Source organism: Arachis stenosperma, chromosome 4, assembly GCF_014773155.1.
Source record: "Arachis stenosperma cultivar V10309 chromosome 4, arast.V10309.gnm1.PFL2, whole genome shotgun sequence".
NCBI lineage: Eukaryota > Viridiplantae > Streptophyta > Magnoliopsida > Fabales > Fabaceae > Arachis > Arachis stenosperma.
Genome location: NC_080380.1, coordinates 147,078,277 through 147,150,365, shown reverse-complemented (window position 1 = coordinate 147,150,365; position 72,089 = coordinate 147,078,277). Strand labels below are relative to the sequence as shown.

The following is a 72,089-nucleotide window of genomic DNA, read 5'->3' as shown; positions in this document are numbered from 1 at the left end:
TCATGGATGCCTACTCGGGATATAATCAAATCCCGATGTATGAGCCCGACCAGGAGAAAACATCATTCATCACACCCAGAGCTAATTTCTGCTACGTGGTCATGCCGTTCGGATTAAAGAATGCAGGGGCCACATATCAAAGGTTGATGAATAAAGTGTTTTCCCCTCATCTGGGGAGTCTAATGGAAGTATACGTCGACGACATGCTGGTAAAGACCAAGAAGGAAGTCGACCTCTTGTCAGACCTCTCTCAAGTCTTTGATACCATAAGGCTGCACGGGATGAGACTAAATCCCGCAAAGTGCACCTTCGCGGTGGAAGCAGGAAAATTTCTAGGGTTTATGCTAACACAAAGAGGGATCGAAGCTAATCCCGAGGAGTGTAGAGCCATCCTAGAAATGAAAAGTCCGACCTGTTTGAGAGAAGTCCAGCAGCTAAACGGCCGACTTGCAGCCCTCTCCAGATTTTTGGCAGGCTCGGCATTGAAATCCCTGCCACTATTCTCCTTATTAAGAAAGGGATGCCAATTCGAATAGACTCCTGAATGCGAGGAGGCATTCCAGGAGTTCAAAAAGTTTCTAAGCCAACCTCCTATTCTGACCCGACCAGTAGCTGGAAAAGACCTCGTCCTGTACTTATCCGTAGCAGACAAGGCTGTCTCATCAGCCCTGATAAGAGAAGATGAGGTCAGACAACATCCAGTCTATTTCATCAGTAAGATTCTACAAGGCCCTGAGCTAAGGTACCACAAACTAGAAAAGTTTGCCTACTCCTTAGTAATAGCCTCACGAAGGCTACGACCTTACTTTCAGGCTCACACAATAAGAGTCCGTACGAACCAACCCATGAAGCAAATCCTCCAAAAGACGGATGTTGCAGGGAGAATGGTTCAATGGGCAATAGAGCTCTCCGAGTTCGACTTAAGATATGAAACTCGGACGGCTATTAAAGCCCAATGCCTCGCCGACTTCGTTGCAGAATACGCAGGGGAACAGGAGGAAAAACCAACTACATGGGAACTCTATGTAGACGGATCCTCCAACAAAACAGGAAGCGGCGCAGGCATAATATTGGTAGATGAAAGAGGAACCCAGATAGAGGTTTCTCTAAAATTTGAATTCCCAGCCTCAAATAATCAGGCAGAATATGAAGCCTTGATTGCTGGGCTAAAACTAGCAGAAGAAGTTGGTGCTGCAAAGGTGATGATATACAACGACTCGCAAGTGGTGACCTCCCAGATAAGTGGAGAGTATCAGGCAAAGGACCCAAATATGAAAAGGTACTTGGAGAAAACTTTGGAGCACCTCAGGCGCTTTGCAGAAACCGAGGTCAAACATATAACTCGGGATCTAAACAGCAGAGCGGACGCCCTATCCAAGTTAGCAAGTACCAAACCAGGAGGGAACAACAGAAGCCTGAGCCAAGAAACACTCCAGGAACCCTCAGTAATAAAAATAGAAGACAAACAAGAAGTACTTGAGGTAGTCGGTTTAAACCTCGGATGGATGAACCCCTTAGTCGAATACATGAAATTCGACATCCTCCCTAAAGAGGAGAAAGAAGCTAAAAAGATTCGAAGGGAAGTACAACACTACACCTTGGTGAAAAATATCCTCTACAGAAGGGGGGATATCAACACCATTGTTAAAGTGTGTACCGACCTCAAGAACCGCCGAGGTACTGGAGGAGGTACATAGTGGGATCTGCAGAAATCATCTCGGGGCAAGGTCGCTAGCCAGGAAAGTAATCCGAGCTGGATTCTATTGGCCGACCTTGCAGAAAGATGCCACAGAATTTGTGAGAAAGTGCCAACCATGTCAGATGCAAGCAAATTTCCACGTGGCTCCCCCAGAAGAGCTTATCAGTATCACTTCTCCATGGCCTTTTGCAAAATGGGGAATGGATTTGTTAGGTCCTTTTCCCCAAGCGCCAGGACAAGTCAAATACCTGATCGTGGGGATAGATTACTTCACAAAGTGGATAGAAGCAGAACCATTGGCCACCATCACCGCTCAAAGAAGTCGGAAATTCCTCTACAAAAATATCATCACAAGATATGTGATACCTTATTCCATTACTACAGATAATGGGACCCAATTCACCGACGCTACCTTCAGAAGCCTAGTAGCCAGTATGAAAATCAAACATCAGTTCACCTCGGTGGAGCACCCACAAGCCAATGGGCAAGCCGAGGCAGCCAACAAAGTCATACTGGCAGGGCTAAAGAAGAGATTGCAGGAAGCAAAAGGAGCTTAGGCTGAAGAGCTCCCTCAAGTGCTATGGGCTTACAGGACAACCCCCCAATCCGTCACTGGAGAAACGCCCTTCCGACTAGTCTATGGTGTGGAAGCAATGATACCAATAGAAATCAATGAGCAAAGTCCAAGGGTAATTCTCCACGATGAGATTGGAAACATACGGGGGCACAAAGAGGAGCTCGACCTGCTCCCCGAAGTTCGAGAAGATGCCCAGATAAGAGAAGCAGCATTGAAGCAGAGGATAACTACAAGGTACAACAAAAAAGTCATTCGAAGAACATTTTCCCCGGATGACTTGGTACTAATCAGAAACGACATCGGAGTCAACAAATCAGGAGAAGGAAAGCTCGCCGCAAATTGGAAGGGACCATACAAAGTCAATGAAGTTTTAGGAAAAGGTTATTATAAAGTAACCGACCTGAACGACACTGAGTTTCCAAGGTCGTGGCATGCTTGTAACATGAAAAGGTACTACAGTTAAAAGCGAACTCTACTCCCTGATGTACTCTTTTCCCAACTTCATGATTTTTTCCCAAAATCAAAGGGTTTTTTCTGGAGAAGGGTTTTTAACGAGGCATCATAGTAGAGGCTAAGGGAAAATAGGCCATTAAAACCCTTAGTAGCAAGAAGGTACCTCCCCAATTAATAAAGATCTTTTCTCATCTACAATATCTCTTATAAATTCCTTTCTATTTTTCTAAGTCTTTCTACGAAACGCGCCGACTTAAGCTCGACAAAACGTGAAAATCCCATGAACCGACCTAGATGGTCGTCAGGATAAAACGACGAGGTACAAGTCGGTGTAAAGAGGTTATATGAGTCGATCGTAAAAAATTCGGGAACAATCCGACTCATAAGTCGAAACGAGAACCCGAGTAGAAAAGCTCGGAAATACTTCGACCCGTAAATCGGAATGAATGACCGAGTAGAAGAAAAACGCATCGCAAAAGTAACCTAGGTCATAAAAACTCACTAAAGCAAAGTTGAGTACAAGGGATGATAAAAAGAGATTGAAAAACCTAGGAAAAAGTTTAAAGGCTGCCCCAAAAGTCCTTAAACAAAAGGCTCAAAAAAACAAACAAGCCAAAGGTTTTCAGAAAAGATCAAGGGGACTTCGAAAAATCAAAATCAGAAAAGCATACACGCATAAAGGTAACTTAAACCCTTATCCAAAAAAGGGCATTTATTTTGTTAAGTTAACCCTTTTTGAAAAAGGGTACTTATAAAATATTTTGTTTACGGCCTTAAAAGGCCAAAAGAAATCGTTCGACCAACCAACAACATATAAAGAGTTTAAAAAAGGGGGGACTCACAGGCCAAGCCCCCATATAGCCATAAAAAAGTTATTTTTGCAGAGGAGTAGACGGATCACCACCACCAGAGTCAGGAAGAGCGCCATCAGGACCAAGAAGAGAGGCAGCCACAGGAGATGAAGAGGAAATCGGAGGAACAACTGAAGAACTCGGAGCGTCCTTAGAACGAGGAGGGGACTCAATGATCCTCTGCCCCCGAGTCTTCAATTCTGACTCAGAAACGATTATGGGGGCAGGAGGATCCACGATAGCACCATCAATAACAACTTCGTCAGGATGTAAAGGAGAAAGATCCAAGTCGGGAGCAATAACTCTGACTTGCTCCAGGAAGATCCTCCAAGACTCCTCGGCATCATCAGCGATAGAGTCCTCCAACTCGGCGTATGCATTCCGAGAATTCAGCAAATCCTTCTTCACAGACACAAGATCTTGAAACAAACTCTGATAACTTTCCTGTGCTGTCTTCCTCAAGTTCGCCTCCATGTTGCATTGGGCCCGCAGCTTGCTCTCCTTCTCCCGAAGGCTATCTCTCTCCGCCCTCAGCTTAGCTACCTCCTCCTTCAACTCCCTCTCATGGTCCTGGTAAGAGAGAAGCCTCCCCTCCAGCTCTTCAACCTTCGAGGTTACCCCCAAAGAGCTGAGAGAAGTCTTCTCAAAAATGTCCAAAAGCTTCCCACAAACACCCGCCGCCCTAAAACTCTCCTCAGCCAGAGTGGTGAGGTGGTTTCGAACAGAAATATCATCCATACTTATATGAGGATAGATGTTCTTTCGGACGAATGCGAGAGCATCCGCCTTAACCCCACCATCAAAAGAAGAGCCAGACTCTAAAGTCTTGCGCTTCTTCTTCTCTGGCTCAGGAAGAAGTCGGGCAGAAGGGAGTGGCCGAGACAAAGTTGAAGAAGAAATCACAATGGGCCGAGAGGGAGTCCCCACGTGTTGAGGAGGAGGAGGAGGAGAAGGAGGAGAGATGATTGCCATGGCACCACCAGCCCTGGCCCGGGACTTTGCCTTAGCCTCCTGAACTCTCTGGTAAGATTTCTGGGCATTCTTCCTCGCCATGTCTACAAAAGAAATAATTAGCAAAAATAACAAGTCGGCGAAACTCAAGTCGACAGATACAAATTGAAAATAAGAAATGCATATACTACGTAGTTGCGACCGGACAAAGGTCTGCGACCCCTGGAGGAATTTCCTAGTGTCCAAGTATGGGGCCCTCCCCCACACTTCTCGGAAAAACCCCACAATGGCCGCCTCCACCTCGTCCAGGTCATCCAGACCGTACTTCTCACAAGGGGAGGCCTCCAACCAATAGAGGGGAAAGCGAGGGAAAGAATTCTCATCCAGGAAAAAGGGGTGGTGACCCTCTACAGTTTGCACTTTGAAAAAATAATTTTTGAAGTCGTGGAAGGACTCGTCAAAAAGGGTGAAAATTCTCCGACCTTGTATGGCTTGGAAAGACACCCATTGCTGCTTGTTGTTTAGCCCACTAAAGGGCTTAGTCATGTGGAAAAGAAAAAAGAAAATCCTCAAAGAGGTCGGAAAGTCCAAAGCATGGCTAATAAACTGATAAATTTTCAAGAAACCCCAAGAATTTGGGTGAAGTTGGGTAGGGGCAACTCGACAGTGGTGCAAAACAGATATTTCAAAATCTAAAAAAGGAAGAAAAACACCCAAACGGGTGATCATACATTCATACATAAAGAAAAAATGAGGGGCCGCCTCATTGGCCCTCCCAAAACAAACCCGGTCTTCCGGACCCGGGATTACCAACTCATATTTTGGCTCGTCCTCCTCCGAAGTACAAACCCTGTGGTGAGTACGAAGATGAGTAATAAACTCAGCATCGACCAAGGGTTCCTCCCCCAAGACCGTAACATCAACCCACTGAGAAAGAACATCTACGGAAGCCATTTTCTTTTTTCTTATAAAAGGTGACAGAAACCTACAAAAAGAAAAAAGAAAAGAAAAATCAAAAAACACGGTCCCTAAAGGGAGGAGATACGAAGCCAAAATCTACAAACCAACCTATCTACCCGCAAAATAAAAGCATGCAAACACAAAGCATCTCATGAAAGAAGAAAAGCTAACCTTTATCCAGAAGTGAAGGTTGAAAGAAGCAGAAGTCTCCAAACGCAAGAATGCAGCACGAACGAAGAAAGAAGAAATTTGAAAGATTGCAGAAACGGAAAAATACAAGAGAGGGAAAGTATTTATAAACATGCTAAGGGGCATAATGGTAAAAACGGAGCAGTCATTAATGAGAGTGCACCGTTACCAAAGCCATCAATCCCTAAGTGCATCCCTAACAAACACGACGCTTGAATAGACGTAACTGTCAGAAACAAAAGGTCGCGAAAATCACGTCGGTTTAAAAACCCGTGTTTCCTCTGAGAAAGTCGGCTACGAACCCGAGTTAAATACTTGAACCCAAGCCCTAAAGAAATCTTGGGCTCAAGTAGGGGCACTGTTCATACCCTGGCCCAATAATAAAGGCCCAGGGCCAAAAGAAAGGCTTAGTCCAGAAGATTGAGCCTTACTACGCACCGACCTGGTGTCAAGAAGTCGGTGCTGACTACGATTTGTCTTAAAGAAGTCGGGCACGAGATTAGCTGGCAGATAAACACTCATTCAAATGAGTAACCGCCCCTAAAATCTCTCTAACCGCTTCATCAAGCCATATCTTAACCTCCCTAAGATAGTGGGACGGTTAACACCCAAAAGATATGGCACTACTCCAACGGTGGTTATTGGCTCACCACTATAAATACACTGACACCCCTCAGGTATTTCTAAGCCCAATACTCTCTAGACCTGCTCACACCCTTGCTAACTTAGGCATCGGAGTGTCTTTGCAGGTACCACCTCCCATTCACTCACGAACACAAGTCGGAAGGAGGCTCCAATGTGCAAACCAGCTCGGAAGCCACCATCCGCGGACGATTGGGCCAACCAAAGCCATCCATCTTATTAATCTCCGGTTACCCACCGTAACAATATATTTACTGTTGGATATTGTTGTTATGTTTTTAAATTATTTAAAGGTATTTTTGTCGATAGTAAAATTCACGTACATTTCTGTCAACGTATGAATAATTCGGGAACGTTTTTGGTGGTTAACCCCTAATTTTTATTATTAATTTTTTTTGTCTTTTGTACAAGTGAATATTAAAAGTTCAATATAAGAATAGTTTATTTTTACCAAATAAAAATTTTTTTGACAAATCTATCTAATAAATTTTGTAGGTTTTTTTTAAAGTCTATAACTTAATATTTTTAACTAATAAATTTACAATCTGAAGTAATAAAACGAATCGAATCGAACCGACCTAAAACATATTTTAATTTATTGAACCAGTCACCCCCACAAACTCTTGTTGGGTAGTCCAATTCGCTTCCTTCCCCTAATAGTGTGTTACGAAATATTTGCCTGCTTCAAATCATATTTTAATTTATCAAAGTTCAGCTCTAATTTAAAAAATAAATAAAAATAAAATAGAAGAGAGAGTATTTTTAATAATTTATCTTGTTGTAGAAAACTCACAACATATTTTTAACAACCAATAATGGTTAAAAATTTCACTATCAGACATATGATGTCAAATTTTATTTTCTTATATAATTATCAAAAACAAAAGTTAAGTTACTTTAATTAATTTTGTGGTGATATATGAAAACTACAAAATTGATTTCATATATATAATCTTTCGGAAACCACCTTTCTGGCATCCTCATCTCGACAAAAAAAAAAAAAAAACATATAGAAAATTAAACCTTCAAAAAATGTCCAAGAAACTTCCATGAAAATATGCCAGGAAATATGATGGTCTATAACCACAAGAAAGAAACAACAATTTTATATTCAATCATATTTCAGGTTTAAGGCACCTTTACATATATACGTTAAAAATATAATTATCATATATTTTTTTATTATTTTAAAATTATAGAATAAATAATTTTATGATATAATATTAACTTCTATAATTAAAAGATATATGTCCTCTATGAAAGAAGATTGTGTATTCCTGCAATAATTTGACCCCGAATCATTTATTGTCAACTCAGACGCTACCAAAAAGAGGAGGACCATAGAGAGATATATGTCAAGTATAAATAAAAGAGCAACATGTCAAGTAGAATATGATTGATAACTTTGCTATGAAAGTAGGAAATGATAGGTCCAACAAATTTTGAGAGGATACATGGCTCCAAATGAAAAAGCTGAAAGACTCATTTCTGATACTCTTTTTTATTTCAACCCAAAAAGGATAAGTAATTAGGGACTGTAGGTTCTGAGATGGAAAAGAGTAGGTCTGACACTTCCAATGGAGGAGGAAACTACGCCAATGGGAGACTGATACATTAGACCAGCTGCTTCAGGTTTTGCAATCTGTTAGACTAATATCATATGCGCAAGATAGAGTGGTGTGAAAATTTAACAAGGAAAGAGTTTATTCTACTAACTCATTTGTGCAGGTATTGCAGGGACAGACCTTGGATGAGGAGTTTCACAACTATAGATTCACAAAGGACATTTGGAAAGAAATAGTTCCACTTAGGGTCGAGTTGTTCACTTGGTTTGTGTTAATAGGGAAGGTCAACACAAAGGATTGGCTAAGCAGACTGGAAATCCTACAACAGAATGATAATTTATGTGTATTGTGTAAGAAAGATATTGAGAATGTACAACATTTATTTGTTACTTGTGAGTTCTCTTAGCAGGTGTGGTGTGCATGGATCTCAGCTTTTGGACAGAAGTGGACTGCACCAGGTAACTTGAAAGAGCACTTTGAGAGTTGGAGATCCATGCCAATTAAAAAGGAGCAACGGAAGTGTTAACTAGTTGGGTTCTTTTTAGTGGTATGGATTATTTGGCTACGACGGAATGATGTCATTTTTCAGAGCAAGACAACAGGGGTTGTAGACTGTGTGGATCAATCTCTTTCATGTGCTACAGAGTGGTGTGGTTAATAACTCATGTTGTTGATGGCTATGGCGGAGATGACATAAGAGTTAATTGTTTCATGTATCTAGACTGGTTACTTTGCTCTACTCACTATAAGAAAAAGTAATATTTGTAACAAAAAAAATTGTTATAAAAAATCGAAATTTTGAAACAAAAAAATTGTGTAACAAAAAAAGGGGCCGTTACAGTATGTCCTGTTACAAAAAATTTTTGTAACAAAAAATGGAACTGTTACAATTCAAGGCAATATTTTGTAACAAATTTTTCTGATATAAAAAATCAAAAGTCGTTACAAAAGTGATAACAAATTTTGATCTTCAAAATATTTTTTGTGACAATATATTTTTTCCTATTATAAAATTTTGTTACAAAATGTAACTTGATTTTGTAACATTTTTTTTCTTTAGTTACAAAATACTATTTATTTTGTAATAATTTTTTTAATAAAAATTGCACGCATAATTTTTTAAATTATATTATTTTTTAATTAATTAATATATTAACTAATTTACTCAACAAGTTAACATTCATATAATATATAATAACATAGATAGTTCAAATATCTTTTATTTAACAAAGATTGTTTTATAAATCTTCAACATATAAAGATTAAAGTACAAACTAACAAGACACATTGAAAAACCCTAATGAACTAAATAGATACATAGGACAAAAAAAAAATAAAAAATTATAAATCTCCAAAATATAAACTGCAAATTACAAACTCCATCATGTTCATACATCTTCTTTCTCGTGGAGAAGCTTCTAATAAGTGCCACATACCCGAAAAGACGACTAACAATAAAATATGATGTCAATTAATGCAATTCTAAAAAATTGTCTAAAAAATTTGAGCTTTACTGTCTCTAATACCTATAGTTTCAAATTATTCAATTAGCACATACATGTGAGGAAATCACACAGCCAACATAACCAAACGGTTCAACTTAAATTAAATGAGATCTGCAACATTGAAAACAAGTCACTTTACAGCGCATGGTTCTTCACGTCCTGTCACCTAAAGTATGAAGCTCCATGAACAATGGCAGAGTTTTGCCAATATCAATAATCTGCTGAAATTAAAAACCCTATTGCATTACCAACCAAAGGCATAAGCACATGCTTATCAAAGCATCAATATCCTCATCACAGAAACTATACACCCATCCTAAATTTTCCATTCAACAAAAAAAATTAATATACTTAGCAAAGGAACAAAAAACTAAACACACCAGGTTTCACTATATATTAAAACCCCAGAAATTTTAAAGAACTCCAGTAGTTGGTTGCAGGTATAATTATATTCAACCAATTCAAACTTCAAAATTAATACAAGACAGGTAAACAATAGATTCTATCATAATTTACATCACCAACACCAACAAGAATATATGATCCTACAGTTACATCATGCACAGAAACACTCTTGTACACCAAGTTGAATATATTAGGAAGCTTATCACCACTAGTGTCAAGAACAAGCGTCTGGTTCACGAACGGCAGTAACGACGGAGCACGAACGGCAACGGCAACGGCTTCTTCCTCCCGCTCACGCTTCTTCTCTCCGCCTCAGACTCGATGATGGCGACGCGTGGAAGGCAGCTCCCTCTCTCGCACGGTTTGCTCAACGGCGTCCCCTTCTCTCCTCTTCGTCAGTGGAAGCGGCGGCAGCTTCGCAGTCCACAGCAGCGTCAACGGTGGTGGCGAGACCCACGGCACCGGTGCTGTCTTGCTCTGCTTCTGTCTTCTCCCACAGCTCTGATTCTCCCTCTCTTCCCTCAAGCCCTCACCGTTTCTTTCTTTTCCTTTCTTTTTTTTTTTCTGTGTTGGTGAGGGATAACAAGGTGAGGGTGGGTAGCGGTGGTAGAGGACTAGAATTTGTGTATGTTAGTGTTAAATTAGGGTTTTGGGTAGTTTAGAAAATCTAAATAAAAATAGGATAATAATGTAATTTTATAAAATAAATAAAAGTATAGAATAATAATAAAAAATCAAATTAAATATAAAATATTCATCTTTAAAATACCTTTTAATTATAAATTTATAAATTAGTTTCAATTAAATGCTAATTAAATAAAAATTGGGGATAAATAATTTAATTTTTCTTTATTTATAAATAAAGTTAAAAATATAAATATTTAAAATTAAGGCATATAAAATATTCACTATTTTTTAATTATAAAAACTCTAAATCAAAATAAGAGTTTACTCAACTTTTATATAAAAATCTCCATAATACAATATTAAATAAATCTAATGCATAATAAATAATTAATTAATAACTTTTAAAAATTTAGAAATCTTACCGTAAGGGATAGAATTATAATTTTTATTTTTTATATTTATTTTTATTTTTAAATTTTAATTATTTTTATTTATGTTTAATAATTAATTTTTTAATTTAAAAAAAATTAATTTTTAATCAACATTTAAAACTTAATTATTAGTAAAATTATATATTAATTTTATAAAAAATATAAAATAATATATATCATTTTTAAAAATAAATCATTTAATCTTTAATTTTTTTATAAAAAATAATTAATTAACATAAATAATATTTTAAAAAATAAATTTTTTTAAATAAAATAAAATTATCTTAAAAATTTTAACATTTTAAAATAATTTTTTTAGTTACAAAAATTCTTGTATTTTGTGACAAACAAATAACTTGTTACAAACAATATTGAATTTTGTGACAAATTAATTTTTTGTTACAAAATAATTGGTATTTTTGAAACAAATAAATTTTTTGTTACAAAATATTTTAAACTTTTGCAATAACTTCATCTTTTGTTATAAAATATTTTAAAATTACAAAACGCTGATTAGTTACAAAAGCCAATATAATTTGTAACAAAAAAAATCAAGTCGTTACAAAATATCAAAACATTTTGTAACAAATTGTATTGTTACAAAACATTATTATTATGTAACAATTACTAATTTTTGTTACAAAAAAATAATTTTTTGTAACAATTTTAAATTTGTTACAAAATTTTTATTATAAATGTTCTATTTTCTTATAGTGACTTGAGGGTTGAGCTTTTTCTTTTCAAAAGAAAGTGCTATTATTTTCACTCCTATAAATTTCACCTATAAACTTCAAAAATATATTAAAGACAGATTTAACCTTTTAAATAAAAATTAGAAACCAAAACTAATAACTTTTATTCTAAAATTTTTCTAGCTCAATTTATTTTTACATTCAAAAAATAAATTCATTATTACATGAATGAGGGGTATCTAAGTAAATTAAGAATATATGGTCACAATCTCATCGTTTACATATCTAATGTAGTATTACTGTTGTACTTTAATTTGTACTCTATAAATCCCACACTATCTCCATCTTCCATCCCATCCAAAAAACGCAAACTAAACTCCATTCTCAACAAACAAAGGTTACAAAAAATATAACCATAGAGAGATATCAAAATAATATTGTGAGAAAATTCAATTATCAAGAACATGAGAACTACTCCATCATCATCATCATCAAACAACTCAACAACTTTGACAGATTCAGCAAATGATTTGAGAAACTTCCATTCTCCAACTCCTTACTTGTTCGGTGGGTTAGCACTCATGCTGCTACTCATAGCGGTATCGCTACTCATCCTAGCTTGTTCTTTCAAAAAGAAATATTCTTCTTCTTCTAATAATTCTTCACCTTCTGGTAGCGTTGAAGAAAATAATAATAATAAATCAACAAAAATAGTGATGGATTTAGAGCCTAAAATTGTTGTGATTATGGCCGGTGAGACTAACCCTACTTATTTGGCTCAACCGGTTATTTCATCAGTAGTTACAACCACAGTCACAGCTGCAACTACTGCAAGTTACTCGGAAAACCAAACTCCTTTAAACTAAGTACTAATTACATAGATTAGATAATACCATGTGTATTACCCAGTATAAAAAATTATTCATCTTGCTTCAGTTCTTAGAACTTTTTATGGTGTACTCTAATTTTCTAGTCCATTATCATATATATGTACAGTATTTTTGTAGGCTTCTTGTTGTTCTCATCAACTATATTAAAGAGTAACAATGTTTAGATGTTATTAATTAATTTTTTATATATTTTATTTGTATTTTTTTTCTACTATATTTTTTTCTTCTTGAATTTTGGCTATTTTTTCCAATTTTTTTTATCAGATGGGGTAAGTTAAATTTTATAATTCGTAATGAAAGATTGGTTGGAACAGACAAATTACATGAGTTGTTAATTAATTATTCTCGCTGAAATATATAATAAACACGTAGAAAGAAGAAAGAATAATATAGTTAAATATTATTAAAGAAAATACTAATAGTATTAGCTAGTTAGTCATAGTGGAACTAATTAATTATCCGTTTCTTGTATATAAGTCTCTGTTTTTTAACAAACTTTAATTTTAATTTGAAGTTAAACAAACTCACAAATACACAATTGATTAAAGCTTGATATATAAAACTACTTTGCTCACAATGCAACTAGAACTAAGTCTTATTTAAATTTTGTTTATTAAAAAAATATTAATTTAATTTATACAGGACTTTAATTTCTACGTATATATAAAATTAAATGTGAAGTAACGTAAGCAAAAAACTCACCTACATTGCCACGCATAGAAGCAAAATGAAATTGAAAAGGGCCTCAAATGCGGTGGAAGATACGAGGGAGTTGTAGCAAAAGGAAAATGGGAGCGTCCTACCATTCAATTTAACAAAATATTATTGAAGATTGGTACCCTAATTAATAAGAAAAGTTCAATAAAAATGGGTCAATTCAGATGTCTCATCACTGAAGCTGTATTTGGAAAGGAAAGTGAAATTAAGAAAGAGAGAGACGAAATTTAAATTATACATTTACATTATATTTGATTCAAAATATATAAAATTAAATTATATTTTAGTATTTTATTTAATTTAAAATAAATATAAAAATAAAATAAGAATATATATTAAAATATTTTTTAATTATTAAAAAATATTATTAGAATTTTTATTTTTATTTTAAAAAATTTTAATTCTTATATTTAATTTTTTAAAAATATTAAAAAGATTGAAATTTTATATCATAAAATTAAAATTTTAGTTTTAATTTTTTATTATTTAAAAATTTGAAACATAATATCAAATTTTAATCTTTTGACCTGAATTCTAATAACCGAAAACAAACACTACCTGATAGATATTAAGAATAAAACAGAAAAAAAAAATTAAAAGACTCTTCATGCAAGTCTTTCCATCTAATATAGTATTTAACCATTTATAGAAAAAAAATGAAATTAAGTTATTATAGACACTTGTTATTAATACTACATGATAGAATAATGGAATAATAAATATAATTTTTCTTTTCACTAATGATATCAGGTTTTAATTTTTTGCACAAATTAAATAACTGTGAGGAAAGAATACTCAATATACAAATTAATTTTTAATTAATTAATATCAGTTATTTTTTATTATAAAAAATATTTTTTTAAAGAGAATTTAAAATTTAAAATATAAAATTTATGATTTAAAATTTAGAATTTAAGATTAAAAAAAAAGACTAATATTGTACCAAAACTAAGCACTAATTTATGATGATGGCATGCAGAAGCTATGCTTGTTTGCATAAGCACTTCTGATGACGTGTGAATGGGATTTGATAGTGATCAATGCTTATTTTCTTCAAAGTAATAAGAATATGGAACCTAATTGTCATCATCTATATATCATATTTTGTTGGTTAAGAAGCTTGAGTGCATGACCAATATTATTTCCTAAATTAAAAGTTGGATAGAAAAAGATGTAACTAGTTACATAATAAGCATATTTTTCAAATTAAGACACCATACTTCAACATATATTTTCTTCCTTTGGTTGAAAATTTATTTCATTAAGTCATTAGTAGATAGATTAGTATAACAAGACGTGGCGTCTCGGAACTCGAAAGTGTGTATTCAATATATATATTCATTTGGAATTATTTATTAATTAATTGATGCAAATTAGTCAAAGGGAAATTCAAATAGTAGTAACAAAACTAGCAATCAACTCCACAACAATCTACATCATCTTCTTTTCGTAGTGGGAGACAGATGAGAAACATTATTATATTATTTAAATTTAAATTCGTGATGATTTCACTTCCAATGGTGACCACTATTCCAACTAGGTTTCACATTTTTCTCGCTGAGTTTGACATTGGTATTAATTATTTGATAATTAATTTGATGCGTGGACACTAAATCAAAACCAAAGTTGGTTGGTTTCTTTCTTGTTTTTGATTCATTTGTGGCCGCATATATATAGATAGCCCTCAATAATCAAATCCAATGGGCTAGCTTAGACAATCAATTGATAAAATGATGATAATATCAAATTATTGTTTTAGTTTGTTAAACTCAAACTTAATTTATTCAATAGAATCAAATTTGTTAATTAGGGTAAAGTTCATTTTATTAGGATAATTTTGTTATTATCTGTTTATTTTTATATTTTTTCATCTAAAATATGCAATTATTTATATATACGGAGCACTTACACTGCTATTACATGTTATTTATTAGAAAAGAAATTTGTCTTACATCTCTAAAAAAATATAATTCTTAAATAGTTTATAACGGTGAAATATCTATTACTCTTTCAGCAAACGAATTAATTTTTGAGTTAAACCGGATTCAATTTTAATTTTAATATAATATCAAAACTTATCTAATTTAATATTGTTAGGTCATTTATTTACTAATGTGAAAAAAAGTTTAATAAATATATAATGATGTACCAAAAAAAGTTTTAAATGTGAGATTTTTATTCATTTTGTGAGAAGAGAGAAACATGTGGGGCTTTTCAATAAATTACAAAAAAGATATCAATACAAAAGATGTTATCCTTGAAGTTCAACATTTTTTTATTAATTAATTTGAAATAATTGAGATAGTATATATTTAAATTAACATATATTATCACTTATTACAAAGAACATAACATGCACAAAGAATATATTTCTTGCAAGACAGAAAGCTGTTCCATAATAATCTCCACATTGTCCTTCTTCAAATGTTTCCTTCTCATGACAATACTTCTTGCCAGATTGCCCTATGCATGTGTTAATTACAACAACACAAACAATAAATTAAATAAAAATGTGATCAAATTAAATCATATATGCATAATTGTTATTGGAATCAACAAGAAGTATAACGCATGTAATATAGCACAATTTGTAATATTGTAATAATAATGTATGCTATATTATATATTGTATATGATAATAAGTAGGGGTGTGCATGGCCCGGCCCGGCCCAGCCCGGTCCCGAAGATATTAGAGACTAATTTAGTGTGATTTCACCGGGTTTAGAGTCGGGTAAGGGTATCAAAAATAGACCTGGTCATTATTTCAGGTTGGGTTCGGGCCATGGCTTGGGTCACCCAAAATCGGTCCGATGACCCGGTCATCATATACAATTAATATTTTGTGTTATTAGTGATGGATGATGGCTATTCTTATGTGGAATTTAAGTATTGTAAACCTTAATATTTTGTGTTATTAGTTATTATAAGACTATAAGTTAATGTTTTATGTTTAAAATGCATAAGATTTTAGACTAATTAATGCATAATATTGTGTTATTTGTATTGATTTAAATATTTGGTGTTATTAGACAACATTAGTATTGATTATGGTTATGCTTTAATTTTAGAGAAGAGTTGGTTCTTGTTATATTTTTCTAAGTTGATTTTACCATGTCAAATAATAGTTAGAGTATTGGAAATTTGGATATTTTCACATGCTAGTTTATAAGAAGGTATCAAGGTAATGTAATGTTGATGGCCCAGTTTTTACCCGATATAATCGTAACCCGAAAGTGTATAGGTTTTATCAGGTTTAAGGTCGGAATCGGGTCTCATAAATAGACCCAGTATATATTTCGGATCGGATTTAAGTTACATCAAATCCAATTTCACCCGACTCATGCACACTCCTAGTAATAAGACATTGTTAGCCTAATAATTAATTAAAAATGAGTAAATTTTTATAAGCAATTAATTATTAGGATTCTCTTTCCACAATGAATTCCTTCAATTCTGTAAGATTCTTAACAATTCTCCCCATTTCCGGTCTTCTCACTTTTAATAATGGTTTTTAAATAAATAACTTAGGTTAGTTAAATAGTTAATTTATTAGTCTTCTTAAATAAGTGTTAGAATTTGAATCCTATCATTAATTAGTTGATAATAAATTCTTAAATAAAATTTTAATCTGCAACGACAAATTAATCCTTGATACGTGGAGTTGGAAGATATATTCCGTGAAAAAACAAAAAAAAATTAGTTTTCAATAAAAAATGAATGAGGAATGCTAGGAGCTAGTAATTTTTGTGATTTATAACCATCAAACAACCATCAATGATGATTTTAATAGTGTGAGATTGATGTAAGATTTTATCTAATAACTCACTTTTTTTTGCTAGTTACATACTGACAAGAATTTAATAAAGTTGTTGGTCTCTAAATTTTAAAAAAAGTGAATAATACTGTTTTCTATAATTTCAACTCTCAACATTAACCCCTATATATATACATACACTCTTTTTTTCAGCATGTAACAATATATATATATACAAATTAGATATTCCAAAACATCTTTAGTAGTTGAAGCAAATATCATCTTTAAACAATGATAATGACAAATACTATTTTATATAAGTAGTAATTCATTATTTAACAACATAGGTATATATCTTTTTTGTTTTCCACAATGATAATGACAAATATATAAATTAAGTAATCAATGAAAGATTGTTTGAAAGAGAGCAGCATGAGCATAAATATACGCTCACATGGCAATCAAATACACGTTTGATTTCAATGAATGAATTCCTTTCAATCTCAGGTGACTCATCATTATTCATATTCTTTTTTGCCATTAACACTACTCTTATTAGCTAATAAATCAAGTAAATATAATCCATAGTTAATTGTAGGAGACTAGTAGGGAAAATAAAGCATTCGAAATTCGTTTCCAAATTGGTTTCTCTGTGGGTTGGTGGACGCGACAACCGGGGTTCGCAAATTATAAATGTTGACATTACTACTTTTTTTTTTTAATTATTATTTTCCATACAATAATGATAATTATTTGACAAGAATGAATGACTCAGATCCTATATCAAGTGGTGGCTGTGATGCCCTTTCAGGACATTATTTTTCTTCACCCCTTTATTCAACAACAATAAAATAATTTCCCACTCAAAATGTTGGATAGATTTAATGGTAAAATAAAGTGGCTTTTTGAGATATGAGAAATTATTATTTTTCTCCAGCAATTATTTTTTTTTTACTTTTCATGACATCTTTTAAGGAGTTAAACCCTAAAATAGTTCTTGAAATTGACGTTGTGTACTAAAATCATTTTTGAGATTTTAATTACACCAATTACATCTCTGAAATTAAGAAAAATGTATCATATTAGTCTCTGATCTATTTTCCCTTAACGACGTGATGACATGGCCAAATGATGTGAATGATAAGTGACGCGTATCACTCCATGATTTGGCCACGTGTAATGATATGATGATGTGGTGACCAGTGAGACGTGGCATTCTGATATAGATAGTTATGCCATGTGTCACAATGTTATTTGGCCACGTATTGTAACCGTATTTGTCCATGTGTCATCTATTATGTCATCGTTGTAGATGCACTAAATCAGTCTCTCACTTTACATTAGGTGACTCATTTTAGTCCCTGAAATTGAATGTCGTGCACCAAACTAGTCCCTTCACCAATTTTTTCTCTTTTTTTTTCTATAAATTCAAAATTCTCAATATTTTTGAATGCATTAATTTCAATTCTATTTTTTCACATGTTATTCAAATAAAATTGCTTTTATAAAATATTTTTTCTCTTGCGAATACCCTAACCGCCGACTTGGAATTGACGTGAAGGCATTTCAAGCACGTTCACTACTATCTCCGACATCTTTCAGTGCTTTTATAAAATATTTTTTTCTTTTGAGGATACCCCTAACCAACGTCTTGGAGTTGACGTGAAGACATTTCAAGCTTCCCTCATTATCATCTCCGACCTCTTTCGTTTAGACTGTAGAGATCAGAGATAATAGTGAGAGTGCTTGAAGTACCTTCAATCTAGTTCATTTACATATAACGAAAACGTATATTTCATAAGAACAAAAAAATATATATTTTAATTATTGATTTCTTGTTAAAAGCACATGTTTTCTTATAAAAAAAATGTGTCCAATCAATCATATAATTATTTTTTCATAATAACATACTTATATATTACAAAATTTACTAAGGTTAAATTATTAAAAAAAATTATGTAATTAAAACTAAAGTCTTAAAAATTTTTATGAAAGCACTTGTATTTAAACGATATATGAAAAAATATCATTGAAATTAGTGCATCTAAAATATTGAAAAATTTCAAATTTTAAAAAAATGAGAAAAAATTGGTGAAGTGACTAGTTTGGTGTACGACATTCAATTTCAGGGACTAAAATGAGTCACTTAATGCAAAGAGAAGAACTAATTTGGTGCATCTACAACGATGACACATGGGCGAATACTGTTGCGACACATGGCACAAAGGACACGTGGTCAAATAATATTGTAACACGTGGCACAACTATCCCATCAGCATGCCACGTGTCACTGACCACCACATCATCTTATCATTACACGTGGCCAAATCATGGAGTGACATGTGTCACTTACCGTCCACATCATCAAGCCATGTCATCACATCGGTAATAAAAAATGGGTCAAGGACTAATATGGTGCACTTTTTCAATCTCAGGGACGTAATTAGTGCAATTGGATTCTCAGGGACAATTTTAGTGCACGATTCCAATCTCAGGAACTATTTTAGGGTTTAATTCTCTTTTAACTCGTCAGATTAATGATTAATTTGTCATGAATTTGGACCAATTTAAAAATTTGTCATAGACTAATGAATTATTACATATTTGCATATATAAAATAAAATTTAAAATTTTGACACTTTTTTAAACGGATAAATAAACTAACCATCTGCTCCACCAACTCAAGTTAATTTCTCTAGTAGCTATTATTAGTAATAAATAATAAATGAAGTACAATTATTTTTAAAATATTTATTTTAATTTAATTTCATACACTATAAATAATGATGTTTCTTAAAATAAAAATAAAAAAATTAGGAATTCTATGTTATTACAAGTGATGGTTCTACTGATTTAATTTGCTAACTCTACATAGAAAGGATGATAAATTATATTTAAAAAAAATGAGATGGTAAATAGTCAATCTTTTAAGAAAATATAAAATTAAATAAGTCTTGCAAAGTAAATGAAATATACAATATATAAACATGATGACTAGATGACATGCATCTCATTCATGCACATACCTAGTCATACGTACGATCTTTATTATTGTCCTAATTCAACATAATTTAATAGTAGGTTCTACTAAAATATTATATATTGTATCGTTCATAATATAGTACCAATCCAAAGTTGTTCAAGTACATGTATGTGAATTTGAGAAGAAAAAGCAGTGCAAAAGAATAGAGAAAATATAAGTTAGAAATGTAATGGATATTCCAAGGAATATTATTCCAATAGTTACCATTTTATATAAAATAAAAATAAATAAAAAAAATCTGTACTCACAGAGGGGCCAACCTCTACAGTTACTCAAATCTAATTAAAGGGAGCAGCAAATGCCATGTATGTTGGGATAGAGAATTTTTTTTTCTTTTCTTTTCTATTTAAATATATTTTTATTTAATTTTACTTTTAAAACTGTATTGGTTTGAAATTTGGATTTGGATACTAAGACTGTATTTGGTTTTCGGAATAAAATAAGATATGATATTGAGAATAAAATATAAAAGTTATAAATATAAAATTAGTATTTTTATATTTTATTTGGTAAATAAATTATAAAAATTTATTTAATTTTTTATTTTTATAAAAAATTTAAAAAATATAATTATAAAAATTAATAAAAATAATAAAAAAATAAAAATAAATTATATTTTTTATTAATATTTTTATATTATTTTTATCACACTAATTTAATATCTGTAAATATAATGCCTCTATTTATATTTTATCGATAAATATAATTTAATATCTCTATATCCCTATTTTAATATGTTATGTCTAGCTATAAATAATATGCACCAGACTAAAAGTAACCCTTAGCTTTATTCTAAATTTTAAAGGTTTAAGAATGACTTCAGCTCTATCATTCTTCATCAACAAACACCTAAATTTAAACTAATAATAAGTGCAGCTATGACCTTAAAGAATAATTATTATGAAGCTAGGGAACTGAGATGACAAGTATCTAATTCTTGTGTGTGTTCGTCTCAAGAGAGAGAATGTATGTGTGTGTTCAGTAACCATTCGTGCGTGTAGATAATTTAATTTAAAGATATTTTACTTTATTTCGTACTAAGAATCAAAGGGTTTTTATTTTAAAAATTTTGAAAAAAACTTTATTTATTCTATCATATACTAATCAAGCTCAAGCATTTGCTTCAAAAAAAAAAAAAAAAAAAACTCCGGTCATCAAGAGATAGAGATATAATTATATTTTAAAGTTAAATTAGTCAAATTTTTAGTATATAATAAAACTGTAACATTAATAGTAAAATATTAATAATAATAAAATAAAATAAAAAGCAGGTCAGAAATTGAGTATACTAAACTCCAAATTAAAATAGTATAATGGGTTCATTTGTTTAATTTTTCAGAGAGGAAAAAACTTTTTGTGAATAATAAGTACTTATATTTTTAGTTATATTTTTTCATTTCTAAAAAAATAAAAAAAGTTTCCATTTTATTTTATAACGTGCTTCTCCTAAAGTTGAACCATGAACCTTATATTATTATGGCAGTTAATAATTATGTTTTTTTATTTCTTAAACAAAGAAAAATTTATACTTCAATTCCTATTTATACAATCTCGCTAGCAAGTTCTACTTATGTCAATTTGAGTTCCATGGTTGAGTTGACAATTTGATCATGACTCATATAAATTAAATCCTGTAGATTATGTCTTATTATTAGTGTGAAAGTCACTCTTTTTGTAGCAAAATGATTGAAAAGTCCATTTTAATAATAATTAGATCAAACAAAAAATAGAGCAAGGTTTTTTAATTTCAATCACTTCTCAATCCTGAGATATTGATTCTTGACCAATCTAGAGGCCTCTTTAACAAATAATAAGATTTGTATGCATCGTGTCATATTTTGGTTAGATAAAATAACTGTTTCCAAATAGTGTTTAAAACTTTAAATATATTATGTTTTTTAATTAATGTAGTAATGGGATATGATGAAAAAGAAATAAGAGAATAGTAAATACTATTTCATAGTGCATATCTAATGTTAGGCACTTTTTTCCATTATTATTATTTCAAAACATTACAACGTGCACAAAATATCTTTGACACAAATAGTAAAAAAATAGACTCAAAATATACTTTAATTTTGGTTGAATGATTGATGCTTATCTAAATAATTAAGTGTTTTCTATTAAAACCAAAGGTCAATGGTTAATTAAAATATTTCTTAATCAAGAAAGAAATTATGTGTGAATAAATTCAGTGTATTCGAGAGATCAAAGTCTTAAATTAAATTATATTAAATTAATTATTTTGCAAATTAGATGATGACATGTCATAAAATAGTTTAAGTAATCATGTGTCATTATCTAAATAACAAAAACACTAATCTCACTTAAATTGTGTTTTATAATTAAACCAATAATTATTTGAGACATATGAGTTTTTAAAAAGGTACCACTCAGATAGAATTTTTAGAGATGTTTTTTAATAATTAAAATTTAACACATATAATCGATTAAATCGTGTGTTATTTTTGTTAAAATTAGTCCAGATAAATTAATTTGATCAAAAAAATAGTGAATCAAATTTTGAATGATCTAAATTAATATTATTTTTTATAAAAGATGACTACAATACTCTTATTATAAAAAAATGACTAAAATATTCCTATTATATATATCGAAAACTCTAAATCCTAACCTGACGACGATAGAGAAGTAAAGGGCTAAACTTTAGGATTATTAAAATTAATATATATAATAGGAGTATTTTAGTCATTTTCTATAATAAAGATATTATTGTCATTTTTTATGAAAAATAATATTAATTTAGACCAGTTTAAGATTTGATTCATTATTTTTTTGTTAAATTAATTTGTTTGGCCCAATTATAACAAAAATAGCACTGTCTAATCGATTATATATGTTAAATTTTAATTATTAAAAAACATCTTTAAAAAAATACGTTTTAGATATCTTTATCTGAGTGGCTCTCTTTTAAAAATAAAATCTTTCAAAAATTATTTAAAAGAAAGAAACAAGTACAATGTGTTGCAATTGACATCATTTGCATGAAGCATCTAGGCAAGCACAAAAAAGTATAATATAATCTTGCTTGAAAGCCAAAAGGGTACTTTTGTAAATCAAGGTGTATAAATTGCACTATAAATGCCCCCAACCACCACCTCACCCCATTTCAAAGCCACATAGAAAGAGAGATTAAGAAAGAAATTAAGAGAGAGATTAAGAGAGAAAGAAAGAAAGATATGAGGCCATTAAGGAGTGAATCATCAACAACATCATCACCACTAACCAATGGAATCAAAGTGTGGAAATCTCCAATTCCATATCTCTTTGGAGGCTTAGCTCTAATGCTACTTCTTATTTCTATAGCATTGGTCATCCTTGTTTGTTCTTATAGAAAGAATTCATCAAATTCTCAATCATCATCTGAAGAAGAAGTAGAAGAAAACAACAACATGAAACAACAATCAACAATGATGTCAAAAAACATGTCTGAGCCAGAGTTACTTGTCATCATGGCTGGCCAAAACAAACCAACCTACCTTGCCAAACCAATAATCTCTTCTTCTTCTATTTCTTATTCTTTTTCTTTACCATTATGCACATGTCAATCTCAACCAACTTCAATTACCACTATTACCCCTTCTTCATCAAGTTCATCAAACTAGTGATGAATAACTAATTGCAATTACAGTCGCAATATTGTTATTACGATGTAGAACACATTATGATTATGTCTACATCGTGGTGACGATTGCGACTGTAATTGCAATTTAAAACCGTGTCAAAACACAAAAAAAATCGATAGATTAATAATGTTCTTGCTATAGTAAGAAAAATTTTGGTATATGTAGATAGAGAGTTATTAGTAGTTGATGAATTCCTTTTTTCATATTTCAGTGATTTTGTTGAGCACTGAATATGAATACCGGAATGATGATTATTATTATCATTTGTGATGAGTTGGTTCTTATAAATGATCACGGCTTGTTCGTTCTTCAACTAATTAATTAATTGATGCATTAATTACAGATGTTGCTATGCTAATTATGCTTATTATTATTCATCTAATTAACCTTGATTATGAAATATAGAATTTAATGGATGATAATACGGGAAATTAAACAAGAAATTAAATTAAGCAAAAGAACAAAGAAACACTACCTATATTTTAGTACCTAACTACTAAAGCACTGTTTTTTTTATATTCTTTTTTTTTCTTTGGATTTGCTATCTTTGAGTCATGGCATGGAATTTCATTCTGTTTAACGTAGTCCGTGCATTATTAAAAAAGGGTATATATTGGCATGTCACTCAAGAAAAAAATGAAAGAAAAAGAAAGAGAAAGAAGAAGAAGAAGGGTAATTTTATCTATTTCCTAAACTTGATTTCATTTCCACCTTCTACTTTTTTGTGTTTCGATTTAGCATATGATACCATTTGTTGTTCTTTTAGTTCGAGAGAATGTCATGACAAAAGACGAATCCATGAAAGCTAGAAAAATTATACAAATAATAATCTTAGAAAAATTTAATTTAAAATTGCAATTTAATAATCTATTATTATACTTTTGATTATCCCATTAAAAAATATTATACACTAATTATATTATGTACATACATTAAAAAATAATTATCAAATCAATAATATATTTATATACAAATATATTTAAAAATAAATTAATTATAATGACTAATTTAATTATTAATTTTTAATATATGTATTTAATGTAGGCCTCTACTCAAACATTGAGTGGAATATGACTAATGAGGTAAGGTAAAGAGAATCAAAATTTTACGCAAAATAAAAAAAAAGTAAATTAAATTCGTAAAACGTAAAATTTTAAAAAATTTAAACTTAGTATAAATTTTATAAAATTGATTGATTTATTTAAAATCGTAAATTTATAATATTTTAAGAGTTAAGTCGAGATTTTAGCTACTATATTAACTAACAAATACAAATAATGTTATAGTGTTCGTTCATGGAAAGATGAACATGCTAAATATAAAATCAAGAGATAAAAAAGAGAGAATAAATATTAGGTGGTTGGATGAAGCAAAAAATAATAATAATAAATAATAATAATCACCGGCTACCATTTAAGCCAAAAGTTAAATGAAAGTGAGTAGGCACTAAAGAAAGTGGAATTGGATAGAAGGGCATCTAGGCATGTGAAGGTGGGAACCCTCTCTCCTTTTATGTTTTTAGGCAATGCTTTTTTACTTTCTAAGTGCCATCAAGTTTTTGTCATTAATCTTCAAATAGGGCAGCGGCGAAACGTAGTTGTTTTTCTTCCCTCTCATTCAAAAAAGTGCTTTTTAGTACCCAAAAAAAAAAAAAAGTGCTTTAATTTTTTTTTTCTTTTTTAGGTTAATTACCTGATTTCTGGTTTTTAATTTGTGAAATGTGATGCGGCGGGTTGGAGTGGCATTAAAAGGAGCCACTATATATTAGGTCAATGGATGGTCCACTACACTTGAAGCCTAATATTTATATGTGAGGTTAGTTTTAAACTAATCTCTAAAATTAATTATATGGACTAAAATATTTTTTAAGATTTTAATTATGTTAATGTTGTATTTGAGATTGGAAAAAATATATCACGTTAATTTTTAATAGTATGATGATCAGTTAAGTAAAAAGTACCAAAGAATTAATATAGTGTATTTTTGTCAATTTTAAAAATATAATTAGTACAATTAAAATTTTAAAAGCTATTTTAATGTATGTGATCAATTTTAAAATTACTTTAGAACTTAACTCATTTATATCTGTATTTTTATATTATATAATTTTCTTAATATATTCTTCGTTATATATAATTCATAAAAAATAATTATTTTTATTATTTCTAAAATTTGAACTCAAAACTTCTTAGTTAAATCATAAGTTGCTTGTTATCTTCTCAACAAACTTCGCTTTTATTACTTTTACACATTAATGAATAAATAGACATGTCAATATGATTTGTAAAGGAATGAAATTAGGTTAATTATTCTTGAATTTATAACTTCTATGGTATGTTAAAAATTGTAAAGTCCACAATTTTAATTTAAAAATTAAGGTAATTACACCATTTTTTTTCTCATTTTACTAATATTTTTCATTTTAGAGGAATTTAAAAATGAATATAAATAGTCAAATACAAAAGTTGCTTTGGATTATTAAATTATTCTAAATACATAATTTAAAATGTTTAAATGCTAATGAAATTTATAAAGACTTATTCGTTTTAATTGGATTTTTGCCCCACTAAAATAGATTCATATTTTTTATTTTTACATTTAATTAATTAATATATAGTCACAATTTTATCCCTGTTAACCGTTTAACTTCTTTTGAGTAGACTTTTTTGAATTTAAGAAGGATTTATTAACAAAATAGTTATGAAATGATTAATATTCTAAGCTTATATCTTTCTATGACTAAAATAGGATTTTGCTTAATAATAATATAGGTTTAATTATTCTGTTGGTTTTTATAGTTTCGTGAAATTTTTAATTAGATCCTTATACTTTTTTTAATTGAGTCTCTATACTAAAATTTTTTTTCAATTAAGTCCTTCTTAGTAGTATTGACTTAATTTTATAGGGACCCAACTAAAAAAAAAAGAATTAGTATAGAGACCTAAATAAAAGGAAAAAAAGGTGTAGAGACCCAATTAAAAAAAGAATTTGGTCCAAAGACTCAATTAAAAAAAAGTATAAAAACCCAATTGAAAAATTCGTAAAACTATAGAGATCAATAGAGTAATTAAACCAATAATATAATACAAACAATTAAAAAGCTATATACATTATTGTTTTAACTTTTTAAGTGATTGAAATTTTATTAGGTGCTAGTTTTTCAAGGTGCCTGTAGCTACTAGCTAGCTACGGTAACAATCAATATCAATAATCAATATATATGCTAAAGAATATTCTAAGTATAATAAACAGTTGTATAATTTCTAATTGAATTTTATGCAATTAATTATAATTGATTACTAATTTAGTGTTGTTATTAATTTTTCAGTTGTTACATACATGATGGGGAAAGTTTGTGAAGTAATTACTTTTCTGATGGAAGGAGAAAACTTTAGCAAACTATTTTTTAGTCAGTTCTAATATATAATTTAAAATGGGAAATCAAGAAAAAGGAGGAATTTAAAGTAAGCTAGCTAATTAGATTAGAGAACCGGATCCCAGAATTTATATCTTTGAATTAAATTTAAGCACCTTACAATTGAAATCTTTTAGTTAAAGGTATTTTAAAATAAAAACATAAGAACCAAACTGATAAATAATAATATCATAGATGCACATTGCCATAGTTATGGGTAGATACATCATATGGAGGTGCAAATTGCCGTAGTTATGGTCTTATCGATAGATTCATAGATAGTTAGATACAAAAGCAAAATATGAATTGAAAAGTTAGAATGTCAAGAATGGGATTCGAACCCATGCCCTTTCGGACCAGTACCTGAAACTGGCGCCTTAGACCAACTCGGCCATCTTGACTTAATCATTAATAGGCTTTTACTTTATTTTATTTATAATAATTTTATTAATAACTTTTTTTGTTCAAAATTTTGAGCGAAAGCTATGAGCCGATGACACGTAGTTATACAAAAATATTCCTATGTTGACATGTTGTATTGTGTCATAGGGTCATAAAGCTCTGTTTGTTACAAAAATTTTAAAACTCAAATTATTCTTTATTTTATTTGGTATTGAAACGGGCCAAAAGCCCAACTCAAATGCCTGGATTTTTGCATATCCTGCATTTAATCATATTTGGGCTCATTCTTAAATAGTCTGGGATAATCTTGGGCTTCAAAATCCACAACCCAGAATAAGAAGACTCACATACAATTATTTGACCAATTCAACCAAAAACATATAAGATTTTAATAGTAATTTTGCTTTTGTTACCACTAATTTGCTTCTGCTATGGTCAGTTAATTTTGTTTAAAGACTATAGGGTTGACATTAATTAATTTTGTTCAATTCGAATTCAAAGCAAAAAAGAGAAGCTTAGTATAAGTGAAGAGGTCATTTTCGAGTTTTTTTTTTTTGTAAAGTAGGGACACCTGTGATTATAATAAATATTTGACAAAAAAAAGATGCTTTTATTATTATTATTATTAGACCCCCACCGTGTTCTAATCTGAACCACAAAAATAAATGGAAGTTGAAAAGCAGAGAGAAAGAGTAGATAAGGCCAAGGGTGAAGGAAATAGTGGTGGGTTTCAACCATAATCATGGTCATGGCTTCTTCATCAACCATATTGCCTTCATCACTCATCGCAGGAACAACCTTTTCAATTAACTCACCAGACAAGCAACGGTTGTTCCTTCCAAATGGTTATAATTACAGGTTACAAAAGAAGAGAGTTTCCTTCACTGTCACAGCAGCCAAGCCCCCTGCTGGCGTAAGCACTTCTCTTTTTTTTTTTTTTTTTTTTTTTTTAAATTTTGTTAATTAGGTGATAAGAATACTCCTTAAAAATTCGATAAAAAGTAGTTTATATTCAATGAAGCAGTTGTATGTTTGTGTGTTTATTTGTTCAGGTGGAATTTCCAAAAGTACAGCCACAATTTCAGGCTCCATTTCTTGGGTTCACAAGGACAGCAGAGATATGGAACTCTAGAGCTTGCATGATTGGAATCATTGGTGTTTTCATCGTAGAATTTGTGAGTCTTTTTCACATCTTCATTTCGCATTATAGATATTGCTGTCACTCAAATGGTAACAGGATGACGCTTTATTATTAGGTGATTGTTGGAGTCTCTAGAAGTATTTGTCTAATTTACTAAAAAAAAAAAAGTTAAAAATTAATATTTAATTTTAAAAATATAAAAATAAATTAGTATTAAATATTCAAAATTTATCATATAAAAAATAAGTTAAGTAAAAGTTAGACACCAAGTTATACTATTTTAAAATTTACCTTATTATTATTTGAAAATGACAATGCGATGTGTATTTCAAAATAACTCAACTACCAGAATAAAATATATGTTAAAATATAAATACACAATAAAAATAAATTAAATTACATATGTATTTATACATAAATATATAAATATATTAATGTTTGATTTTTTAGTAATTAATTTTAGCATACGAATAATATTTTTAATTTGTAAATTATAATATTATTCCTATATTTGATAATGTCACTCTATAGAAAACTTTTTCTTAATATTGTATTTTGACTTTTAGAGAAATAAAAAAGTGACATTATCAAAACAGAAAGATAATATAAATTATAGACTAAAGTACTTTTAATCTCTAATTTAAACTAAATTCTAATTTCTTTCTTAACATTTGCAATGTAAAAGTCATATTTTCTTTCTTAATCGTCTTGTTTTTATCTCACATTTTATTTTGTCAGGACTATAATCAAAATTTAAATTTTTTTCTCCTAAAAATATCCTTTTTTTCTATTGTTATCCTTTTTCTCTTATTTTTTTTCTTTTTATTTCAAATCACTATATGACCACTACAATTATAATTTTTAGCGGTATTTAGTAGAAAATTATAATGGAAGAAAGGGTATTTTTAGAAGAAAAAATTTTAAGTTTGACAAAAAAATAAATTAGATCGAAATAAAAGGTTTGGAATAATAATAGGATGTTTTAAACATTATAGACAAAAATAGGATTTAATTCAAATGTTAGAAACTAAAACAATTTTTTACCCAAAATTATAATATATTATTTAGATTTTTTCTTTCAACTTTAATATGTTTCATTCTAACTACACTATTGATTGCATAACTAAAGCATTTTTGCTAAGTTGGATTATTATGAAATGTTGGTATATATATGTTGCAGATAATAAACAAGGGAATACTTCAAGTCATTGGAGTTGATGTTGGCAAAGGCCTTGATATTCCTCTCTGAACATTAATGAAAAACTTTTCACAGTCAATTTTTTCACTTTATTTTTGTGTTCTTTACAATCAACTTTCATAGTGATTTGTTATTTGGTACTACACGTTTCAAAATTATGGGATAAGATATGAATTCAAAAGTAAGAATGTCAAGAATGGGATTCAATCCCATGTTGTGTCATAGGGTTGTCATAGCTTTGTTACAAAAAATTGTTCTTTATTGTTTTTGGTATTGGAACGGGCCAAAAGCCCAACTCAAATGCCTAGATTTTTTCATATCCCGAATTTAATCGTATTTGGGTTCATTCTTAAATAGTATGGGATAATATTGGGCTTCAAAATCCACAACCCAGAAATAGAAATTGTTTGACAAATTCAACCAAAAACATACAAAGATTTTCATAGTAATTTAGGTTTTGTTACTACTAATTTGCTTCTTCTATGGTCAGTTAATTTTGTTTAACTACTCAAGGGTTGACATTAATTAACGTAGAGAACGAGTTAAAGGTAAAAAAATTCATATCAACATCATATCGTCTAATTTCATTATTATTGTTGCTTGCATGAAAATATTTTGTTGTTGTTCAATTCGAATAATTCAAAGCAAAAAAGAGAAGCTATAAATTAATGTTGCCTTTTGAAATTTGAAGGATTATTGTTTAGGATAAATGGCCTTGACCAATTTTATTGTCGTTTATACTTGAAAAAACCACTTCTATCTTGTTCCTTTTTTGTCATGGTTTTGTTTGTATTGTTAATTTGTTATAATGCTATTAGTTGATTGATTCCATTGCAAAGTCGTTATTTATAGTTGTTCTTTACAGCTTTCATCAACTACTCAAATTAAAGTACTTCTGAAATAAACATTTCATGTTTTTGGAAGCATTATTATAGTTGACTATTAGATGAGTTGTTAAACTTATTATACTCCTTTTTTAAGAGAGAATTGTCATTCAAACTTTGAAGAAAATAACTACTCAAAAGTCGTTTTATTTTTATTTAATCTAAAAAAATAAGTATACAAAATTAACTTTGAATTAGTTAGTGATAACTAATTTTTTTATTCTAAATTATCTTTTAGCTCTTATTTTTTGGAAAAATTATAATTTAGGATTTATAATTTAGAGTTTAGGATTTATAATTTAAGATTTAAAAAAAATTATCTCATATTGATTGAAAAAGATTTATTTTCTAATTGAACGCGATTAGCTTGTTTTTAGTTTAATTAAATAAATGAACTCTTATATAAATAGTAGCTAAAATCTTGATCTAACTCTTAAAATATTTCGATATTACGATTTTAAATGAGTTTATCGATTTTACGAAATTTGTACTAAGTGTGACGATTTTACTATTTAAAATCTTGTTAAGATTTTATGTTTATGTTTTAATTTACATTTTCGATTTCACGTAAAATTTCGATTTTTTCTACGTTATATTATATACCATAGTATTTTTTTATTATTTATTTATTTATTTTTGAAATTTTGGCAAAATAAATAGGACAACTAACATGGTTTATGGGGTGAGGCAGCTTAATTGTGTAAGCAAGAATTGTGATTATTATTACATTCAAAGGATATGGAGCTAGGTACCTTATAAAGCCAAAAGATGGTTCAATTCAAGAAGAATAATGATTGATTACTCTTACATTGTGCTTGCTCAAATGTTAAGGAAAATTATTGAGTCAAATCTAGTTGAGGACTACTTAATGCAAAGATCAAATCTTCAATTGCTTCGCCTATACTTTGTTAACCTACATTCACCCTCTCTCTACTCCACTTCCTAATACATTACTTGTAACATAAATTAAATTTAATGCACTGCTCTTCTTATTACCGTTACTTGTCCAATAAAATAAATTAAAAGGCTTCCCTTCATATGTTTGAAATTCTATTAGTAGCAAGTTTAATTAAGTGATGTTAAAAATTTGAAACCAAACTTGTTTTTGCTCATTAATTATTTTTAACTAAAAAATAATAAGTAAATTATCAAATTAATTTTCAAAAGATTATTTATTCTTTAAATTAGTCTTCGAAAGATATTAAATCATCCTGCAAATATTTTAAATTAGTCATTTTATCACTTCCGTTGCTATTAGCGTCAAAATTTGTTGATATAATACATTAAGTGATATTGTAATACACACCTAGTAGTTTTAATTGGTGGCTAACATGATAAGTTTATAAAATTATATCAAATCAACCACAAATTGAGGGATTCTAATGCCTCAAGTTCTCCCTCCAATTATGTTTTTATTTGATTTAATTTTAAATTAGATAAAATTAACTCCAAATTGAGGGATTCCAATGCCTCAAGTTCTCCTCCCAATTAGGTTTTGATTTGATCTAATTAATTTCATAAACTTATCATGCTAATAATAGTGAATTAAAATTCCTATATGTGTGTTGTAGTATCATTTAATGTGTCACATTAATAAATTTTGGTGCCATCAACAAAGAAAATGATAGAAGGACTAACGTGATTAATTTTAAACCTTGAAATGACAAATTTGATTAAAAAAAAATCTTCTGGAGACTAATTTGAAGAACGAATGATCTTTCAGAGACGAATTAGATCATTTATCCAAAAAATAACCTATGTCTCACTTATGAATTAGGGTTAAGTACGATTTTGGTCCCTAAAATATAGGTAAAAAAAAAATTTTGTCCCAAACTTTTTTTTGCATACAAAATCATCTCTAAAGTTAAAAATATTTTTTTTTACTTAAATATTAAAATTTTGGACCAAATTATCCATAACAAAAAATTATAAAATAAAAAAAAAAAGTAAAAGAGAGTGTTTCTACTCCTGCGAAGGAGAAGGAAAGAAGACGAAGGGGGAAGGAAGAAGAAGAAGAAGCTGTAGACGATCTACCCTTATTTCCATTTCTACCGCCACCTCCGTACGATTTTAGTCCTTAGGGTAAGAATGATTTTTAAATTAAGTCTAACCTTAGGGACGATTTTGTATATAAAAAATGTTGAAAACGAAAAAAAATTTCAGTATATATTTTAGGATCAAAATTGTATTTGACCCTATAAATTATGATCAACACTAAACCACAAAAAATATATCCAAATTATTTTGATGCGGACAAAAATGCTTCTAAATTTTATTATCAACAAAAATATTTTTAAATTATTTAAAAATGTGATAAAAATGTCTTTTTTTTTTTCTGTTAATATAAAACATCTTAATTCACAAAGGATGTATTTTTGGCATATTTTTTAATTATTTAAAGATATTTTTGTTAATAATAAAATTTAAAAGTATTTTTATCAATAATAAAATAATTCTAGTGTATTTTGGTAGTTTATCCTAATTATATTAAAGCTAAGACTTATGATTAAATTATATAGTTGTTGAATAAAATAAATGTATTTATCCTTTTATAGGAAAAGGCACCAGAATAATTCACTAACCCGTAATTGATATTAAAAACAAAGAGGTTTTGTAAAACTCATAGAAATAATACGAACAAATTAATATAATACATTAATGGTAGATTAGCAGCTCAAGTTAACATACATGTGATTATAATAAATATTTGACAAAAAAAGATGCTTTATTTTGATGAATTTAGTTCCCTGTCTCATAGGATTAAATGCCAAACTTAGTAGGCTTTCAAGGGTGGTCTAACTTTGTGGTTAGCATGATCACATCCCACCTAAACAAAGTTTAGCCAACAACCCTTTACCAACAATGACCTGCCATCATATAATAATATTCATATTAATTATCATTATGTATACACACAAAGTTTGTAGACCAACCAATCTATATTATATTAAATTAAAAACAAAAAAGAATTATTTAATTTTTAACTAAATTATAAAAAAAACATTTGTGTTGTTTAAATTACTGAATAATTGAATAAGTGCATTCTTGTTTTTGTGATGATCAAGAAAATGAAATTAATTCATTAGGTTGATGAGTTTAATTTTGATTCTTGAAACCTTCTCATCCAAGAAGATACTCCTTTATTTATTTATTTATTTTTATATTTAAGATACAGAGAATAGAACATACATTAATATTAACAAACACATGTACTTGAAAAAGAAATAGATTAGCCTGTTTACTATAGACAAGACAAAGAATTTTTTTTGATGCAATCATAGACACATGCATAACACAAAGTTAAAAATAAAATAAAAAATAAAAAATAAAAGTGGCACTGCTATAATTAATAGCATATTCAAGGACCATGATTTTACCTTCTTTTTCTAGTTGTCAACCTTGTGCAATGTCCAACTGTATTATATGCAAAATTAAATTAAATTAGAGAGTTTAATTTTGATATAAATATATCTTATTTTTCTAATTAACATGACAACGACAGAGGTTAAAAACAATTATTATTTATAGATACGTTTTATGACCAAAGACTGCAAGCCCCAACATTCCTTTTGTTTATTTCATGCTCCCAAATTTTTTTTTTCATTTTTTATAATTTTCTTTTTATAAGGAACCTTCCTGGTTCCTCCCTTGAATTTAAGGCTTTTGGAGCAAAGTGCTATGCATCTACCAATTTTTTTTTTTTTTCATTACCACCCTTTTGGACCCTTTAACTTTTGAAGCTCTATCTATTAATGTAAGTTTATAGTTCTATCTTCATTATTCTTGTTATGCTATAGTTCTATCTATCTATCTTCTCATATTTTTTTTTTCTATTTAGATATAATTATTATGGATTCATATAAACAAATATGGGGTGGTGGAGCTGAAGGATGTAGCAGTAGTGAATCTGGTTGGACTATGTATATTGAATCTCCAATGCAAGAAGATGAGGATTATGATGTTGGGTGCAGCAATGTTGAGAATGTTTATGATCATCATAATCATGATTATGTTAGTAATAGTAATAATAAAAATAATAATAATAGGAGAAAAGGAAAGAAAGTTGATGAAGAAGAGAGTGATGATTCAATGGCTTCAGATGCTTCCTCTGGTCCAATTCATTACAACAACAACAACAACACATTTTCCAAGAAAGATAAACATCAAGATCATCATCATCACCATGGAAGCAAGAAGAAGAATTCAAGCAAACAAGAGAAGAAACGTGTTGACAACAACAGAAGTAAAAAATGAGTATTCTTATTCTATTCTATTCTTTTTATTATTATTATTATTAATTTTTTTTTCTTTGTATATGATGCTGGGATTTTATTGAACCATGCATCCTCAAAATTTGAATTTGTTTGTATGGAAAAGAAGAAGAAAAGAAAAATTGAATTTGTTGATTTGTTACTTACTCACACATCTACCTCAAAAAATATTATCTTCTAACATTTTTAAGTTTTGTCATCATAAAGTTTTAGATTTTCAGTTTCACATAATATATGTTGAATGATTATTATTTGTAGTGAAAATAGGACATTTTCTAATGTTGTTCAAGAACATGATACCACTTTTCCAGCAATAGAATTGATGGTTTCAACTTGAAATCTCTGAGTTCCAAGAATGATAGATGCTATGGATTAGGATAACTAGGCGAATTAGTTGGTTATTAAGATTAGTTAGTGATTACTTAGGATATAAATAAAGTCTAATAATCAATGTAACTTAGTTGAGTTGAATTGAATAGTTAATTCCAAGAACTTTTTGTAGGGTTAATAATCGAATTGGAGATATTGTATGATAAGAATAACCTGAAAGATTTTGTTTAATCTTTTTAGTAACACCTTCTTCAGATTTTTATTGAATCTTATTAGTTTGAAAATAATAGAAATGTTCATGCCAACTGGGAAGAGTATGTCATGTCATCCATCAAGAAAGTGACATGAAAATGACAATTAATTCTTATTCGATTGTGTAGGGTTGGTTACATGAATCAAACGAATGTAAAATTTTCAAAACTATAGGGTCTAGAAGTTTGAAAAATATATATATACAAAGTTAACTGCTGCTAGAATCTTCAACACAAGACTTCAAAATACATTTATTGATTAATATACGCAAAGGTCTTATGGAGTTGGGAGATAGAAGGAACAGGAAAAATGACTCATAAAAATAATTGTTTTCTTTTAAAAACAATTAAAAAAAGAAGTTAGAGATGTGGCCAAAAGATTCTGGATAACAAGAACACAAGGGAAGAAAAAACTTAAAAGAAAAAATTGTATATTTTTCTATGAATAACTTAGGCAATAATAATTGGGGTGTGTCATGTGGTATTTGTGCTTCCAAATTGCAAATGGCATGAAATGGGGCATATGCTTTGCTGGAAAGAGGGTAAGTTTTTTTTTTTTAATTTTTTAATTTAAAAAAAAAGTTTCATGGGAATGACAACTATGTTATGCAATAAAAAGGTATTATGATTTGTTTCAGTGACAGGGCATTGGGGTTTGGTTGGTTATGGTCTTTATGTTAATTTGTGAATGTGTTTGTGTGAGAGAGAAAGTGATAATAAAACTTTGTAATGTAAAGGAATGAGTGAAATGAATGAATGAATGAATGAATGGGACAGAAGATGCAACAGCAAGGCATTGCTAAGTTTCAGGCTGTATGATTGACATAAAAACATGATGCCACCACATAGACTTTCAAAAGAATCATACAAAAAGGTCACACACTCCTCACTTCTCTATATATATAAAGTAAGCATCCAATTTTTTAAGTTCTTGAATGATCCATGTGATATTAACTTTCTTTCTGAAATTAATATCAGAGATGTTTTTGAAGATCTTTTTATTAAAAAAAATGACAAATTCGTCTGTCACCATTTGATTGAAAGCATGTAAATTATTAGATTACTGTCACTATTATTAGATTAATCACAGAAAATTTAATGGAAGTTTTGCTGGAATTAGGATTGAACTGCTTGGTTTCATTAGGTGTTATGGAAAATAGGTAGTCTTATGTAAAATTTTTACAAGTCCTTAACTTTGTTATAACTGATAATGGATTTTTTTTTAATTTTATACAATACCTCCCAATCCGACAAGTTAATGAATAATCAGTCTCCCAATCCGATAAGTTAATGAATAATCAGTCTAATCAGCTGCAAATATGAGTTTCATTTAAAGGTCTGTCGTTGACTAATATGTTGCTACATACACGAGGCGGAATTTGAACCTTGTACAAGTGGACGAGTGAGTTGACCACTCGACCAACGCGAGTTCATTATCTTATAGGGATCTTAACAAAATGTCATGACAAGAAATTAGTTGTTGAAGCAAAATGATATGAGCCAATGCCTTTAAGCCAAAAGAAGCAAACCATCATAGGCTTTTCTCAATTATTGAGCTCAAATAATTTGGCACTAGAAACCATTACAGGGCTTCTCAATCTTAATCATACAGCATATTATTGGCAATAAAAGATCTCAAAGAAAATTTAACAAATATAAAGTAGGTCAATACCAACAAAAAGATAACAGACAAGGTAGTAAAGAAAGGAAATAAAGAAGGTGTGAAGATATTATTACATATGAAAGGAAAAAAACAAATCATAGTTTTGTTTTTCCTGAAAGAAAAGCTAACTCATACAGGGACTGAGTGACTTAAAACCTGTAGTGGTTGGTAGGGCCTGAAAATGATGCAACAGATTCACAAATAGCAAGGCTCAAGCTAAGAATAGAACAGATAAATTAATATTCTCTCTGTTCCAAAGTAACTGTAAATTTGGAATTTTGAGTTGGGACGAATTAGTAGATTAAGAAGTCAATATATTTAGACATGATATGTTGATTTTTCAATGGATTAACAGTTATTTTGATACAAATTTAGTAAAAGAAAAGTATGTACCTTTTTTGCTTTAAAGAGCAAGAGATTCCATAAGTTACTTTTGTTCTAACCAAAACTAACAAAAGGAGTTAAGTGGAGAAATTGGGAAACAAAAGTTGTTCATCTACTTTCTTACCTTGGCAAGGTACCAACGAAAAACAAAAAATGTTTGTCATCCTCCAATGAGAAGTTCCAACTTCCAAATGTATGCAAGATGCAACTCCCATTACCAGTGAAAAATAAGGTGTAATCCTTTCATTCCTTGTTGATAGTTGTTTTGATATCTTTTAACTTTCATAAAACGATGTATCTACATACATCTGAGTTATGAAAGCATAAAAAAATATATCAAAAGGACTATCAATGAGAAAGGAAGGCAGTAAAAATTGTACTGTCGATTCGTAAATTAACAAATGACAAATTTTTACCATTCACTTTCATCTGGGGTTGGGTGCAGATATGCAAAAGAAGTTTGACTAAGAAGTAAGAAATAGGCAGGGATAGAATGAAAACAATAAAAGTTTTTGATCCGCTGCTTTATAATATCTTCAAGATATTTTGACTAAACTCTTTTACATTGTAAGCAAATCATAGACTAAATCCAAATAAGTAAATTGTTAAACGAAAAGTAACTTCCAACAGGGAACATCTTATTGAAATGTGAAAATTACAAAGGCACCATGAAATGGAAAATTTTGAATCAAGCTAACTGCATGATCAGCAAAGATGCAAGAATCTTTGGAAGACCAAAATCCAAGCAATTCATAAATGGATATATATAATTCGGGGGTAAAAAATCACCACATTGTAGCAGATATTTATGCTCAGCTCAGCACAAAGTCTTGAGCACAAAACAGTACATTTATTAGAAATTCAGATAGGTCCAAATACAGTAATCTAAATTTTTGATTGCTTGGCAAGCTTGAACCATTCGGTATGGAACGATCCCTCTATATCGATCCTTTCATACGTATGAGCACCAAAGTAGTCACGTTGAGCTTGCACCAAATTAGCCGGCAATCTTTCCCTTCTGTAAGTGTCAAAGTAAGCAAGACTAGCAGACATACCTGGGGTGCTGATACCGGAATTGATGGCAAGGCAAACAACTCTCCTCCAGGCGGATTGGCGATCAATTATTTCCTTTGCAAACTCAGGATCAACAAGAAGGTTTGCCAGATTGGGGTTCCTGTCGTAAGCCTTCTTGATTCTGTCAAGGAATATTGCTCTAATGATGCAACCTCCTTTCCAAATCCGGGCCAGTTCACCCAACTTCAAATCCCATCCTTTTTCGATACTCTTTGCACGAATCAAATTCATTCCCTGAGCATAGCTACAGATTTTGGCCGCATAAAGTGCTTTCCTTACATCATCGATCAACTGCTGCTTGTCTACGGATTGATCAGCCAAGATATCGCCAAAACCAGCTGATTTGAAGATCTTAGCAGCTTCAACTCTCTCTTCCTTCAACCCGCTAAGGAACCTAGCATCCAAAGAAGATTCAATAGTGGGAGCAGCTACTGATAACTCGGCAGCTTGCTGAACAGTCCACTTACCAGTACCCTTCATGCCGGTTTTGTCAAGAACCTTGTCAACAAGATATCCATCTCCTTTATCATCCTTAATTCCAAATATATCAGCAGTGATTTCAATTAGGAAACTCAGAAGTTCTCCCTTGTTCCATTCTGCAAAGACATTGTGTAGCTCCTCATTTGACAACTTTCCAACTGACTTTAGTACATCATAAGCCTCCGCAATCAGCTGCATGTCACCATACTCAATTCCATTATGGATCATCTTCACGAAATTTCCGGATCCACCTTTGCCAACATATGTAACACAAGGTCCACTGTCAGGGACTTGAGCTGCCACCTTGAGAAGAATGTCTTCTATGTATTTGAAAGCCTCAAACGAACCACCAGGCATCAAAGATGGACCATTGCGAGCACCCTCCTCACCACCTGAAACTCCCATCCCAAGATAAAGAAGTCCTAATTCAGCCACTGCTTTCTCTCTTCTTTCAGTGTTCTCATACCACTCATTACCACCATCAATAATACAATCACCCTTTTCCAAATAGGTAGATAGAGTCTTAATGGTCTGGTCAACAGGTGCGCCGGCCTTAACAAGCATTATTATCACCCTTGGTTTTTGAATGGAATTAACAAAAGCTTCAGGGTCATGGTATCCATAAACCGGAAGATTTCCTTCATGTTTTGCTCGTTCAACGGTCTCATCCACCTTTGATGTGGTTCGGTTGTAAACAGAGATGGGAAAGCCTTTATCAGCAATATTGAGAGCAAGATTCTGGCCCATGACAGCCAGTCCAGCAAGACCTATTCTTGTTTTCGGTTGAGCCATAATGAACTTCCTGTTCAATGGTTGATAAGGATAATGCATATGAGAATTAAAATACGAAGGTTCTGGAGGAAAACAAAAATCTGTAAACTACAATCACAGAATACAGCAAGCATATAAAAAACTTTCAGCTTTATGAATGTGGGACTCAAGATGCCATCAATAAGTAAAACTTCTACCAAGTTCAATAGGAAGTATAATGACCTTGAACATGTTCCAAGAATGAAGACTATGATAATGTCGAAATGTGATCACTAATCAAACAAGGAAGACCAATAAACTTGATCATCAACCTATCTAAACATTGGAGTAATGTTACCCAACAGATTGAGTTCTTAGGTTTCCCTGTCGAATGTCGATCAAACGTAAAATTAGCATCCCAACTACCAAACAAGATTTATACTTCCCTAGATTTGCAGTTTCTGCCTCGAAATTCACAGGCATGCAACTTTTACAAGATCTCACATTCCAGTTATCTTATTTTTCCAAAAATGTTACAACACAAACAGCATAACCCCCAAACCATACTCCCTCTAGCTCAAATTAATTGTCAATTTTGTCTTTTGTACATTCATACATTAATATATCTGGATTGAATTTGTATCTAAAAACATTAATTAGATTTATGAATGTACCGAAGAAGGTTAAAATGACAGTTATTGTGAACCGAAACTACTATCAATTTACTACTACATGCAGAGCAGTATCAGCAAGATCAAGGTTCAATAAAATAATCTTCATCCCACAACTAAGTAGTGTTATCAATCAGTAAGAAAATACAGCACAGCACAGCACACAGTCCTAAATTATCATCAACACTAAGATCAAAACCCAGAACAAGACCAATAAAATTCGGTAAAAGTAACAAAAATTGCAAATTGAAATTCTGGGCAAGCAAATTAAGTCCATGATAAAGCACCAAAAGCAGAAAAATGGATCCCCAAATACAAGAAATAAGAACATAAAAAAGGGAACTTGAGAGTGCAGACCTGAAACTGGAGTCAAATTACAGAGAAAGAGAGATCTGGGTATGAAAAAGAACAGATTAAAAGAGAAGGGTAGGTGAACTATATATAAATATAAAAGAGGGAAAAGTTACCAACGAAAAAAAAAATGATTTTTTCAATTTAATTATAATAATTCGGAGGTTGAAATAGAATCGATGACGGCTTAAGAGAAGAGACCAACAACCACCAACCAACTTTTTAAGCGGGTCAAAGTTGTTGTCTAACAAATGCGAAGGGAGGATTAGGTGAAATGTGATTAGAGGAATGAACACCGTTGATTAAATTGCTTTTTCTTTATAATTTGATTAAATGATTTTTTTATTGCTTCTATTGTTTTTTAAGAAATAAACCTTGTGCTATATGAGAAAAATGTCTTAACATTTTCTTTTTAAATATCTCGTAATCGAATAAGTTAAGAATAAATTCGGCACATATTAGAATTTTATTTAAAAAATATGCTATTTGTTAATGAGTTACTGTATAAAAAATAATAAAATTTAAACTCTTAATATTTAATTAGATAAACAAAAAAGTATTTTATTTTTTAAATTAAATAATAAAAATATATATGTAAAAGTGAAAAGTACAAAGGTGTAATTAAAATTTTAAAATATTTAGTCACCAAAATTTTTTTTTTTTTAAATATTTGTTACTCCTCTTAGATCATAATCTTCATAGTATCTCCTACTTTCCTTTTTATTTTTAGGGAAAATATCACGGGAAACAAAGATTTTTGTTTTATAAGCAATTTGGGTTAGATTAATAATTAGATCACTAGTTGTTCAAGTAAATAGAGAATTTAAATTCTACTGTATATGTAATAATTTATTAATTTTTAGTTAGAAAAATACGGTAAAAAAAATTTGTTTATATACTAAAAACAAAGATTTTTTTTTTACTTTAATATTTTTGGACAGGTTTTTCGTACTTGTTGGAACATCTAGTAACTTATTTATGGCTTTGACGTTTTTGTCGAATGTCTGTTATTGACTATTTTCTATAGTTCAAACTTGGGTCATAATCAGGCCCAATATATAAGAGATCTAGACTAGAATAAATGGATTAATTGTATCGGTCAAAAATAAAAAATTTAAATTAGATTGGTCTAGTAATTAATTCACTGATTTGTTTAAGCAAGTATTGAAGGTTTGAATCTCACCTTGTGTATGTAATAATTCATTGGCCAGTAACAAACCTTTAAATGAATTTCCAATTTGCAATGGATTAGTTTTTAACCTGTCGAGTTGGCGATACCGCAAGAAAAAAATTTAAAAAATAAAGAAATAAATATGCTTTTGTTGTTCTTTACTTCTTTCCCATTTTAGCATTCACATTTGAAGTCAATTGATAATGAAATGAAATCAGCATGATGGATTAATTACGACAGAAAAACAAAAATCGAAAGAAAGATTTGAATATTTTTCATTAAAGGAAAAAAAAAGCCAAAAAACGTTCTAAATATTGTTAAGAAGGTTAAAATGAAATTTTGACTTTTTTATGAACATGTATAAAAACAAAAACTCTACTAAAACTTTTTATTTGTATTATTCTTATAACTCTGGTTAAGAATATTTGCTAAGGTTTATATAACACCTAAAAATTTTAAAATTTCTAATATTTTATAATATATTTCTTGAAAAAAAAAGTATAAAATTATTTGTCCTATATATAAATAATACTATTAACAAGTGTCATAGTAGCAAAACCATGTTCTTAATACTATTATTAACAAGTGTCATATTAGCAAAGCCATGTTCTTTGAGTATTAATAATTAATCGCTTTGGGATTTGCACCTATTTTATATTGGTGCACCGATCGACCAGGTCCATTCAATTATGTTAAGCTCAGCTAATTTATTCAATGATATTCAACGCCAAATTTTGTCCCCATACATGCATGATTTTTTTTTTTTTTGTTTTTTGTTTTGGGTGTCTACATGCATGTAATGAAATTAAAAATGTTAAAGTATACTTAACAAAACATATACTAATGTTTTTTTAGTTAATACTTAATACTAGCTAGTACACTGAATTGAATAATATGCAATTTTTCATTTGCCGCACTCATGTTCTATATCCAAAGTTCAAAGTAGTGCTCAGAGATTTAGAGTGCTTATAGATAAGGTAGAGAAAATAGAAATTTTATGTAAAATATAAAAAATAAATTAAGAATGAAATAAAATCATAATAAGATTTAAATTGTAAAATTATTAGATTTAGTATAAAATTTATAGAATTAATTTTCTCATTTAGATTATAATATCAAAAAATTTTAAAAGATAAATAAAAATTCTAATAATTCTATTTTATTTATTAAAAAAGTTGACGATTCTGGTGATACTATATTTTAAAATCTCAAATATTGAATCAACCAACTACATAAGTTTAAGATCAAGCCCAAAAAGTATAATTTGTTTTTTTATAAATATATTGTTATTTTCTTATTTGAACATAGTTGTATGAAATTTATAGTTTAATTTGTTAAATTTTCTAAAAATTTATAAGATTCTTAATGAATAATAGAATTGTAATGAGTCACTATGTCTAAAAATTGTAATGATTCACTTATTTTAAAATGATATATAAAAAACAAAAAAAAATTAAAAAAATAAAAAAAAACATTATTATACTTCTTGGACTTGATCTTGAACCTGTGAAATTTGGTTGATTCAATACCAAAATCTATTTCTTCTAAGGTTTAGGAGTCCCCATGGTTCTCTAATATTAAAATTTGTGCCTTTTGCAATATAAAAGTTCATTAATTTCTACGAATTTCTCTTATCTAAGCCATGCATATTGCAAAAAGAAATATCCATAATTTGACCAATTGTAAGTTTCTATTCGCAATGTGCCTGAATGGAAAGTGTATATATATATATACAATTATACACACTACCAATACCTTAGTTATTTTCTAATAATATTCATAAAAGTTAGCACCAATAAATAACAAGTTAATATTTAATTTGATCTTTAAATTTGTATATAAATTTTAGTTTAACTTTTAAAATTTTAATTATTTTTTATTTAATTTTTAAATTTTATAAATATAATTCACATTAATTTTTAGAATAACTTTTTACACACAAACATTAATAAAACATTGATATAGACAATCACGATGTCACGCTAAAATTTATAAAATAATACCATTTTAGTTTTAACGTTCACATAGCTAAAAAACAATACTGAATTACTTGTTTTGGAAGGAAAAATTTTAATAAACACTATTTATGATTTTTTAGTATATTTAATTACCAAAACTAAAATAACATATTTTTACAGAGTTTATTGTGACATCTGACTATCTATTTCAGCATTCTATTAACATTTGTGTATTGAAAATTATTTTAAAGACTAACATAAATCATATTCATAAAATTTGAGGAGTAAGGACTCGATTGGGAAGCTTCAAAAGTAATTTTTTTTAGCTTTTGACTTATAAAAAGTAGTAGTATTAATATCTGGTGCAATTTTAAAAATTAAATTGTAACTTTCTAAAAAGCTATTTATGAGTTTACAGAAAAGTTAAAAAAATGACTTCTCTCATAAGTCATAATACTACTACTTTTGATCATATTTGTATAAAATAAGTATTTTTAGAACTAAAAATTCAAATACAAAATAATTTATTTATAAACTACTTTTAAATTTTAATATAACTATTTATTGTTTAAGCTATTTTTCAAAATGAGCTTAATTAAGGTGTTTACTTAAATTGGGCCTAAATAAAAAAATTAAAACTTTAAAAACTAAATTAAAATTCATATATTAATTTAAGGACCAAATTAAGTATTATCTCAAAAGAAATATTAGTTTAAAATCAAAATAAAATTAAATAATAAATATAATGAAAAATTAATAAAATAATAAAAATAATACTTGCTTTAATTATCCTTAAATTAAATTAAAGTAATAATAAGAATTCACACCTGCATGATAAAAATTATAAATTTATGAATAATTAATAAAATATTAATTTACCAGTTACCACTTTATTACTATTATTTCTTCACTTTATATATGTATGGATACTAATCAAAACATGAAAAAGGACAAAAAAAAGGGGTTAAACTTTATTTTACGACATTTTTAATGTATATGATAACAAGCTGAATTTTTAAATAATTTCACAATTCTTTTTTTATTCCTTAATCACATCTTTAGTAAAACACTTACAAAATATTATGAAGTTATTTACTATTACCAAATAATATTACATATTTCTATTCTTCCAGAAAAGAAAATGACATTAACAGATTAACTTTTTCAAAAAAAAATAAAAGATAAGAGTTACAAGAATTAATTTTAGTGGGTAACGGGTCCATATGATCTACTTTTTCTTGCAACCAACTTTTGTATAATCAACCAATTGCCACTACAAGACACTCTTTTATGTCTATGCGTCATCTTCAACTCTCTCCCCCACCCATTTTCACCTGACATTATTACTTCTATTATTTTAATCAAACGAATAATTAATTAATACATCATATAACATTGGATTATTTTCGCTTCACATACATTTTCTTTAATTTATTATATATTATTATTTTTCTTTACCTATGCTGGAAGATGAGGTCATGAAGGAAAATTGAAGGCTTCTTTTTCTATATTGTTTTCTAGCCAAGTATTATCATAATGCTGTGTTATATATTGAATCTCTAAGTGCCTTACAACTTATTGGTTGGTGCTAAGTGCTACCAATTAACCTAGCAAGATTATGGATAGCTCTTTAGCCACTTTGACGTTTATTATTGTTCATAAGCAATAATATATAGAATTTAATTTGATACACTGTCAATATAAAATAATTTGACATTATATTTAATTATGTAATGTTATATCAACAAAAATAACTTTTTTTGGTATTAACTGTGAGTAGTTATAAAAAAAAACGGATGTAATTACACGACTATATAAAACATTTTACACTTTCAGTACATCAAAATTAAACTCTAACATATATACCATAAAAACTTACAATAATATAATATTATAGTATTGTTATTATAGATAAAAGGCAGCAGTGTCATTTCGTCACAAAATATGATCCAAATAATAATATACTGAGAACTTGATTTGTCTTTTGTGGTTTCATTCCTTCTCTTACACTATTCTTGACTTTCACACACATAAAAGAATCAAGAAGATGAAATATTTCAAGTGGTATATATAATTATATATAGTAATACTTATTGAGATTGTTTAGTTTAAAATGCTTGTTAAGAATTAATTAAAGGCCCGTAATAATATTGACATTTCTGTTTTTTAATGACGTTATTCCGTCATTATATATTTGCATGAGTTTGTAAAAAAATAAATGGCACTATTAAAATAAAAGTAATAATATACATTCTCTTATCAAAATATATGTTTTATATGGCGTAATTGCTCGATTCTTATTATCTCCTAAAAGAAAACAAATGACGTAAAACAAAAAAAATTATACAAAAAATTTATGCAAACGAATAAAAACTCGTACGTGTTGATTTATTATTGTTGGAAGGAGTGATTTCATGATATAGTTTGTAAAAAAAATAAATACGAAATATCCAAAATGTCTCTATTATTTAATTGCAGAATAAGAAAGCAAGTAGCAATATATATTCAAAATCTTAACCTGTTGGGGTTAATTATTAATTATCCGAGTAGGTTCATAGAACTTGTGGTGTTGGATTGGTTTGAAGAATCATCATCATAGTTGAGATATTCTTCTTCTTCATCATCATCATGATGAAAAGGACTCAAAGGAGGAGGGCAAATTGGACTATGTAGCTGCATGTCACAAAGCATTTGGCGAAGTTCTGAAGCCTCTTCTCTCAATTGAACATTCTCTTGAACAACTTTATCATGTGACTCTGAAACATTGTTTAATTTGTCCAATAATTGGTGATTCTCATTCCTCAGCCAAACAACCTGTGACCAAAGCTCATCAAGGTGTTTTTGCTTTCTCATCCGGGACCGGCGAGCCGATTCCCGGTTCGATATCATCCTCCTGTGTTTCCTCTCGTTCAGGATAAGACTTTGTTGTTGTTGTTGTTGTTCGTCTGCTTCATCAGAGGTTGAGTTGTTGCTACTTATGCATGATGATTGAGTAGGACTATTGTTACCAAGAATAAATTCTGGTGGAAAAAACATTTGATTAAGGAAATTGTTGCCATTATAGAATTGGTTGTTGTTGTTATTGTATGGTTGAAAAGAGGTAAGGTATTGTTGGTATTTTGCATCATGGAGGTAGTATAGTTATATGTTTCTGAAGGGAGAAAATAATTATTATTAAGGCCTGTGATTTCATCCCTTAAGGCTTGCATGGTGTGGCAATAATGAGAGAGATTTGAAAAAAAATGAGAAAAGGTTTTTTAATTGGAAGATGATGGTGAATTGAATTGAATTGGTTTACTCTGAGAATTGAAGGAAATAAGAGGTGGGAGAGTAGGCATTATATAGGGAGAGAAGAATGGTGATTAGAGGTTTTTTTTTTTTTTTTTTTTTTGAAAGCATAGATTATTAAAAGGTATATGTCATCCACATTCCCATGTATGTAGTGGCATAGCATTGTACTTGATTATGCCATCTTTTTCTAAATGTATTACTTTTGATAGTTTTGTATAGAAAAATTATGACTACACTATAGTTAACATAAGGATAAGGAAGTCATTGTAAGTAGTATTGGTTTTTCATTTATAAAAAAAATAATACTAGCTAGTGAAAAAATATAAAATAATTTTTACTACACTTACACTATAATAAAAATTATTTTTAGTGGCAATAATACGATGACGACCACTATATATATTTATTTAATTTATATTTTTGTATCAATTGTATATTTGTTGTTATTATTATTATAGGTACGTTATAATGATAATTGTATATTTTTATAGTTATTACAAATTTTTTTACTGACAATTATATAATTATTATTAAAAAATTTTAACGATAAAATATAAGATAATTAATGTCTAATTGTCAATAAATATATTAATAATTATTTTTATTATTATTAAAAATACGATAAATAACCGTTAAAATTTTTTTTGTATTAGTGTTAAGGGAAAAATATAATAGAAATGAAGATACATACGATTGAAAACACCAATGAGTGCACTAGCATATATTTATTTGTTATGTGGGACAAGGTGTTTATATTTGTGTTTGAATTCATGTGTGTTAGTGTTACAAGTGTGAGGAATATTGAAATTAGTCCCACATCAAAGAAAGTATGAAAGAGTGAGGAGTTTATAAGATGAGAGACCCATTAACTTGATACCTTAAAGTTTTAAGTTGGATGTGGTGTTTTTTCATCTTATATTCTCTCACTTGATTCCTCACCGAAGTCTTCACAGTTGGCCCAACAATGTGATGGTGATGAAGAAATAAAGAAAAGGGAGGGGAAGATGCAACTTGGATATGTGGATAATAATCATCTCTTATTGGGACAAATTATATGCTTACATCAAATTAAATACAGGCACACGCAGTTCATATCATGGGGTATTATTATTATAATAATTCTAATGGCAAACTGTTTAGGCTAAAGCAGGCACATAAGAGGAATTATATATATATGAAGTTCCATGAAGTCAATAATTTATTATAGTGTGTGAGTGTGATGAGTGCTATATTTCCAAGCAAACTCTCTCTTTTGGATAACAATAATAGATAGTATTTCACTCAAGATGACATAAGAAATTGTATGGGAAAATGATACCAAGACATTATATTGATTTATATATTTAATATACATTGTCTTTAATAGTTAAAATAAGATTAATATAAAAATATATTTAGAGTTTGAGATAGTTCACCACAAAACATTAAAAAAATTGTATTTTTCAAACCTCACAAATAGAAATAAAAGCGATATTTTTTTAAATTTCTATTTTATCTCAATAATTACTAATTAAATATAGTTTAAATATTACTATATTAAATAGACTGTAAATTTAATTTAAATAAAAATATATCGTATAAAATGATAATAAACAGAGTGTAACTTAATATCTTATTAGGTTGTACAAAAGATTTTTCTTTCTAAATTCATTAAGAGGGAAGGAAAGAAAGGTTAAGAATTTGATGACTCAAGAACCACTCTTGTTGGGACCTCTAGGCTCTAAAAACAATAATATATGTATGGGTTATATAGAAGCCAAATCTTTGATCACGCCCCACTCCTGTAATTTTTCTAAGCATGGTTAGGTACAAATCAAAGTCAATTACGCAATAAATCAAGAAAAAGAGATTCTTAATTATATTACATTCAATAATATAATAGAAATAGAATGAAATTAGGGTTTAATTTAGTTCTTTATATTTTACATTAATAATTAAATTTTAGATTTAGAGTTTAAAATTTAAAATTTATAAATTTTTTATTTTTTATTTTAACACTTTAAAAAGCAAGTTAGTTAATTTTTAAGAAGTGCTGCATGCATTTTTTAATTTTCTTTAAAGCATATTAACATTTACTAAAAAGGAGAGTACTAAATAAAAAACAATTATTTTAAGATGAAAACTCAGATAAAGTCGACTTCATGTGAAGTTGATACCTGAGAGTCGTTAGATGAAAATTTACTGAAATCAGTCAAATCATCTAACGACTCTTAAGTATCAATTTCACGTGAAGTCGACTTCACCTGAATTTTCATATTCTTTTAATACATATACATGTATAGTGTTAATGATGACAATTTCAATAATAATGGTGATCAAATTAAAGAAGATTGAACTATTGTAAATTATGTAGAAGAAACGCTTAATGAATCAGCATGCTGTGTCCCATTCACAGATCAGAGCTGCTAATTAAAAAAGTTATTAACATAGGTTTATGTTTGAGAATGATGTTCTATACAATTAATGTGAGGTAACTGTGCAAATTGATAGTCACATTATTATTATTAGGACAAGATGATGTGAAAATGAAAAACAGGTTCCATGAAATTATGCTTGCATTGTTACTTCAACAGTTCATGTTTCATCACCACTTATGGCCTATTCTCATGCTTATTCCTCATACTAGCTAAGTAGCTATAGCTAGCTACCTTTAATTACTTTTAACAAAATAGTATGAGTTTTATTTTCACCTTATTATTAGGACTTGATAAATTTAACATCTTAGTCCATGATAAAATGTGTTTAATTAATGAAACATATTGTATTATGAGCACTAATAATAATTGTAAAATATTTGAAACAATTACTGTTCAAACAAAAAAGAATGGGTAAAGTATATTTTTTATCTCTAAAATTTATTAAAGTTTTTAAAATATTTATAAATTTTATTTTGTTTTAATTTTATCCTAAAAATTTTTTATTTGTATCAAATATATCACCAATAGCTAAATTTTTTAAAAAAATTAAGACCAATCTAATAATAATAAATGAAAATTATGCTTGATTTATTTATGTTAAAAGTTATTCTTATAAAATTATTATTACATTGGTCTTAATTTTTTTAAAAAATTAATCACAAAAAATATATTTAATGTAAATAATTTTTTTTAGATAAAATTAAAATAAAATAAAATTTAAAAATATTTTTAAAATTTTTACCAAAAATTTCAAGAATAAAAGATATACTACTTTACTTAAAAATAAATCTATCACCACAAAAGGATTATTGCCATAAATGATCACAATGATCATAATCAGTTCTCTTTGACACATACTAATAAAGTTTGCTTTCATCATTTGAACTTGAAAATTAAATACATTGTTAGGCCTTATGGAGAAGCTAGGGAAAAGGTGAGCAAAATTACAAAATTTTTGTTAGTGGTGTTGACAAGTTGTTCAATATCCAGTCAGAAAGGAAAGCCAATGTTTCCACAATAATCCAACACCTTCCAACATTGGCTAATTTTTTTTTTTTTTTAATAAGAAATTGACACATTCATTCTTTTGCTTACCACAACAATATCATACAATTTTCCTAATTGCTATCATAGTGATGTATGTTATGCTTGATATATGAAAATAAAATAAAATAAAATAAAATAATTGATTTATTTGATGTTATTACTATCATACTTTGTGAGTTGTACGTGACACTACTATAAAATAAATTAAAACAGTGCCCTTTTTTTACCCTCCTGATTTTGATTATATGGTTTTCCAAAAAAATGAAACACAAATTCATTCTCTCATTAAGAGAGAATATATATGGAAGTAGATGGATGATTTTGGACTTAACCACTCAACTTTAGTTAGTGGAACCGAAAAAAATGATATATCATGCATAAAAATATGGTGCGTGTGTGGAAATTAGTGAATCAAGAGCATTTATTATTAGTGTTAAGTATGATTTTGTTCTTTAAATATAGGTAAAAAAAAAATTTATTTTTAATTTTTTTTGTATACAAAATCGTTTTCAAAATTTAACTTGATTTTAAAATCGTTCTTATTTTAGAGACCAAAACCGTAAGAAAATAGCGGTGGCGGAAACGGAGGTAGAAGTGAATTCGTGGACAGCTTCTTCTTCTTTCTTTTCTTCTTCTCCTTTTTTTTCTTTCTCTTTTACAGGAGTAAAAACACTTTTTTTTATCTTTTTTTTTATTTTATAATTTTTTTATTATGAATAATTTCATCCAAAATTTTAATATTTAAGTAAAAATGACGATTTTAAAATTTGATTTTAAATCTTAGGTACGATTTTATATAAAAAAATAAAAAAAAATTAACTTATATCTTAAAAACTAAAATTATACTTAATTCTTATTATTATTACTATTATTTTAAAATGGATTCTAACCAAAAACAAGAAGAAAAACTATATTATGGATGGGAAAAAAAATAAACTTATCTCAAACAGAAATAACTTGTTTTATTTAATATTTATTAAATATTGTTAAAATTAATAAATATTAAATAAATAATTTTTTATTTTTTTCTAACATTATCTGCCGATAAATACGTGGCATCCGAATATTTATTTTCTTATATTGCATCATCCACTTAACCAAAAAAATAATAATAAAAAAAGAAGCTTATATCAAATTCAGAAGTATGGCAATATATATAATCATAAAAAATATAGTTGAGACTTTAGAGGAATAAATGCTTTTTTTCCCAGCACTTGTTGTGTGAGGTATATGGTTTATGTAGTGGACTAAATGGTCAACAATATCATTAGACAGATTAGGACTCACCTTTCTTTTCTTGTCTTTTGATTGTTATCAAATTAAAGGTGTTTGTATATACACCAAGAGATCATCACTTATTATCAGTATATTTCTTTCATTTTGACCAATCAATTTGTACTTGTATAATACTTGTGCTGTACTATAATACATTATATAGTTTGGTCAATATCATAAATAAACCAATAGGACATAATCAACCTAATTTCTCACCTAGCTATTTGCCATTTTAATAATATATATATATATATATATATATATATATATATATATATATTAAAATTAATTTGATTCTATTTCCCTCATTTTCTTTTGGTCAAGTTGATCATTATTATTGTTGGCTTAGTAGTGCATGCAACTGGCAAATGGTTTATATGAGGCTGACTCATATACATGTCAACGCGCCCCTAATAATATATATTAATTTAATTTAATTTTTTTTACGGTATTCCCAACTCGATAGGTTAAAGACTAATTCGTCATAGATTTGAGGTCTGTTTAAGGGTCTACTAATAAATTTTTGCATGCACAAGATGAAATTCGAACCCACGACACTTATTTAAACGGACTAGTGAACTGAACACTCGACCAACTCAAGTTGGTTTAATTTAATTTCTTTTAATTGGAATAAACTATACCCACCAGAAGATATATTTTTATTATTGGAAAAGAATTCAATTCAAATTAAAAATTTTAAATAGGGCTTGGTTAATAAGTTTTTATAATATTAATTTCTTTAATTTTATAACTATGGTTCAAATTTGAGAATACTATTAAGTAAGATGATTTATCACTTAAATCAATTATGTATTGATTATATTGTTATTTTTTTAAAAATTATTATATACATGTACACCAAAAATCAATTACTATATATATATTTCTATACAAATATATATTGATGAGCTCATTTTTAATGTGTTATTTTAATATATATTATATATAAATAATTGATTTAATAACAACTTTTTAATGTACATATAACATAGTTATTTTCTATAACTAAAATTATATGAACTTATTAGAGATATAATAATTCATATATTTTCTTTTATACCAGTTTAGGATTTTGATAAATGATATTATCAGATAGTATTAAAATTAAAATCTAGAACTTGATCGATCTTTGTTAATTAAAAAAAAAAAGTATAAAATAAATTAAAAAAAAACTATATATATACAAAATTCGTGCAAATAATAATAATAATAATATAGAGTCCTACTTTCTAATAATTACCAGTATTTTATGTTATTGGTGGTAACTGGTAAGCATGCTTGAATTATCCATGTTTCTTGTTTTATCCTAATGGTAGCTCAATCCATACATAATCCATGTTTATTTTATTAAGAGTTGTGGTTTAACTAATAAAGTGGATAACTTGATGAAAAGTTCAACTCAACTTGCCAACAACAAGTCAGTATAATTTTAAAAGTCAACTTTTATAAATCCTCCCACCATTGCATGATTATTTTCAAAATGTGATTGTCGTCATAGAAACTATGGAAATAAAATAAAATAAAATAAAATAAAATAAAATAAAAAATAATTAATACCAATAAGTTTATATCATCTCTCACTACTTTGCCTAACATTATCATATAAAGAAAACACATATCCAGAAATTCAGGTGCAATTAATTTTACATGAAGTTGATAGTGAAAAGTCGTTAAATGAAAATTTAATTAAATCAGTCAAATTATTTAACGGTTTTTAACAATCAACTTCACGTAAAGTCGACTGCACCTGAAAATATTAATTCTTTACAAATATGAGGCTTCACAAGCACGTGAATACGTGATGGGCTTAAACATTATAATGTATATTAATTAATTAATCCGCATTCTCAATCAAGCTAATGAGTCTATAAGCCTTTATTAGATACAAAATTAATTAAACTACCTAGTTTCCTAGAAATAAAAAAAAAAAAGAGACTAAATGGCCAATTCAACTTATTTATTTATTAATGCATAGTAGTGAATAAAAAATTTGTTGTATTCTATATTGATTTCTAAGTGGGTTAGTTACTGCTGCACTGCTTTTTTATTTCTGTATTATTATATTATAGTATAACAATAATGTATAATTAATCTAGATTTTGCTATATAAATATAAACCATTGAACACACATATGAAAAAGTGATTAATAACTTCTCCATGCTGAATTACATTAATTATTACAGGTACTTGTTACCTTGATGATCACAAAAATTGAGAGCATACTGTTTACCCTAATTTGTGAACAATAATGGTGTTATTATTTTTTATATGATAATGAGGCTTTATATAAGTTTATTAATGTATATGATATGTATGTTTGGTTGATCACCTGTTGATATTTATAATTTGGTAAATATTATCCAACCCCCTCTAAAATAACATGTAAGTTACCTTTATTATGTGTCACATTGTAATTGGTACTTATCTTAACCATAGTTGAGTTATTTTATAATTTATTATTCTTAAAATATCAAAGCTCCACTCCCGTTAATTGAAGTACATTCTACTCTTCCATTTTTTGTTCATCACTTCATCACCTATATTCGGTCCTTCCAAGCACCGTTGCGTTCGTGACAAGAAGCACCAACGTCATCGCCATCTACTGTCTTCCCACACAACCTCTAATTAATGGTTAATTTTAGTTATTAAATTTTTTTATTAAAAAAATATATCTTTATTTAATTACGTGACGGAACATATATTTATATGTAAAATATAATATAATAAAATAAATCTATTCAAAGTATTTAAAAGTTTAATTAAAATTATGAACATACAAATATAATAATAAAATTTGTACTCCAAACAAATAAACATATTTTTTTTTTATCATACATATATTTTTTAAAAAATAAATATATTATTAAAATTAATAACAGAAATTTAAAATAATAAAATTTAACTTTCTTACCGAATTTTTTATAGTATTTTTATTTTTTAATTTATAATTTATTAGTACTTTATTATTTAATTAAAATTAAACAAATTATTTTTATGAAAAATTATTTTTTGTATTATATTAGAGAAGAGACCAATATAGCAGTTTAAAAAATAAATTATATAAATATTTAAGAGATAAATATGAAATACATACCTAAAATAAATAAAACAGACAAAATGGGAGTACTATTGAGAAATGGAGAATTATTTTTGTCTGTATTATTTATTTTAGGCATGTATTTCATATTTTTCTCTTAAATATATATCTATATAATTTACTTTTGTATTTAAAAATTTTAATATTATCTATTTTTTATTTAAAAATTATTTTTACATTATTTTTTAGACTGTTATATTGGTCTCTTCTTTAAGATAATACAAAAAATAATTTATCATGAAGATAATTTATTTAATCATTAATTAAATAATAAAGTATGAATAAATTAAAAATTAAAAGAATAAAAATATTATAAAAAATACTTGTAAGAAAGTTAGATTTTATCATTTTAAACTTGTGTTATTAATTTTAACCATTTATTATTTTTTAAAATAATTTATGTACAATAAAAAATATATTTTTTCTGATTTTAATTATACTTTTAAGTACTCTAAATAGAGTTATATATATTTTACATATGAATATATGTTCTATCGTGTAATTAAATAAAGATTATTTTAATAAAAAAATTAATAACCAAACTAAACATTACTTAGGTATGTATTTCATATTTATCTCTTAAATATTTATACAATTTATTTTTTAAACTGTTATATTGGTCTCTTCTCTAATATAAATAAAAAATAATTTTTCATAAAAATAATTTGTTTAATTATTAATTAAATAATAAAGTACTAATATATTAAAAATTAAAAAATAAAAATACTATAAAAAATACGGTAAAAAATTTGAATTTTATCATTTAAATTTCTGTTATTAATTTTAATAATATATTTATTTTTAAATAATATATGTATGATAAAAAAATATATTTATTTTTTTGGAGTACAAATTTTATTATTATATTTGTATGTTCATGATTTTAATTATACTTTTAAATACTTTGAATAGATTTATTTTATTATATTATATTTTACATATAAATATATGTTCCATCACGTAATTAAATAAAGATATATTTTTTTAATAAAAAAATTTAATAACCAAATTAACCATTAATTATGTGGGTAAGCAGTGATTCACGCCAAAAAGAGACACTGGCTATACTATACTGGGAAGAGAGGTTGTGTGGGAGGGCATGTCGATGACGTTAGCGCTTCTTGTCACGAACGCGACGGTGCTTGGAATGACCAAATCCAGGTGATGAAGTGATAAACAAAGAATGGAGGAGTGGAATGTGCTTCAATTAACGGGAGTGGAGCTTTGATATTTTAAGAATAATAAATTATAAAATAACCCAACTATGGTTAAGATAAAAACCAATTACAATGTGACACGTAATGAAGAATAACTTACATGTTATTTTAGAGGGGGTTGGATAACATTCACCTTATAATTTGCGTTTAAAAAGGAGATTGAGATTGAGATTGAGAATAAGAAATTAAAACGGAAAGATAAAGAGTGAAATTGAATTAAATTTTTGTATTATGTTTGATATAAAATGTATTGAACTAAGTTATATCTCAGTATTATATTTAATTTAAAATAAATTTTAAAAATTGAGAGATAAATTTAAAATTTTAATTTATATCTCTAAAATTTCATTCTTCTTTATTTCTACTTTTTAAAAATATTAAAAAAATTAAAATTTTAAAAATAAAAAAATTTAACCACCAAATATAATACTAAATTTCAATCATTTAATTTCAATCTCAATCTTCTTAATCATACCCTACCTAAGAGACATATCTCTTTACTTATCAACCATAGATATATAGTCTTAAATAACTGAAACTTAATAAACATGTGATAGGTGCAATTAATGTGACATCTTTTTATAAGCTTTATATATATATTATATATCATCAAAGTCTCATTTAAAATTTTTTTTATATATAAGTAGTTTTATAATATGATATTATAATTTTATGATAAAAAAATAAAGTTCAATTTTTATTGATAAAAAAACATTATAAAATAAAAAAACACATGCAAAATTTATACAAAAATTAAATTCTTATGTAAACAGATGTATTAGCAAACAAGAAGTATACTCCTACCCAATTTTTTAATACTTATTAATTCACTAGCTAGTTAGTGTTCAGTTGATTATTTATCTCCATGTTATACGTTTAATAATTAATTTGTTTTTGTTTTATATATTGTGCTGGCTAGCATAAAAAGTCGTATATATAACAACATTTAAGATGCATTATCATCAGATCATGAATAACAAATTGTTTAATTATTATTGTCTTCTTTATGAATTATTAAAATATATATAATTGAAGAGGCTGTATAACAATATTTGTCAATCAAACTAAAGTAAATCTCTTTAAGAATTATTAGTTTCATTATATATCATACCACATTGAAATTGAAATTAATCAGAGGATGCCACCTCTTGCATATCTTACCTGCCTTTTTAAAAAATCATTTCCCCTTATGTCTTTAATGACTAGAAGGGTATGATATATATATTATTTGTGAAAATATAATTAACATTATAATTAAGAGACATACATGCCCCAGCAAAAAGTTGCATATATATTGGCATGGGTCTTTCTTGTACAATCACAAGGGTTCTTGATTTTACCGCTGCCCATATCACCACACCAAACATGTATAAATAATAAAAGTATAAAACCAAAGTTATTTCACATCCATATATCATCGGAAAACTTTTAAGTATATTAGTATTTTAATAATTTTTAATCGTTTATTTTAACTATAAAAAATATATCTAATATATATAATTAAAATTTATTAAAATATTGATATATTGATATATTTAAATTTTTTTTATATCATCATGTTCTATAAAATTGGAATTATATATATATATATATATATATATATATATATATATCTTCTTTATTATTAAAAAGTATATATATTAACAAAAATATTTTTTAATATATAAATAAGTATAAGGAAATAACAAATAAATGTTACACAAGAATGAAGAAACATAATGGACTAATGGTTGATAGAAGTCGGTGAAAAATGGTGTAGAAAAGGTTTGGGTTAGGCGCACGATAGGTGTCATATTGTAGGGTCCATGCTAACAAGCACGCATGGTTGTCTACTTTTTTTTATATATATTCTCTAATTTGACATATCAAAAATTAATTTGTTATAAATTTAAATTTTATTTAAATTAAGTGTACGTCGTAGATCAATAAATTGCTACATATAATACAAGATTGATTCAAATCTTACATTTGCTTAGACAGACAAATAACTGAATACTCAATCAATCAATTTTTTTTCTAATCTTTAATTTAGAGGTTAGATGGTAGGGAAGGAATAAGCGCATGGCTTGGGTTGTCACATAAATCATGCGTGTGCACCCCACTATCACGACCCACATATATATAATAGTTTTTTTCCTTCTTTTATCATTGTCCATGAATGACAAGAAGGTTGATATTTCATCAAAACATATATGTATAGCTAGACATTTAATTTCAATTATCATAATAGGAGCTACAAACAATATTCGAAATTATTATATTGCATGTTACTTTTCTTCAAGATTTCATTTGTTTTCGACACGTATTAGTATGATGTTTTTTTTTTCATTGCAAGAATCTAAAAAAAAAAGTGATTACATTTTTTTTTACTTGCAGAGAGGTTATGGCTGGACATGATTTCGGATAATTATTTTCTTTCATAATTACAAAAAGCAGGCACTTAAACTAAGATATTTTGCTTAATTGGTGCATCAATTATTATTACTACATGCAGCATATGCTATAATTTATTGGCTTGCTTACGTACTTGCCCGTAGATTTTAATTTGGGCCACTAACAAATCACAATATATAAAGAAATTAAACTAGTGGTTAATTTATTCTAATTAATTATGCTAAAATAAAATTTCTATGTAGTATCCGATCCCCATATAATTTTCTATAGGGATAAACCCAAAATAATAATAATAATAATAATAATAATAATAATAATAATAATAATAATAATAATAATAATAATAATAATAATAATATAACTCAATTATATTCATCAATTAGGAGTTAATTGTAATTATATATGTTATAATGTTATTATAGACTTATAGCTATAGCTGCTATATATACTAGGGTTTGCTAAGGTCATTTGTCGTAGATTATCCAATCATAGTTAACATGCTCTTGCCACGTGTCCAACTTCAATTTTCTTTTCTTCTTCTTCTTTTTTTTTTTTGACAGAAACTTCCATTTTCAAAATTTTGGGTTGTGAGTTGTGACAAAACTTGATTTGATATTATTTGTTTATTTATGGCTAAGTGCCTAATAACGTCTTCCACTTAGTTAATTAATTTGATTAATATATAGTAATACAAATCATATGGTAGTGCATTAACTGTGCTCAAACCAATATAATTGTCTAATTGATGAGTTTCATCACCAAAGTGATCACTAATAAAATAATAATCTAATCAATGGAAAACAGCAAACATGATGGTAGATATTTTTGAATTTTTTGAATCCTAATGTAGAATTAACAATTAAGAATTGCTCTAGCTAAATAAATGAAGAATTTCACTTTAATTTAAATATAAAAAGCATTTTGTGATCAATTACAATACACATGATCTGTCCTTAAATAGTAGAAATCTAAATAAATTCTTAGACATTATAAGATTAAGAAATTAAACTAGATAGTTTTTCCCTAATAGCTGTTTATGTGAAACTTGCAAATTAAATAAATTAAACCATGAAATTAATAATAAGATGAAGTAGAAGGAGAAATATTTAAGAAGCTATATATTATTACAGTTCCTCCTTTACCCTCCGATCCATAAAGAGAAGACGACACACCTACATACATCAAATCCCAAATAGAATTATCAAGAATGTGATCATACCATAGAAATATTATTTATTATATGATATGATATGCTTCGATATGCACCCCTTATGAGGATTTTGTTTTTCTTGTCTCATATAGACTCTCAATCTCTATATACTTCTATGGTTTTGTTTTTTTGTGTCTACCCTTTAACATTATATGTTGGATGTGTCTCTGCAATAATCTACATTCACACAAATTTGTTTTCATAATCCATTGATGGTTTCTTGACCAGAACTTTTTTTTGGGTCTTTGCATGACTATGAGATTAATAAGCACTCATTGAAAGGAGATAATAATGCCTAATAATCTCTAGTAATGGATAAGCTTATTATTACATAATCATTATTAATTTTATTTTATTTTTCAACCAAAATTGATGGATCCAATGCAAACCATTATGAAATATTAGTGTAAATTATATTTTGAGTTTGTTTGATCATCATTTTCGAAAAAAAAAATATTTTTAAATGATATTTTTTTAAATATATTTTACAAAAATAAAAATAATTTTATATTTGGATATATCTCATAAAAAATATATTTTTATTTATTAATTATATTTAGATAAAATAAGATAAAAGTACTTTTTTATTCATTTATTATGTGAAAAACATCTTTTTTTAATATCTTTTAAAAAAAGATGTAAATTATAACTTTTCAAAAAAGATAAATTTTTTATTTTTCTAGTATTTTTATTTTTACTATTAAAAATTTGTCAAATATATTAAAAAATAAAAAAACTTCTTTTATTGTAAAACTTTTTTTGATCGATTTAATGGCACCCAAACAAATATTTTAATCTAAAATGTTAATATAAGTTTACTGTTGTCTTACAAAATTAATGACAACAACCACCCTCCAAACAATACAAAAATCTTAGTTTAGAGTTAGAGAGAGGAAATAGAGCCAATGAGCATTCTTTTAAAATTGTAAAAACTCACATACATTTATGTATTCATGTGGAGTTGGTAGTTAATAATTGATAGATGACAATTTAGTTAAATTCATCAAATTAGTTAACAGTTCTTAAATATCAACTTCACATAAAATTAATTTATGCATGCAAATTTTTACCTATTAAAATAGATAAAAAATAGAGAATAAACAAGTATAACAATTTTACTAACTCAACTTCTCCACAAATACTCATATAATGAAGTCCTAGAGACAACTCTAATGAGTTAATTATGACAAATGTACGATGGAAATTGGATTTATGTAGGGTTAAAATAGATGAAATTTATGGATTGTAGAAAGATTTGTGTTGGGTTAAGGCTAGCCTCACATATGTGTTGGGTGTGCTAAGATGGTGATGGTGGTGGGGGCATAATGCACCTCTTAGCTTAGACAAAAGGAGCTTACCATAACAACATGGGAAGAAGCTTATTAAGCTCAAGCTATAATCACATAAATCTAAAACAAACAAAATAAAAGGAGGGGCACTAACTTATTAGAGACGGAGACCCTTCTTCCTATCATCATTTTCAAACATAGAATCATTCAAGTTATAATGATTTTTAGTCCCCACTACTTACCCACATATATATATATATATATATATATATATATATATATATTAGAAAGATAACAAAAAATTAATTTAAAATATTTTATTTTTGTACTTTATAATTATTGTTATAATAATAATAATAATTTAATTAGTTAATATAAAATATAGTTATTTTTGTTAATATAATAATATATGGGTAAATAATTATCTAAAACATTTTTATATTGAAAATATATAAAAATTAAATTTTAATAAAAAATAAAATGGAGGAAAAATCTTTTGGGAGAGCCGTACTTGGTAGAAATGATGAACCAAAGTCACTCTCAAAGGTCACCCATTGCAAAGGGTTTTTTAATTTCCAGAGAGAATGATGACAATGAGTGCACCCTTTAATTGTGAATTTGAACACTATGGAATCAAGATAAGACTAATTAATCCTTTTCCCTCCGTTTAAACAAGTGTCGTGAGTTTAAATTCTGTTTTGTGCATGCAGTAATTCATTACCCAACGACAGACCCTTAAATGGAGTTCAAATTCGAGACGGATTATTTCTTGACTTACCGCGAAAACAAAAAAAAATTTAATCCTTCCCCATTGATGAAAATGACAAGCTTTTGTTTTTTGTTTTTTGTTTTTTTGTTTTTCGTTTCCATCTCTCCAATATTGCTTAATAAATAAATCTTGAAAAAAGTGGATGTATAGGTAAAGTAATAAAATCCACCACCATAAGATCTAGCACATATTAAATTTTATTTTATTACTATTATTTCACTTGTGTATACATGTGTTGATTGCATTTTCCTATGATTTATGTAACGTTTACTGCTGTAAAAAGTGACAACCATTTCATTCTAAGCCTCTCAAAAGATTCTTTTATGATTATGTAATAAAGTAAGATTTTGACATCCCCACCAATCAATGAAATGACACCAAAAATTAACCATTCAGGTAAAGGCACAGAAACATTCTTAGATATACTATTGATGATTCCTCTCTGACTCTGACTTTTACATTAAAAAAAAAAATTTATGTTTGGTTGAAAGCAAAAAAAAATAAAAAAAAAAGAAATAGAAAAAAAAGAAAAAAGAAATTGAGTGAAATTTTATTTTTTTTAGATGTGTTTGAATAAAAAGAAAATAAAAAAGAAATAAATGTTATAAAAAGATAAATTTATTTTTGTATTATAAAATATATTAAAAAAAGTGAAGGGATAATATTAGAAGTGGTGAGAGAAATAAATTTTTTCTCTCTTTTCTTTTCAACATTGAAGAGAAGCTACCAATTTTTTTCACTCCTTTTCTTTCTTTTTCAATTTTTCTTCGTAATCAAACAATGAAAAATAATCATTTTCTTTCTTCTTTTCTTTTTTCTCTTTTCTTTCCTTTTATTTTTTTCTGAAAACAAACATAACTCAAGGTATGATTATTACTTGGAGACATTTTTAATAAGTTCATAACCCACATGAATATTGACATAACATGTATTGAGGAAGGGTGATTACTTATATGTCTCCAAATTTTGAATCCAAGATTTATAATCAAGTTTTTTGCCCTCTAATTTTATTTAAATTCTTTTTTTTTTGTGTCTATAATTATTTATGAAGTCGAATATTAATTGAAGAAAAAAAAATATTTTATAAAAATTTATATATTTTTTTAGATGTATTTTGATCCGTAAATAAAAGATTTTACTGTTATTTTTATTATCAAGACAAAATCAATTCAGAATGTCAAAAATAATATCAGAGTTAGTGTTAGAATCGATGTACTATTAAGGAGGTTGAATTTTCTTTATTATTTATTTTATGCTTTTATTTAATCTCAATTCTCATGATTTCATTGTTATCATTGTACTTTCATTAAGTTGTGGCACTGGTTTCTTGAAAAAGAAGTCACATACTAAGGCATTTTGTGCAAGGGCTTAATTTCAATTCCCTTGTCTAGGTCTTTTTCAACTTTTCATAATTCAAAACACAAATTGGATGAAGATATTTATTTTTGTTGGAGAACCACCAAGCCAGTGGCCTCAGGTTATTGTAGCCATAACAATGGTATTAGCAACAGCTACAAACTAATTGATAAAATTCTATAGTAAAAAATATGGTCTTATTTTTTTATCATAAAAATCCCTTTTTTTTTCACTCTTTTTTAATAAATGGACAAAAATACACACAAAAATTATAAAAAAATAAAAAAGTATTCTAAAGATTAAAAAAAATCCAATACATCCCAAAAAGTATTTTGCAGGTCAAAATAATTTTTGGGTCATTTTTTTTCTCTCCAATTTTCATGGTGTATTGGTCTTAGTCTCTTAGAAGATGATAAATTTGACCATCTAATCAAAAAAAGTCTTTTCAACAGAAAGGGAAAAATTATGGTCTCTTTCTTTTCCCCTTGCTTATAGCTTCATGCCAGTCTTCTAATAAAAAAGCAATTAGATTATGTGCTTTTTCTTAAGCACTTTAAATTAAATTCCAACACTTTCTGATTTTGATGATTGCTAGCCTATAAAATATGTGGTTTATTATTTGCTATAAGAATTGGCTAATAATGAAAACTAATGTTGTGTTATACGTCTAACCTAATTATAAATTAGTGTTTGTTATGGTGTTTATATATAATTATATAATTTATAAAAAATGATAAAAATTAATATTTAATTTAAAAATATAAAATAAATAATTTTTAAATATTAAAAATTTATAAAAAAGATAAATTCGACAAATTCAACACCAGATTTATAGGCACCATAAGATTTGTCGTATAAATTTTATTATTAGATTATTTTAAAACAATATTTCAAGTAAACCAATAATTCATATAATCAAAACAAAAGCATCATAATATATCCTGGAAAATTACTTTTATGTTCAATAATCAAGATAAAGAAGCCAATAAATTATAATTCAAATGACATAATCTTTACATACTCACTTAGATGTTGTGGATTTGAGTCTCGTATCTTTGGTAAACAAAAAATCAAGATAAAGAATAGCTAAATTAAAAAAATCAACTTAAATTTAGCTAGTAATTAGTTTATTAGTCCGGTTAAACAAGTATTAGAGGGTTTGAATCTCGTCTTGTGTATATAATAACTCAATTTTCAAGGACAAATTTTTAAATAGAGTTTAGATCTGCGACGGATTAATATTTGACCTATCAAACTAGAAATACAGTGAGAAACCAAAATAAAAAAGAGTAGTCAAATTAATTAATTTCAATACGATACAATACTTAATATCAATAATATTTGTTTGATCAAAATTTTTTTTGGATCATATGTTTGTTAAAGATATCGAGAACCGATGACGTCAACAGTCCACTCCTATATCCAAAACCGCCAATTAAAAAACCAGCTAAAAATCACTGAACCGGTCAAGAATGGATCGGTTGGATTGGACTGGACCGATTTTTACTAAACCACCCTGTTTTGCTTGATTTTAAAAAAAAAATCACACAACACGCGTGAGCCCCCTCTTCCGCCAACCCCCCCCCCCCCCCTCCTCCCCCTTCATTCGTGACATTCAGTGCTCACTGCTCAGCTAAGAAAGGGAAAAGCAAAGCCCTCAAACCCAAAACCAAAACCAAAACCCTATCTTCTTCAACGGTTCCACCGCCGCCGTCCGTGGTTGTCGGCGCCTCCGAGGATTCCCTCTTCGCCCTGTCCCAAACCCAAACCCTCGGCTCGACGTCCATCCTCCCGTGGCTTCTGTGTTCGAGCTGCTCTCCGTCGTTTAAAAAAGGCGCTCGCTATCGTCTCGACGCTCTCCGTCACCCTCCACAGCTGTCGAAGGTTAGTGGCAGTGTTTATAAGGATTTTTTCTTTTATGCGCTGATTTGATTTATGATTTCTATAAATTTGTGGCATTCAAATACTGTGCTTTGTATTCTGTAGATGTTTGCACTTTAGGGTCTCGACTGTTTCTTCAAGAACTTGTGTTTTGAATTATTATGGTAGTTAACGAAGTGGTCTTGTTTATGTCGCTGCTTCTATGTGTTTATACTTTATACAGATTTTGCTGGCTAGTTCTTTCATTGTTATCATAATGAGCTGTTTATTTGTAAATTTGTTTTGGACACTGCGGTGATAAACTAGATGAGAATTGAGAAATATGGCACGCCATTTTGCTACATACTCCCAAATCTCTCTCTCTTTCGGTTGAATTACGGTTAGATCGGCTGAATCAGTGAACTGTGAACTAGTAACTAAAACGGTTTGATAATTTATCCGGTTCTCAAAATCTTAGTTAAAGATAGGCCTGAAATACCCAGACCTGACTCGAAGTCCTACAACCATGATTGAAATTCGACCCGGAAACCAACTCCAAACCTGACATGTTTCCAGATTTCTCTGTCTGTAGTGTTCTAAAAATCGGACCGAATTTGCCAGTTGAATCGATTAAACCGTGAACTGACAGTATTAACAATTCGGTCAGCATAAAAACTGCTGAAACAAAAACCGATAAAAAAACGCTGAATCGGCCGAGAACCGGTCGGGTGGACCGGTCCAGGAAACGGCCGGTTTGAAGGAAACGGCGTCGTTTGCAACTTTGGCCTACTGATTACTGAACTGAACCACTTCACTTCTCACTCCTCTCAGCCTATGTTCTGCTTGCCCGAATCATTCACTCTCCCTTATCCTACCCTAGCTACTCTTTTCGAGCCACTGCCGCCTCTCCGTCGAGCCATTGCCGCGTCCGTCCGTCGAGCTCGGCCGTCGTCCGTCCGTCCGTCGAGCTCGGCCGTCGTCCGTCCGTCCGTCCGTGTAGCCACTGCCCCCAAGTCTCCAACTTCCCTGCTCTCTTCTTCCGCGAGTTCTCCCCACCCCTACTCTCTGCATCTTCTTGCCATCGGCTTCATCTTCTTGCCGTCGTCTGGTCGGTGTCGTCCATCAATCAAGGGTCTGTCGGCGTCGTGTTCGAAGGTCAGTGAATGTCTTGCTCGCTTGTTCTTCGGTTGTTCAGTTGTTCTTCTTTTTTTTTTTTTCTACTTTTTTATGCTCTGTTTTTGTGATTAGCTCTGGTTTTGTGTGTTGCGATTTTATTGATTAATGAATGTTTTGTGATTAGCTCAGGTTCTTTACTGATTAATGGTTTTTTACTAATGTGATTAAACAGCATGGCAGTTAGATTACCTCCAGAAACGGTGCCAAGAATTGGGAATCCGCAATATTATTTTTTATTTAGGATTTAGGATTCAATCAAGAATTGGCTTTGGTATTATTTAAGAGGAGATTGCTGTTTTTGGCACCTGTATCACTAAAAAGTATTTAAAAAACAATCGTGTATATGAAGCTGAAAGTGAGTGACATATTGTTTTCCTGGGTAATTCAGTTTGCTGCATTGCATTACTAAGTATGTTTTTTCTAATGAATAAGAAAAAGACTTGAATCGAACAGGTTCTCCTCTTGTGAATAGGTTTTGCACTTGACTATGGAATAGGTAACTGTTATTGTTGAAATTATTGCTTAAAATGGATTTGTTATGCTGCTGCTGCTATAAATTAATTTCTTTCTAGCACTTGACCTCTTGTTAGGAAGTTTCACATGCCACATACTTAATTTTGTGTTGCATGTATTGCAAAGGATACCATGAAGGTAGGCAGGTTAGCAAAGGAATTAGCAGCCAATGTAAATATTAAACGCAAATCCAAAGGACTGCTTCCTCGTGTAACAATTAAGTGTCAATTTTAGTTGTGTCATTCCTTTAATAATTATTTAGCAAAAGAATTTCTCTTATTGCTCAAAAGAACTCCTTTTCTTAGCTAATATCTATACATGGAAAACATAATTTAAATAGTAATTTTGTACTTTCTCTGTTGCAGCATTCTTATAACTCCTAAATGATATAAATATAGTGAAACACATTGTTTGAGTGAAAGTTTGGATCAATAAATTGCATAACCAAAATAATGTATCTGATTGCTGTGTATAATCTTTAGGCTATTTCTTGTGTTTTTCATTTACAAAAATAAGTTTATTTTTCTTTTTAAGTTTTACACTAGTTCTCACTCTTTAGTACTTGTTTCAAATGAATATAACTAAGTTGAAGTGAATTATTCATGTCATTGTATAAAGGTTCGAGCTGGAATAGTTGGATACCCTAATGTTGGAAAGTCATCATTGATAAACCGTTTACTAAAGTGAAGAATGTGCCCTGCAGCCCCAGACCAGGAGTTATCCTAATTGTTCATGAACTTGTATTCTGGTAAAGTTGAAACTAATGGCTTCTAATGTTGAGTATTTAACAAGTTTTTGCAAATTTTGATGATTGATGACAAATTTTCATGTTGGAATTTAATATTTAGATATTTCTTTTTACTATTTAACTTTTGAGTTTGTATTTTGATAAGATCATATAGTTTTGGTTGATGGCATTTCATGCAGTGTTTTAAATTTGGAAGATATTTTAAGATTTATATTAGATTATAATTATATTTTAGGATGTTTATTTATAATTTATTTATTATTTTATTTTAAACGGTTTTTCTGGTTGAACCACTGTTGGACCGGTTGGACCAGTAAACCAGTGAACCAGTGAATAGAGGTTGTTCCTGCTAGAAGCAACGCATAAAAGAATCACTGGACTTCCGATGAGACTTGGTGCTGCGGCACTTTGCAAATGATGATGTCTTGATTCTCCTAGCCGTGGCCCATTTTCTACTGATCCCTCGCTATTCCAATGAACCCAACCAAGAAGTTAACATTTTCCCACATTTTTCAAAGATGTTCCTCTCTCAGAGCCCTCAATCCTGGAAAGCAAGCCCATGCCCAAATGATAGTAACTGCTTTTGTGCCTAGCATCTATGTTACCAATTGTTTGCTTCAATTCTACTGTAAATGTTCCAATATGGCCTATGCATTCAATGTGTTTGACAGAATGCCACAAAGGGATATAATCTCATGGAACACCATGTTGTTTGGCTATGCTGGAGTTGGGAACGTGGGGTTTGCACAGTACTTGTTTGATTCAATGCCAGAGAGAGATGTGGTTTCTTGGAACTCTATGCTTTCGTGCTATTTACAAAATGGCACTAATCGAAAGACAATTGATATTTTTATTAGGATGAGATCACTGAGAATTCCACATGACTATGCTACCTTTGCTGTAGTTCTGAAAGCATGTTTAGGTATTGGAGACTATTGCTTAGGTCTTCAAGTGCACTGTGTTGCAATTCGCATGGGTTTTGATAACGATGTTGTAACAGCTAGTGCTCTAGTAGATATGTATTCAAAGTGTAAGAAGCTAGACAATGCTCTTCAAGTTTTCTATGAAATGCCCGAAAGAAATTTGGTATGCTGGAGTGCTGTAATTGCAGCCTGTGTTCAGAATGATCAGTTTATTGAGGGTTTAAAACTGTTTAAGGATACACTGAAAGCTGGTATAGGGGTGAGTCAATCAACCTATGCTAGTGCATTTAGGTCTTGTGCAGGATTAGCTGCATTCAAACTAGGTACACAATTGCACGGTCATGCTTTAAAATTTAATTTTGGATATGATATTATAGTGGGAACTGCCACCTTGGACATGTATTCAAAATGCAACAGAATGTCTGATGCACGAAAGCTTTTCAACTCATTGCCCAATCCTACTCGGCAATCTTATAATGCCATTATTGTTGGATATGCTCGTCAAGACCAAGGTCTTAAAGCTTTAGAAAATTTTCAATCTTTACAGAGGTCACATCTTGGCTTGGATGAGATTAGTCTGTCTGGTGCTTTGACTGCTTGTGCAGCAATCAAAGGCCGGTTGGAAGGGATTCAGCTACATGGATTAGCAGTCAAATGTGGTTTAACGTTTGATATCTGTGTTGCAAATGCCATTTTAGACATGTATGGTAAGTGTGGAGGTCTGCTGGAAGCTTGTGTAATATTTGATGAGATGGAAAGAAGGGATGCTGTCTCTTGGAATGCAATCATTGCAGCTCATGAACAAAATGAGGAAATAGAGAAAACACTTTCACTCTTTGTTTCAATGCTGCGGTCAACAATGGAACCAGATGATTTTACTTATGGTAGTGTTGTAAAGACGTGTGCTGGTCAGCAAGCTTTAAACTATGGTATGGAGATTCATGGACAAATTATTAAGTCCGGGTTGGGGTTAGACAGTTTTGTTGGCAGTTCCCTTGTTGATATGTATTGTAAGTGTGGAATGCTAGAGGAGGCTGAAAAGATTCATTACAGATTGGAGGGGCAAACAACAGCTTCGTGGAATTCAATGCTTTCAGGATTCTCATCGCAAAAGCAAAGTGAAAATGCTCAGAAGCATTTTTCACAGATGCTGGAAATGGGTGTCATACCTGACAACTTCACCTATGCTACAGTTCTAGATATTTGTGCTAATTTGGCTACTGTTGAACTTGGAAAGCAAATTCATGCTCAAATCTTAAAGCTACAGTTGCATTCAGATGTGTATATAGCCAGCACTCTTGTAGATATGTATTCAAAGTGCGGAAATATGCAGGATTCCAGACTAATGTTTGAGAAGGTACCTAAGAAGGATTATGTGACTTGGAGTGCTATGATTTGTGCATATGCATACCATGGTCTTGGAGAAGAAGCCATTAAATTATTTGAGGATATGCAGCTTTTTAATGTGAAACCGAATCATACAATTTTTATTTCAGTCCTCAGAGCTTGTGCGCATATGGGTTATGTGGACAGAGGGCTGCATTACTTCCAGAAAATGCAAAACTACTATGGTTTAGACCCACGGATGGAGCATTATTCATGTATGGTAGATCTTCTGGGGAGGTCCGGACAAGTAAACGAAGCATTGAAGCTTATTCAAAGCATGCCTTTTGAAGCTGATGATGTAATTTGGAGAACTTTGCTTAGCAATTGCAAGATGCAAGGGAATATAGAAGTCGCAGAAGCAGCAGCCAGTTCTTTATTGCGGCTGGACCCCCAAGATTCTTCTGCGTATGTCCTTTTATCTAATTTCTATGCTATTGTGGGGATGTGGGGTGAGGTTGCAAAAATAAGAAATATAATGAAGAATTATAAACTAAAGAAGGAGCCTGGTTGTAGCTGGATTGAAGTAAGAAATGAGGTACATGCGTTTCTTGTGGGGGACAAGGCACATCCAAGATCTGAAGAGATATATGAGCAAACTCGTCTACTTGTGGATGAGATGAAGTGGGATGGATATGTTCCAGAAATTGATTTCATGGTTGATGAGGAGCCAGAAGAACAAGATTCTTATGAGGGTTCACAGTCACAGAACAGCAATTAGTTGTAGTGTGAGGTAATGTAGAAAAGATTTTGATCCCTGCCTACAATAGCTTGATGGATATTTCTACACTTCTATGTGGTTATAAAGTTTTGGAAGAGGAAAAGAAATTGCCAAAGTTTGAAGATAAACTTAAATCCAAGCAGGAAGGAGTTTATAGGCAATGCAATAGAAAATTCAAAACTGAAATTTAGTTGCTTGAAGGGAATCCAGGGAAGTTATAAGGTAAGATTTTGTTTATTATTTGTAGCTCTTTAGTTTCTGCCTGTAATGCTTCTAATGGCTGCTATCGCATATGAATTGTGTTGGTCTATTGACAAGCTTCTATGTGCTTTTTTTTATTTTTGTTATGAACCATAGGTTTTGCTGATGTTCTAAAAGACTAAAACAACATGAAAATTTGCCTATTTTCTCTATGTTATCAAGCTGACCACCAAGACTGCAATTTTTGATACTTTAGCATATTGTATTTAAGCCCTCATTCTCATGGAATGCTAGAATTTTACTCAGCCATTTCTTGGGTGGACCATTACCTGGTGATAAAGAAACCACCATAGTGATGTTTCTACAGGTTCAATTTGTTTAGTACTACCTCACTCAAGACAGAAAATAGAGATTCATTGAAGTAAGAACTTTATTTGGAGAATGAGATGTTTGTCCATGTGCTGTTGCCCCTGAATATCTACAAATTACATTCTTGTGTTGATTGAGGATCATGTCCTGGATCCCTAACTCTTGAAGGAAGAATAAAGTTTGCAATGCACTGTTCCTTGCTGGATCATTATAATTTCTCAAATTCCAGCACCAATTGTACATATTTTCTTAAAAAAGAAATGTGTAATTTATCTGTTGAGACATCAAAATTTTATCTGTGTAAACTAATACATGTGGTGTTTCCTGAAAACCCTACAAAATCTAATTCAGTTAACGTGATTTCCCTTAAATATTGTATTGAGAAATATATCTCGAATTCACCTTTTGAGGAAAAATAATGTCACTTTAAAATTAATAATGTCACCTGAGTTCTTGATACTAAAGGTTTTCAACGAATGGCCTAGTTAGTACAACAACATATTCACTCATCATGTTAGTTATTGTCATTTCAAAATGCATGTTGATTTCTTAACCTTTTTTTTTTCAATATACTATAAATCTCGAAGTACTAGTTTTAAAACTGAGTGAGTTTTCCTTTCCTTGTTTATTTAATAACAGTGTAAGACTAGTTTTATGACATTTAAGTAGAAATAATTATGTCAAAGGACCTCAGATATGCAACAAGAATGCTGAAGCAGGAAAGTCTGATATTATTATTCTGTAACATTTCAGCATTTATCACCTCCTATTATCAGCTCTTAATCCCCCCCAAATAACATGCTTAACTTTCCTACCAGAAAACTGAACCCTGAATAACAA

At 29.1% G+C, this 72,089-nt stretch overlaps 6 protein-coding genes and 1 non-coding gene across 11 annotated transcripts; 4 read left to right on the top strand and 3 right to left on the bottom strand.

The window, feature by feature from the left end:
- The first annotated feature begins 12,011 nt into the window (after positions 1–12,011).
- Positions 12,012–12,413, top strand: LOC130975872 (protein GLUTAMINE DUMPER 6-like). Its single transcript, XM_057900593.1, has one exon. The coding sequence runs from the start codon at positions 12,012–12,014 to the stop codon at positions 12,411–12,413; it is 402 nt and encodes a 133-aa protein (XP_057756576.1).
- Positions 12,414–27,333: 14,920 nt separating this feature from the next.
- TRNAL-CAG (transfer RNA leucine (anticodon CAG)) lies at positions 27,334–27,414 on the bottom strand. The gene has a single exon. It is a non-coding gene; the product is annotated as a tRNA-Leu (tRNA).
- A 656-nt stretch (positions 27,415–28,070) lies between these two features.
- On the top strand, positions 28,071–29,976 carry LOC130976245 (light-harvesting complex-like protein OHP1, chloroplastic). The gene is made up of 3 exons (XM_057901050.1): positions 28,071–28,328; positions 28,468–28,590; positions 29,737–29,976. Exons 1-3 carry the CDS (start codon positions 28,158–28,160, stop codon positions 29,803–29,805), a joined length of 363 nt encoding a protein of 120 aa, XP_057757033.1. The 5' UTR covers positions 28,071–28,157; the 3' UTR covers positions 29,806–29,976.
- Positions 29,977–34,201: 4,225 nt separating this feature from the next.
- On the top strand, positions 34,202–35,099 carry LOC130977018 (protein SOB FIVE-LIKE 4-like). The gene is made up of 2 exons (XM_057902012.1): positions 34,202–34,392; positions 34,477–35,099. The coding sequence occupies exon 2, from the start codon at positions 34,488–34,490 to the stop codon at positions 34,890–34,892; it is 405 nt and encodes a 134-aa protein (XP_057757995.1). The 5' UTR covers positions 34,202–34,392; positions 34,477–34,487; the 3' UTR covers positions 34,893–35,099.
- A 3,055-nt stretch (positions 35,100–38,154) lies between these two features.
- LOC130972948 (6-phosphogluconate dehydrogenase, decarboxylating 2) lies at positions 38,155–41,125 on the bottom strand. Its single transcript, XM_057897298.1, has 2 exons — positions 40,870–41,125; positions 38,155–39,893 (listed from the first exon to the last, which is right to left on the bottom strand). Exon 2 carries the CDS (start codon positions 39,881–39,883, stop codon positions 38,423–38,425), a length of 1,461 nt encoding a protein of 486 aa, XP_057753281.1. The 5' UTR covers positions 39,884–39,893; positions 40,870–41,125; the 3' UTR covers positions 38,155–38,422.
- Positions 41,126–46,483: 5,358 nt separating this feature from the next.
- Positions 46,484–47,280, bottom strand: LOC130976402 (basic leucine zipper 43-like). The gene has a single exon (XM_057901264.1). It carries the CDS (start codon positions 47,026–47,028, stop codon positions 46,531–46,533), a length of 498 nt encoding a protein of 165 aa, XP_057757247.1. The 5' UTR covers positions 47,029–47,280; the 3' UTR covers positions 46,484–46,530.
- A 17,682-nt stretch (positions 47,281–64,962) lies between these two features.
- LOC130977068 (pentatricopeptide repeat-containing protein At3g02330, mitochondrial) lies at positions 64,963–71,685 on the top strand. 5 transcript variants are annotated; one of them, XR_009084827.1, is made up of 3 exons: positions 64,963–65,239; positions 67,523–70,901; positions 71,037–71,685. XR_009084827.1 is itself a non-coding variant. In XM_057902069.1 (3 exons), exon 3 carries the CDS (start codon positions 68,127–68,129, stop codon positions 70,677–70,679), a length of 2,553 nt encoding a protein of 850 aa, XP_057758052.1. In that variant the 5' UTR covers positions 64,963–65,239; positions 67,523–67,652; positions 67,967–68,126; the 3' UTR covers positions 70,680–71,685. The 5 variants fall into 5 exon arrangements, 4 of the variants coding, with proteins under 4 accessions (XP_057758052.1, XP_057758053.1, XP_057758051.1 ...); XM_057902069.1 differs by having other exon boundaries at positions 67,523–67,652; positions 67,967–71,685; XM_057902070.1 differs by having other exon boundaries at positions 67,523–68,225; positions 68,324–71,685.
- Positions 71,686–72,089: the final 404 nt, after the last annotated feature.

Coding starts and splice junctions, on each gene's coding strand:
- LOC130976402 (XM_057901264.1), bottom strand. CDS start 47,028: ATGTTTTTTCCACCAGAATTTATTCTTGGTAACAATAGTCCTACTCAA.
- LOC130972948 (XM_057897298.1), bottom strand. CDS start 39,883: ATGGCTCAACCGAAAACAAGAATAGGTCTTGCTGGACTGGCTGTCATG.
- LOC130976245 (XM_057901050.1), top strand. CDS start 28,158: ATGGTCATGGCTTCTTCATCAACCATATTGCCTTCATCACTCATCGCA. Junction 28,329..28,467: donor CAGCCAAGCCCCCTGCTGGC/GTAAGCACTTCT, acceptor TTATTTGTTCAG/GTGGAATTTCCAAAAGTACA. Junction 28,591..29,736: donor GTGTTTTCATCGTAGAATTT/GTGAGTCTTTTT, acceptor TATATGTTGCAG/ATAATAAACAAGGGAATACT.
- LOC130975872 (XM_057900593.1), top strand. CDS start 12,012: ATGAGAACTACTCCATCATCATCATCATCAAACAACTCAACAACTTTG.
- LOC130977068 (XM_057902069.1), top strand. CDS start 68,127: ATGAACCCAACCAAGAAGTTAACATTTTCCCACATTTTTCAAAGATGT.
- LOC130977018 (XM_057902012.1), top strand. CDS start 34,488: ATGGATTCATATAAACAAATATGGGGTGGTGGAGCTGAAGGATGTAGC.